This window comes from Gobio gobio, assembly GCF_949357685.1.
Source record: "Gobio gobio genome assembly, chromosome: 8".
In the NCBI taxonomy this organism is placed as follows: Eukaryota; Metazoa; Chordata; class Actinopteri; order Cypriniformes; family Gobionidae; genus Gobio; species Gobio gobio.
In genome coordinates, this window is record NC_137114.1 from 14,598,673 (window position 1) to 14,670,761 (window position 72,089).

Sequence of the window (72,089 nt, forward strand, 5' to 3'; positions counted from 1 at the left end):
TTGGTTACACTTTATTTGAAGGTGTCTTTGTAACAGTGTACTAAGTAATATTAATTATCTACATGTACTGGGTTTGCTATAGGGTTGGTTGCATGCAATTATGCATAATTGATAGTTATTACTTTAATAACTACATACACATACAAAAAATAAGAGGGAGAACAAAATTATTTGACAAATGCAAACTACAGGTTTTATGTTACTATACAAAAAAAGCATACACTGATTACAACATAATCAGTTATTCATATTTTGTTGGTTCTCTTGTTTTTTCATAACACTTTGCAATAAGGTTTAATTTGTTAACATTAGTTAATGTATTGACTAACATGAACTAACCATGAGCAGTACATTTGTTACTGTATTTGTTAATTTGTGTTAATGTTAGTGAATAAAAATCAAGCTGTTCATTGTTTGTTCATGTTAGTTCACACACAGTGCAGTAACAAATGTTAACAAATACAACTTTTGATTTTAATAATGCATTGGTAAAAGTTGAAATTAACAAAGATGAATAAATGCTGTAGAAGTGCAGTTCAATTATTAGTTCATGTTAACTAATGAAACCTTATTGTGAAGTGTTACCAACATTTCTTTGTGTGACAGCCTGGCCAAAAATTATGTCGGCACAATTTGTCATGCTTCAACTATGCAATATGCGAACAAAATCTTTAACAAATGTGTAATAATATTTGCGACATCCCTTTTGGCCACTACTGAGAGAAAAGACCCGCAGCTACAATGCAACGTTACATCATTAAATGCCAATGCATTATATGACCTGCCTATTTACTGTTTAGGGGCACATTTTTCAAATGTTTAACATCTGAACAATACCAATAGACCCTTAATGATCAGATTATTATAAAACAATAAAAGCATGCAGTCCTGATCCAAGCATATTCATTCCTCTCTTTGCATGCATATGTAATGTGCATAACAAGTTATGAAACTGTAGGCAAACTCTTCACTATGGGTAAATTAAGGTTCTTTAAAAAAAACATTTGCTGGGATTATAGAGAAAATAGACAAACTCACTACAGATGCAGATAAAGGAATGAAAAGTATGTTATTGCCTAGGCCCACACCCACCCTCCCCTCCCCTCGAACAGAGCTGCTGTACTATATAAATGTGAGTGGTCAGCCGTAGAGACAGAGATGCTATGAGGAACAATATGGGAACTAACATGAGGGCACTGGGACTGGTTATAATAACTCTGCTGCTGCTGACAGCGAGTCAAGGTACATTTACATTTCAATTTACAATACAATATAACAACAGCTCTTGATCTGTAGCCATTGCTAATATTAATAACGCTGATGTGCATTTGCACTTGTTTGCAATGACAATTTTGACTGTTGGACAATCATGGATTGTGCATTTGCTTATGTATTAAGTGATCTTCTCCCGACAGCCAATGACACAGATGTGCAGAGATGGAGGTGCGGATATCGAGGACTGTGCAGGAAGCATTGCTATGCGCAGGAGTACATGATTGGTTATCATGGTTGCCCTCGAAGATACAGGTACTGAAATGTTCTACATTTTGTTTAGTTATTGTAGAGATGTGAATTACAAAAAATTCACTTACAATGGAAGTCTAGTGGGCAACCGTTGTACAATTGCCCCATAGACTTCCATTGTAAATGCCAACAAAATCTCACGGCAATTCGTCAGTATTTTACGCGTTGATGGTGAAGTGTTGGCTGAGGCCCGATAACACCAAGCATATTAACTATAATAATAATCATCACTGGATTACATAATCAGATTCCAAAATGTACTTGTAATTAAATTATATTATGTTTTAAAAGTAACTACAGTTACTTTTTTATTGATTTCAAGATTACACGTTATACTCACAATTGCAGTAAATTATTGAATCATCACTCGATGAGGCATTTAATCACGTATTACTGTCGTTGGAAGGCTTTTGTCTTTCATTAAAATGTACAAATTCATGCAATTTCATATTTACATGCAACGCAGGGATTCCTCGACTTTTTTTGTCAGCTGAAACTCTTGGACTTGACGTACCCACTGAGATTTTAAGTTAGTAAATTAGGCCAATAATAAAATGAAGTCAATAATAATAATAAATACAATTAAGTTCAAGATCGTTCTCGTGATAAACAAGTTAGGTCAAAAGTAATCTAAAAGTAATCCAAAAGTAGTCTGATTACTTTTGGTCTAACTCGTTTATCAAAAAGTAGTCCAATTATATTACTTTAAATCTGTAATGTAATGGATTATGTTACTATCTACAATTTTTGTCATGTAATTTGGAATCAGTAACTATAAACAAGCCAGTAATCCGGTAACTTGTAAGTCAGCACTGCCGATAATGATAAAGATAGTTCTACCGTTCTATTTGTAAAAGAATAGCAGAATCCACAACTATAACAGCAGAGAGAAACAATATCGCTGGAATCACTTTCAGAATGATATTGTCCAGCCGATGAATAATAAAAACATTGACAGCCAATCAGAATCCATCCTGCTTAAAAGGGCTCGAGCAATTAAAGCAGCAGAGAACAAACCGGAAGCATATGCTTGTAATAAAAAGAGCATTATTGTTTGTTGGTGTGGACGCTAATTTAGTTATTTATGATTATCTTGATAGTTATTATTTGTGTGAACGGGCACAAGGCGTTAATGTTAACGCTTCTCATTTACATTTGGTGTTGCCAAACAAAATGTATGGGTTCTGTTGCGTCGCAACTTGCAGAAGTTACTTGCAGAAGTTCAACATTTCAAGCACCAGCCGATCAGGTCGCCTTTATGCTAACACCCTAGCACATTGCAGTCCAAGCTGGAAGTAATGTGATTGGCTGTTGTCACTATGACAGCAACAAGCTTTCAGACACGCCCTCTGTCAAGCGTCGACGCCCCATGTGGATGCAATGTTAATTCGTACAATCTTACGCTGCATTCACATGGGGCTCTGCTTGACGGCGGGCGTGTCTGAAGCGACCGTCATAGCGACAACAGCCAATCATATTACTTTTCCAGTGTTGCATGAACATAATTGGCTAGCGCTAGCGTCTTTGCATAGCCTGACGCCTGCGAAAAGTTATCAACTTCTGCCTCAATAAACGGAACCCACAATTCAGTTCGGCAACGCATGACATCACCAGTGTTGCCACAGTTACTTTGAAAAAGTAATCTGATTACTCCTTTACAAAGTAACTGTTACTTTACAGATTACTTGATTTTAAAAGTAACTAAATTAGATTACAAGTTACTTTATAAGTTACATTCAGCAGTTGCCGACAACACCCCTGCCGCCTCAACATAGAAATGACAACCGTTTTTGCCAACACTCACTTTATTGGAAGTGCATTTTTAACAGTAACGTTCAACAATGTATCTCCTGACATTTTAAATTGAAATTAAAAAATATTTCCTGAAAAAAAAAGTCTTTCTTGACTTCACTTAATATAAATACTTTCCCCGAGACGCAAGAAGAAAGCAAAAATATATATTTTTACAAAGGAAAATGACTAAAATAGTAACTCACAGTGACTTGGATAAATTACTTTAATCTGATTACTGGTTTGGCAATAGTAACGTGTTAGATTACTCGTTACTGGAAAAAAGTAGTCAGATTAGAGTAACGCGTTACTGGCATCACTGGACATCACCCATTCAAAGTTAATGAGCCCTGTGTGAATGCAGTGCTATTCATGTGTTTTCATACGATCTGCTTACACCCCAATGACAGATAGGGGTGGGTAGGCTTAGGGATGGACCTTCATGCTTTTTTTTCTAATAATCGTCCGGATTCATATGAAATTGCCACCTTGTAACATACCGGTAGCTATCTTTGGCTGTGAGATCAAGTTGATAAGTGCATATCTGTCAATACATTTTACATCTGGCGATGCTTTTTTGATCTTAACTAGTAACCTGAAATATTTCTGCCTAAAAAGTTACACAGATAGATATCCTAACCAAATATTTGTATTCTCACCTATTCATTTCTAGGTGCTGTGCTTTGCGATTTTAACCTTCACGAAGAAGCTCCTGCTTACCAAGACTGCATGCAGATCCTCTTCTTTCACAGAATATAAGAAATGCTGTGTTGATTTACGAATGATAGCATAAAGGTGCGGTCATGCTAGTGAAATTTCGTGCGCAAGTCCATTGCCAATAGCGTAGAGATGTATGAAGCACAGCTCGCACAGAAGTCACTTTTTGAACCAAGCAGCTTTCTGTTGGTCACAAAATCAGCATGGGGAAACTCCACTCATGCTAAACTCACAATTACAATAAAAGAATCTGCACGGTTCTGATCGGACTTCGCCCGCGAAATTTCGCCGAGCAATGGTGTGGCCGCACCTCAAGAACGATTTATGCTGCAAAATGTAACCAGCAGTTTACCTGAAATAAGACAAATGTTACACATAAAGAGATCCACATTTTGTTTGTCAAAAGTATCAGCCAATATGTACTCAAAAATCTATATTCAGATGGCCCCTTTGTTTATTAATAGATTGGTCCCTTTATACATGCAGTTTATTTGTTTGTTATTTGCTCTAACTGGATTAATGGAGTCAAAGCAGCTTTGGTCTCCGCAGTATGACCTGCATTGAGCAACAAGAGTTCACTGACCCACATATCTCATAACAGGGCAACAATCCCATCTAATACATAGAGGGCAAAAGCAAGTTTGACGTTCTTTACCAGTTTGGTCATGAAGCAGCTGGATTGCTGAATATATTGTGTTGTACTCTATTGGTGTTTCAACTAAATAAAAGCAATAAATAATAAAAAATATATATTGAGAGTTTCTTCAGAATGTCAGTGATGTGTCAAAAGTAAGATTTTTTGTTTTGTTTTACACTTACAGGACTGAGGTATAAAAAACTTTTATTTGCATGAGGCAGGTCAACCCCTCATGTTGTGTCATGCTAAGGTTCTTAATAGCCATTCATGGTTCCATGAAGAATTCCATTTCTATTCCACATAAGGTTCTTTATATTGGAAAAAAGTTTCTTAGGTTATTAAAATGTTCTTCGCATGAAGAAAACAATCCTTCGCTCGGGTCATTTTGACCCGAAACGATCTAAGTGCATGGTCTAAAATGCACGGCGCAAGTGAACTTAGGTCGTGTCCGAATCCACTTTTGCTAGTTTAACGGCTGGAAACATGGTCGGTGCGCCAGGAGCATAGTCCAAAAGGGTTGTACCTAGTCTCTTAATGAGTCATGGGTGTATTTCGGGGCGTGGCGTGCAATAAACCAATCAGAGTCTCATCTCCCATTCCCTTTAAAAGCCAGTTGTGCTCGCACCATGGCGGATTCGCTATTTACATGGCGGAATTTGCGAGTAGAAAGACTGAACGCTTCTCCAGAGCTTTTTTGAACTGGCTTTTTAAATTTTTTTATACTGTTGTCTGAGGTCAACTTATGACGTTCACGTGGTTTTTACATTCAAAAACATCATAATGAGTAAGTAATAGGCTATTTTCTACCCTGGTTTTGAGCCTCTCTCTTGGAACGCTCTGTTTTTATGGGCGTGCCGCACTGAAGACTTGGAAGTAAACGCCCACTGCTATGATTGGATAAGCTTTGCATATTATAATGAGCTCTGGCTCCTCCGTGAGTACACATGAGGGATTGTTTTGAAAGCGTGTGGAGAAACGGCAACCGGAATGATTCATCCCACAGGGCTCGCAAAACGTCTATATCGAACAAACACAATGATTTTCTCTCATCCACCCGCGATTTATTGGAATGTTATTTTTTATTACTTGGCCCACCCGATCGGTGGATATAACCACAAACCGTGCATCACTAACACACACACACAAGCCTCATTGCAGAGTCAGACAAATCAGCATGATCAAAACTTCCGCAATTGTATTTTTCCTTCAAATATCAAGTCAAGAGTGTGAACAACGTACATCAAAAAAGGAATGTTATTTCACTATTTAAGATAGGGATGGGCAAATTAACGCGGGCGATTAATTTTTTCAGTTTAACACATGAAAAATATTTAACGCAATTAATGCAGCGTTAATTTTTATATAAATTTTTGCCTAGCGTTACATTATATTATCACGCTCTTATTCATGTAAATGCTTTTAAACAATCTAAGCGTGACAAGACAGAAGAGAACGCGCTGTATGTCAGTGTCCTGTCTGTGTGGGTGCGTCTCATGTCAGCTCATTGATACGCCCTGACACACACACACACACTCGACGCACAGACAGACACTCGTGCTCACATCGAGTTCTCTTTTGCTCTTGAACAAACAATAACAACAACACAGAGAATTTTGCCAAAACGCTAGTTGTGTCGAGTATTCTCATATTAGGAGTCTTAAATTAGTTAAATAACATCTTAAATTAACTTGTGAGGAAATGAGATGCGCTGACAGCGCGTCAGATCCGCGTCATGTTCGTCAGCGGCCGATCTTAAAGTGACAGGAGCACTGATGATGATGCCAGTCATCAATGTTCATCAAAGAACAACGGGAACAGAGAAAAGTGTAGCTTTAATGATGAATAATCTATATTTTATTTATTATTCATGCAGTTAAGTAAGGTGTTTGATAACTATTACATTTCTATATATGTCTAACAGGGAAGGCCACAGGTAAATATAACATTTATTATAATGGGTTTATGTAAAGATTGTTTTAAGTTCACTTAAATTAAATGTTGAAATTGGGAGCTTTCATTTATACTGTAACGTCATTAATGTTTCATAGAGACATTAGTATCAGTGATACTGGCCTTCATTCATAAAAAGATGCCATTACAAAACATATTTAAAATATGCTGTCTTTAAATTGTTTATACATTAATTTGGAGAGTAACTGAAATTATTACAATATCAAAATATTAAAAACTCAAAAATATCCTAGCACTAATTTAAAATGAAAGGAAGGGCCAGTTATATACCTTTTGGTAGCCCGTCTGGAAACCACATAGACCCGAGACGTTGGGTTTTGCGAGCCCTGGCCCATACATGTCGAGTCTGATCCTGAATCACAGCACAATGAACCAACAGCACCTCAAATAAAGGATTCTCCAGCCTGAGACAGTGTGCTATGTTATGTTCAGTTAGACACGTACACATAATCAATAGATATCAAACAATCTGTAACAATGCAATACTATCACATATAAAAAAACATGTTTTACTCACTTTTCATTCATTTTACTCTGCTTCATTCGTTCATGTAATCTCATCCTGTCTGCAAATCCAGTTTCTTGTTTACAAACGAATCCGTGGTGAAATGAAGGAAAAGACGAGCATGTGAGCTGGATCTTCATTAAAAATAAAGTTCATCCATGCATTCATAACTGCGTCAGGATAAAACTAGCAGAAAATGTGTATGATAGGGCCTTTCTTCTTCTGAGATTTCAGGACTTTTTTTGCACTTAAACTACGAATACACACACACACACAAAGACTGGATTTAAGGAGTTGTGTATGTGGTTGTAATAAAAAATGTAAAAGTAACAAATCCTTCCCTCGCGGGTCTATTTGACCCCCTTGGGAATTAATGGAATGCTTCAGTACACATAGAAAAACCCCAAAAATGCTCCAAATCTAAACTAAAAATGCTATATGTGTATCTGAATGCATAATGAAGAGGTAAACTTGAGAACTGACTTTAGGTTCTCACAGCTCATTCGCTCCTTATAGCGCTATAAAGCCATCTAGTGGCAATTGAAATATCATGTTATTTTGTATTTTTTTCCCACACAAGGGGGGCAGAGACACCCAAAATGACCCAATGTTAGATATTTTGAGCTGGTTATTGCATGTATTGTATTTTGAATTTAAGTTGAAAGAACTGATCAAATCTAGTAATTTAAAGGTACATAAAATGACCCCAAAAATTGCATTCAAAAATATAAAAATATATAAAAATGAAATAAACTTTCTGGACAAAATATATGTGTAATTTTAGGGTGTGAAGGAAGGATGAAGGTTGAGATCTGTTCACTGAAAGATTCTTCAGTGGCACAAAAATGGTTCTTCTACTACAGCATCGTTGCAAAAATCCCTTTTTATAAACTTTATTTTTAAGAGTGTATTTTAAATTTACATGACTAGCTGAACGCTTCTCAAAACCTGTTTGCCTGAGGATTTTGTGTTTTATGTAAATGTGTCCGACTTTGAAATCGGTTCTATTCAGCTTCTATTCCACTTCCAGGTCAAAACAAACAGTGTAACTACTGCAATAAATTGTTTGCAGTGTTTTCATGTGGGTAGAGGCACGTGCATGAACACACTTTATTGGACGGGGCCAAATGTGAGTAATTCCTTCTATGTGCATGTGCTCTTTGGTCAGCACTGCATATTAGAAGCACAATGGGACAAACCCCCGCAGATCTGTTTACAAAGGCTCAGCCATCACAATAATGTCTAGGCCACAGACTCGCTTCGAAAGGATAAAAGTGACCGAATGTCATTTGTGGCATCTCATCCACAGTAGCTGCATGTGGTAAATACAATGACCTGCGGTATTACATATGACTCAACATGCAATCCTTGTACAGTTGATTTTAAAGACAATGCATTAGCAACAGAACTTTTCTCCAGTATTGTGACAAATATCAGAGCAAGAAAAGGTTTATCCAAAAGGGGGGAAAAAAAGAAGTAGGACAGTGTTATATCTATAGATTGTTGATTTGATGGAGGAAGAACGAAATGCGAGCTTGTAGTCGACTGTAAGAAAAGGGGTGGACTAAATGAGTGGAGAAGTCCGGCATACGTCAGCAGAATAATCCATTCCATGTTTTGGAATGTTTGATTTTGATGGAAGAAATACATTAATGAAAAAACACAAAATATCCATGGATTAATATTTTCTGATAATCCATTATTTGTCAAAATTATAAATTACAGGAGGGGGGAAATAACTATTGAAAGATGGCATCGTTATTTTATTTTTTAGTAAAATCTGATGACTTTATCCATCCTTGTTACATTTTATGCCAATGATGACAGTTCAGAATTGGGAAAAAAAGCTTTGCTTCTCCTTTAAATTTACATGTCTGTAACTCAAGAAGTATTAAAGATATCCCAATTTTCAGACTTCGGTTCTTACTTCTCTTTGGTAGGCCCTATGGTTCAATTCCACAATCCTAGAGATATGGGAATTTCAGTATGGCCCCACTATTTTTGTTTGTCATTCTTAAATATGTTAGCAAAATTTAGCTGAAAGTTTCAGAAATTTGTTTGATTTGAGACAAAATGGCCATATTTTGAAGTGAATGACTGCATTTAGATTTTATTGCAATATGGTCCTATATTCTAATTAGATATGCATGTAAACAATGAAGTCAATATCATGGTTTCTACAAACAGGGTTCCTACACATTTTCCATTTCTCAAATTTCCAAAACTCTCTGTAGATTTCCAGACCATATTTAACATAAATGGATCATTTAGCATTATTTTCAGCTTTATATTTGGTCTTGTAAATATTTTTATTTTCTCAAGGGTTTTTTCATTGATTTTCTCAGAGACAACATACAGAGCCCCTAAAATAAAATAGACTTTTGCATGCATGTAAGAAACTTTTTCATGCCTTCGAGAAACTATTCACATGCATACTGGAAATGTTTGCGTGTTTACACATAATTTCTAGTTTTATATATACTATAACCTATTTCCTTTGTTGTCACTGCCATTGTCCTATGAAGAAAACGAGAGTTTTGATGCACATTAATTAATAGAGGTCTATTTGCTCAAAATTTGGCTTTCCTTAGGGTAGTACCTCTAATATCAAGGCCTAATATCCAATTTAACGCATCCTCAGTGGCATCCTGAAACCGTGACACTAATGAGCTGATGACACAATACGGCTGTGTGCATTGTACTATTTGCCAAGTTAAAGGGTTTATAAAAAAGACTGGCACTGTAAAAATTTTTTTTTTGTTGAAAATGTGGCTTACGTTAGGGCAGTACGTCATATTTCAAGGCCTTAGGTCTGCTTTAACCAGAGACTTTGAAAAAAAAAATTGACATAGTGTCCGTGACGTGACCCGTATGTTTCTGAAGAGAGTTTTTGAAGGCTCAAAGTCGGCCATTGCATCTTGGCAGCGCGTCACTCCCGGATAACTGAAAATGGGCAAAGAGGCGGGACGTGGGCGGAGCTGACATGATGACTAACAGACAGCAGACAAATGGCAATCCACCTGTCACTCAAGTGGCCACGCCCTTAATTATGCAGAACTTTATGGCTTTATATAATGTAAACCAATGAGTTATAAAAAAAATTCACCCCCCTCACAGTCGTCATGAAGGGCAAAATTAGCGGTATTGACCAAAACCACTTTTTGTACCAGGCTCTAAACATGTTTTATTCTGCTGTAAATTTGGGCATTTTAAAGGGATAGTTCAGCCAAAAATGAAAATTAGCCCATAATTCACTCACCCTCAAGTCATCCTAGGTGTAAATGACATTCTTCTTTCAGACGAATAAAATCTGAGTTATATTACAAAAGTCCAGGCTAATTCAAGCATTAGAATTGCTCTGTTTTTGAAGTCCATAAAAAGTGCATCTGTCCGTCAAATAACTGCTCCACGCGGCTCTGGGGTGTTAATAAAGGCCTTCTGAAGCGAATCGATGCGTTTGTGTAAGAAAAATATTAATATTTAAAACTTTATTTTATTCGTCTGAAAAAAGAATGTCATAGGATGACTTGAGGGTGAGTGAATTATGGGCTAATTTTCATTTTTGGGTGAACTACCCCTTTAACATGGGCCTCAATGAGATTCTGCTCCTTCTGGAGCCTGTGTCTAGTGGCCAGTCGATGAATTGCAGTTTAAGTCACTTCCGTACTGGCTTCTAGAGAAACTGCGGGAGGTTACCGCTTGGCTTTAACGCATTCTCAGTGGTGGCCAAGATACCACACCACAAAATGGGCTGATGGTGCAATAGGTGGCTCAGCGTGCAAAACTAGTTTAATGGTTTCTCGTGTGCTCACAAAAGTCTATATATTTTTGTATTATTGCAAAGGTCCTTTTAGAGGCTCTGTAATACGGTGCTAAGAAAATCGTGAGAAACAACCCAAAATGCTGATAACGTGCATTTTTGCATAATGCTAAAGTACACCTTGAACACATTGTCGTGTTTGACGCTCACTAAACAGCTGCCATGAAAACACACTTCTTGTATGATACATTTATTTACCTTAAATTCAGAATTTTTATTATAGAAAACTAATACGCTGCTTTCTTTTTTCCATACCTGGAAATTACTCAAATCAAATTCCATACTTGTCCAAACTGCGTAGAAACCCTGTATAGAAAACTTAGCACTGATGAAGTATTTTATTTATCCTATAGATAGAAAACAATTGTGGAATGAATTGCTTAGAGGTGTTTTGAGGCCTCATGGCCTACATGACTGAGAGAAGTCACACGGGAAAGAATGGGATTCGATTTGAAGTTGTTTGCAGTTGCCATCTGCACTGATAGAAAGTTGCTCTTTTGGTTCACATGGCCTTTAATGTGTTCTTCTCTTGATAAAAAAAAATGAAGAAAAATCACTTTGTGGGAAAATCAAAATATGTTTTTGATGTAGACAAGTTGGCGGTCGACCACCAGAGATTTTTCTTCAAGTGCTGAATTGGAGACATTTAGACTTTCCCCAACAGCACACGCCAGTATTATCTGGAATTGTGGGTTATGTAAACACAACATTACGTAACAAAATATTCTGCACACCCATCTGAAAGTAGTCTTCGGTCAAACAAGATGAGATGGCTGTGAAAAATCAAGCACCTGAAGAAAACTTTTTTTGTTGGAATAATTACTATATTTTAGTGGACATTCAAAATCTGAAAAATAAAAATTGCCATCTGATTTGTTTATTGTTTTTTTTATTTTTTTTATTCTGGCTTAAACTGAATGTTGCAACTGTTAATTGGAAGATAAACTAAATATAGGAATATTCTTGTCATGTAAATGATCAGTCCTTTGCAGAAAAGCTTGATTAGAATATGAACCCTAATAGTAAAATGAGCAAATGTGGTCAAATCACAAAAGCTTCAAACTAATTTTGCAAATGTTCCTCAAATAAAGAATGACAGCAGTACAAAAACGTAAAAATGCCTTACTTTATTTTGTAACTGTTTTTGTTTGAGAATAACAGGCACATACAATATGGGTAGCTAAAGCTGAATATCATTAGACAAAAACCGGCAAGAAGTCCCGGTGGAACTCAGCAGGCCTAATATTTCACAATATGGAGAAACAAACAGCATCCAGGTGTACGGTTCGAAACTTTTCAAAATAAATTAAGATAATCTATATGAAAATAGATGTTGACGGAAAACCAGGAAATCCAGGTCCATTCACTCCTGCGTGTGAAAAACAGGTCCAGACTGATCCGACATTATCCCTGGTTCAAGCATAAATGGCCAAACACAAACGTATCAAAGCGGTAGGAGGACAACACAACAGATGGACAGTTGCTTTTTTATGTTGTCCTTTAAACAACAGATACAATTTAGAATAGGAAAGAAAAAAAAAACGCAGATTGAACAGACATTTAAATAAGGCTCTCGGGACACAATATATACACTGGTGCTCAGATGTACAAAAATCTGCTTGTTTCAGACACTCAACTTCTGACAAGGCGTCTTGAAATGTGGGAGCACTAATGTAGATGACCTCTGATCCAGAAACACTCCTAACGTAAGGAGGGACTCGTTTTGTTTTATGGAAATATGAATATTCTTCCAACATCTAACCTAATGTGAACTGTTTCTTTTAAGTGATTGTTTTACATGCACCCAAGATATTGAAGAACACTTCTCTTATCCATGCATTTTGTAGAAATGCTTGGCTTTTCATTAAGAGCACTAAACTGAGAGACCGGTATAAATTGTACTTGCATTTAAAAAACAAAAACAAAACATGGCTAACAAAAAAAAAGAGAATTGGACCATTTCTTTAACATTAGCAATACAAAACAAAACACTGTGCTGACTTAATGTAATGTTAGAGCTGAGAGCTTAACTGTGAAAACACTCACTAGCCTGAATAACATCTGTGTTTTGTCCCACTCTAGCCACCGTTACTGCGTGCGCTGGGTCGCTGAAGGCCGGCGGCGTCCACTCCGACTAACCGTTACTTTGTCTTCTTCTCTGTGGCCAATGTGTCGTGAAGCTTTGAGACATATTTTTCAAACTGGTCCATCACCAGCGTCCCGTTCTCGTCGAAGAACGTGCCGACTGACTTTGTAAACTCCGTCTCCCTGAACAGCTTGGTTTTCCCGTCAGTGAAGGACATTCTTAACGTATACTGGTCATCAAACCTAAAGGACACAAGTCAATTAGTACTACAGTAAACTACAGTAGGACACTTTTCCTTCTGAAGAATGGCATTGCTTTGCAGTCGTTAATAGGGAGGAGTATTGACAAATTTCACGATTAGAGTTTGATTCATAGACTTTTAATAAGAATTAATTTGCGTATATAAATCAAGTACAGTATCTTCTTTTTTTCCAAGGACAAATATTTGAACTAAAGCTGTTAACTATACAGGAAACCCTGTCAGTTGGTGCAGTAATATTAAAGGTTACCAATGTGTATAAAAATATTACAATTGCAATAAAAGCAGTTTTTTTTTATATAATACATTTATTTAATAACTTCTTAATGATATAATTATGTTTGTACCAAATTGTTTTCTACCCCTAAGGTTTTTAAACTGTGGCTGTCATAAAAACTATAAATATAATGAATACGCAATACAGATACGCAATATATTTAGCAAAATGCTCCTCTCTAGGTTATTTTATTTTATAGCCAGAGCTATGGTCGTTCAATGGCTTTTCTTAGGTAAATGTAACATGACATTTCGTTACAAGTTTCATGAAATGGTTAGTTCACCCAAAAAATGGAAATTCTGAAGTGGTAGGCCACTTACAAAATCACAGAGCGGGGTCAGTGCATGCTGAGGCTCACAGTGTGAAGAGGTCTCAAACTTTCAATAGCTACAGCCCTCCAAACTTCATGTGGCCTTCAGATTAGCTCAAGAACAGTGTGTAGAGCTTCATGGGATGGGTTTCCATGGCCGAGCAGCTCATCCAAACCTTACATCACCCAGTGCAATGCAAAGCGTGGGATGCAGTGGGGTAAAGCACGCCGCCACTGGACTCTAGAGCAGTGGAGACGTGTTCTCTGGAGTGACCAATCACACTTCACTGTCTGGCAATCCGATGGACGAGTCTGGGTTTGGCGGTTTGACAGGAGAACGGTACTTGCCTGACTGCATTGTGCCAAGTGTAAAGTTTGGTGGAGGGGGGGTTATGGTGTGGGTTGTTTTTCAGGGGTTGGGCTTGGCCCCTAAGTTCCAGTGAAAGGAAATCTTAATGCTTCAGCATACCAAGACATTTTGGACAATTTCATGCTCGCAACTTTGTGGGAACAGTTTGGGGACGGCCCCTTCCTGTTCCAACATGACTGCGCTCCAGTGACCAAAGCAAGGTCCATAAAGACATGGCAGGGTTTTTCCTACATTGAAAATTTTTTGGCGGCCGCCAAAACAAATTTTTGTCCCGCCAAAGCTTTATTTGATGAGTTATTGTGATTTATGAATGATGTAGAATAGATGCTGCGCATAACCGACTGTCAGAGAGAACGATCAGAGAGCTCCTCCCCCGCTCGCACGCTCTCTGTATTCAAAATAAGCATTCTTAGCTTTCTAATATTTCACATATTACGTTAATCAAAATCAAAAGGTCGGAAGACCGAATCCATGTTGCACGTGGCGCTATCAGACAATATGTTTTCCTTTAATAACCGCTGGGTGTGAAATGCGCTCAAAAAACATTGACTGATTCTCTGCTGACATAAACCATACTTTCAATAAACGGGAAACAAATCCTATCCGGTTATGAAGTGTTTTCTGTGTGTTTACAAATCTTTCGCGATGTTCTAACAGACGGGATTCGCACACAACGCGTCTGCTAATGTCCGATTCGCCACCTAATGACTCATTTGAACCGAATCATTTCAACGACTGGTTAGAACACTGATCTGTCCAACACTGAACTAACGAATCAGTTTATTAATTTACTCAGAACAATCTGAAATGAGAACACAAGTGTGCTTACCCAATTTAGCAAGAGTGTAAGAGTTAGTTTTAATTATCCACAGTCTTACAGCTTATTTATGTTCATAATGTGTAGTAAAATAAATAGCCTATAAATCACTTAGTTTAGACTGGAGTGAGGTGAACCCAGAACAAAGTTGTTGTTAGCTAGCTGAAAATTTTATGAAATTGTATATGGCAGAAAATTAGGCTATTTGTTCATTTTTTTAATACTACTTTTTAATATTGATATGATTATATACCAAAACAATTATCAGTAAATAGTGTAAAAATGAGGAACAAAAACAAACATCAAGGTATCCCACATGGAAAAATACTATAGTAAAATTACTATAGTGTTTTTGAACCATACTATAGTAAAGATACTACAGTAAATTGTAGTATATTATAGTATTTACTACACTTTGTTAATTTACTGTAGTATATTTACTATAGTACGGTTCAAAAACACTATAGTATTTACTAGAGTAATTTTACTATAATATACTCTAGTATTTTTTCATGTGGGATCAAAATAAGATAAGCAAAAGTTACAAACTTTCTTTGAATTTATATAAAATGTATTGTCAGTATTGTGCTTGCAGATCACATGGGTAGGGTACTTTTTTACTGTGTGTGCGTGCGTGTGTGTGTATGGATGACCATGTCTGTCAGCCACCACCGAAGACCATTTTTGACCCAGGAAAAACCCTGCATGGATGAGCGAGTTTGGTGTGGAGGAACTTGACTGGCCTGCACAGAGTCCTGACCTGAACCCACTAGAACACCTTTGGGATGAATTAGAGCGGAGACTGAGAGCCAGGCCTTCTCGTCCAACATCAGTGCCTGAGCTCACAAATGTGCTTCTAGAAGAACGGTCAAAAATTCCCATAAACACACTCCTAAACCTTGTGGAAAGCCTTCCCAGAAGAGTTGAAGCTGTTAGAGCTGCAAAAGGTGGGCCAACTCCATATTAAACCCTACAGATTAAGAATGGGATGCCATAAAAGGGTTAGTTCACCCAAAAATGAAAATTCTGTCATTAATTACTCACCCTCATGTCGTTCGACACCCGTAAGACCTCCGTTCATATTCGGAACACAAATGAAGATATTTTAGTTGAAAGCTGATGGCTGAGAAAGGCTTCAGATAGGCCTCCAGTGGCATTCAGTACATTTACACTCCCAAGACCCATAAAAGGCACTTAAAACATCGTTACAAAGTTCATCTCACCACAGTGACTCTACAATAATTTTACCATGCGACGACAATAGCTTTGTGCGGAAAAGAAAAATCAAAATAACGACTTTATTCAACCTCTTCTTGTCTTCCGTGTGTGCCTCCACACATGCGCGAGAATATGACGTAGCGCCAGCGTTCGGGAATCCATGAAATGCACACTCTAACCCGATTTTGAGAACTACGCCGAGACCTAAAGCACGATCAATGTAGAATCCAACAGCTTAGACACGCGCGTCTTCCTCTGCTTGTAAACAAATCGCTTCTGGGTCATGTGTCCGAACGCCGGATCTGCGTCATATTCTTGCGCATGCGTCGTGGAGGCACACACGGAAGTCAAGAACAAGCTGGATAAAGGTGTTTTTTTTCTTTCTTGCGCACAAAAACTATTGTCGTCGCATCGTAAAATTATTGTAGAGCCACTGTGGTGAGATGGACTTTGTAAATATGTTTTAAGTGCCTTTTATGGGTCTTGGGGGTGTCGAACGAAATGAGGGTGAGTAATTAATGACAGAATTTTCATTTTGGGTGAACTAACCCTTTAAAGTTCATGTGCATGTAAAGGCAAGCGTCCCAAAACTTTTGGCAATATAGTGTATTTTTTTTAAGAATATGGATAGCCAAACAGTTGATGGGGCACCATTAACTGTTTGGTTATCAACATTCTTTAAAATATTTTCTTTTGTGTTCAGCAGAACAAAGAAACAAAGGTTTGGAACAACATGAGGGTGAGTAAATGATGACAATTTTCATTTTTGGGTGAACTATCCATCTTTCGGTTGATACACTGATTGAGCGATTACATGAGACATTGTACATTTTGGTGAGCTCTACTGCATCTTTCAAATTTCTTTCTGACGTTCATTGATGTTTATTTTGTGCGGTCCCTTACACTAAAGAGCGCCAAACTGTATTTCAATGTTTGAATTGTAATAAAACTGACATAATTTGAAAGTTGAGACTGTTACATTTTAAAAGTAACACACAAAGATTACTGCGATTTATTGAATGGGAGGTGTGCTACAAAATGTTTAGTGAAGATCATGCACCAACTGAAAAAAGCAGATTTTGAGGAATATAATCTAAATGAAGAGAAGAATTAAGCAGCGGTTCGGAGTATCCCTAACCTTTTTAGGCTAGAGGACAGCTGCCAACTGTGATCTGGGTCCATTCCAGCTGGGTCCCTCTGCAAGGCCACAAGGAAGATGTTCTTCTCTTTGTAAGAAGTGTACAGGGTCAAAACTCCCATCATTATGAAGTACGTGTTGATCTGTTAAGGACAAGAACTGAAGCAGTGCCCAATTTACATTCATTTACATTGCCAAACCTCCAGTCTCTATTGTGTTTTGAGTTTGCTCAGTGAAGGATATGAAACCACACAGCACGCCAGCACAGGCTTGGACTCTGGGAACGGGTGGAGGTAATCCCAAATTAAAGCTACAATGGCGAAAAGGCAGGAGATTGTGCAAATGAACAGACGTCCATCGACTAAGTTGAAGTTCTCGAAGTAGCCATATTTTTCAATCAGAACCTATGGTTGAAAAAGAAAGGCGGATGAATTAAAAACTCATCTAATGGATGCAAGTAACCAGTACAAAAACAAAATATGCAAATAAATCACTCGAGAAACCACATATATACACATGCATTTTTTTAATTTAATGAAAGAAGTCTCTTCTGCTAACCAAGGGTGAATTTATTTGTTTTGAAATGCAGTAAAAATGTAATATTGTGAAATATTATTACCATTTAAAAGAACCGTTTTTGTAATGCATTAAATGTAATTTATTCATGTATGTCAGCATCATTACTCCAGTCTTCAGTGTCACATGATCCTTCAGAGATCCTTCATGATCCTGTATTATTCATACTCAATTATTAATAATAGTTAGGGGTCAAGCACCAAAGGTGCGAAAGCACCTATTGTAATCATTGGCTCTCTTATTATTATTTTACTACTTCATCTGCTGTAGGAGTCTATGGCAGTCCATAGAATCGCTTGCGGGAAAGTTATGACATTTGGCACATAGATAGAGGACAGGCTGAAATGTCACCATAGCAAATTTGGAGTCTCTAACTCAATCCCTCTAGCGCCACCAACTATCCAAAGTTGCACTTACGTTTGTGCCAATAACTTTTGAACCGCGCAAACAAATTTTAGGTAGCACTTGTGAAAACAGACATAAGTCTGCATCTCCGCAACGCATATTCTGACCACACTTGGTCTTGTCATCATAAGCATGACCTGAGGCTACATGCTGTGTTTCGGTGGAGCGCCACCTACTGGTCTGGAGATACGAAAAAATTGCTATTTTTGCTTATAACATCTGAAAATCATAAAAGTGGTCTGGTTAGATTGGGGGCAGCATACAGAGTCAAATTATATCCCGTTTTTCCATGTAGGCCATTTTGAACTTTGAAGTAAAATGCTGTATTTCATGAACGCATTAGCGTATTGTTACGAAACTTGATATGGGTCATTGGCACGATGACCTAGGGGAGTCTGAGAAGTTGAGCCAGCACCACCTAGTGGTAAAATCAGATATTCACATGCTTATAACGTTGGATTTGGTCGACTTATTTTCACGGGAATTGTCAAGTCCAATGATACCTAACATGCTTGGTTTGTTTAACATTGTGATTTAGCGTTTATACAACTTTAACCAATATCTTCAAAACCGTTATTTCAGATTGATGCAAAACCATCGTAGGAAAATCTGAATCATAGCAGGTTGAAAATACGTTTTAGGCGAAATGTCAATATTCTGATAGTAAAAGGCAAAAAAATGCAATCAAAGTCAGGTGTGGGTTATTTTGTTATATGCTCATTAGCAAATGTCTATAACTCCTAAATGAAATCAGATTATTTTTTACCAAATTTGACACACTTATGTATGGGGGACCTCTGAGGACACAAAAAAGTGGTGGGACTGCGTCACTTGGTGGCATTATAACTAAACAAAACATGAAATTGGCTCCATACAACTCAATGTATTTATGGATTTTCAACCCTTGTGCTTAAAATTATCTCCAAATGTCTTCACTCATTTTTGCAGTTGGTCTGCTGCTAGCTTCCTTGTTTGCTTCTGTTGTGCTTGGCCACAATAGTTCCTGCTTGCAGCTACATTTCTTCTTATCAGCTAAAAATAGTTGCACTGCTTAATTTTTTTGATGAATAGAAAGCTCTAAAGAACAGCATTTTTTATATTTTGTAACATATACGGTCACTTTTGATCAATTTAATGCATCTTAGCTGAATAAAAGTATTCATTTATTTCTTATAATATTCATTGATAATAATCAGAAATGTTTCTTAAAGCAGAAAATCATCATATTAGAAGGATTTCTGAAGGATTGTGACTGGAGTAATGATGCTGAAAATTCAGCTTTGAGTTGAATCACAGGAATAAAATGACAGAAAACGGTTGTTTTCAATTGCATTAATATTTCACAAACTTAGCCTTGGTGGGGTGAGATTAAATACACATGTATATAAAAGAACATTTATATAAACAGGCCTTCTTAGCTGCATCGTCTAGAGAGTTCTTCACAGCTGCTCCATCCCATTTGTCGATCTTCACTGGCTTCTCATCAATCCTCCACTGAAACAACACATGCAATTGGATTTTAACAGACCACACTGGCAAAACAAATTGATTATTTTCATATGTGCAGGTAAGATAGGCACGCAAACTAAACATAGTACAACTACTGTACACCTTTTAAACTAAATTAATGTCTGTGCTGTTACTGAAATGACAGCTTAAAGAACTTTTTTTTATGAGATTATAGTTTGAATTGAATGTCATGAAATACGATTACAAAAATACATCTATGACATAGCATTTCTGTAGCATTGCCTTCACTGGTTGGTAACATATGGTTGCTACTTGTGTAGCACGATTGTCAAGTTACTGATCTAAATCAGTCCAAACAAATCCTTCACAGCTACTGAATTAACATCTGGCTGATCAGCAAAGCCATTACTTTCAGAATCAGAATCTGAATCGAAAACAACTGTGTATTTGTGAAACTAAAATCCGACTGGTTGTTAGAAGACATTAATAACAGTCTTCATGCAACAACTGGCAAAGAAAATTACCAAAACATTATAAACACCTTTATACATACATTAAAAAGAGCTAAGGTATTTTGAGGGGATATATGATAACGTACATATAATATGAATTTCCCGCATTTGCCTTTAATATTATAATGGGTATTTTCTTTTTTTAAAGCTTGTGCATTTACAGTATGTGTTATTTAAAACTTAAGCTCCTGGCAAAGCGTCTGAAAATCACCAACTTGTAATAGAGTTTCTGACCACATTAAACAAAAAAAACAAAAAACACCGTAAAAATGTTGTTCATTTTGACCGAAATGGGAAACAAATGAAAGCATCTAAGTTACTAAGTTAACGTTCCCTCCTAACTGGAAATAACATTACAGGCTTCGTTCGTCTCGCTGAAGACGATGGAAATGATGAGCATTTTTTTTGGCAACACTGTGTAATCTTGTTTCAAGGCATTTAAAATGCATCAGATAGTTTTCAATATACATGATCATTTGAAAATATAAAAAATGCTAAATTAATCACGTGCTTTAATTTATCCAAGTTGACATTTTAGCTCCTGGCACGCAAACGAGCGCCATGGTCGCAGCAACACCCACGTCAGGACGAGTGAGAAAGATGGAATATGTAAAAAAATAATTAACTATTTTGCGCCCTCAAGACAGTTGAACAAATATAACCGCGTCGCCTAAAAAGCGACATACACTAAAGAATTCTTACTTTTTCGAGTAGACCATTCTTTCCGTTCCTCGCCGCCATCTTTTCTTCCTGTACATTTGTTGTGACCTGGGTGAGTGTGATTGGCTAAAATCACATAAAAGCCGTCCAATCGAAATGGGTCTGAAACGGGGCTGCTGGCGTCTGAACATCATAGGGGGCGTGTCCACAGTGGACGTTCATTCCCTGCTGCACTGAAAACGGGACAAAACACAAATGTAAATTCTCAAGTTTGAAAATAAAAACGGAGCTTTTTATTGTCATTGAGCTCGATATATACAGGTACTATTTTAGCGTGCTACAAATCGTAAACTAAACATGGGTTTCCCGGCCTAATATGAAAGTCGCAAATCTCGACGTCACCACCGACTCTGACCAACCAGAGGGGTTTTTCAACGGCTCTGGACCAATCGAAAGTAACGTCCTATGCTATGCTATGCTAGTATGCACCGCCCACTTTGAAACGTAACGGTTTATTTCAGTACGTGTACTTGCACACGTTTGCATATGATTACAACAAGCAGCAACCTTTCAAATATATATCTCAGTAAATAAGACTAATTTTGTTACAAAGGTCCTTCTAATGCCCGCTTACAATCATTTTTGTTCTATTATATAAATCTTTTTGCATCTGCCCAGGCATGTGTCCCACACAATTCAGGGTTTTCACCATATTTGCCGTTATAAAAATAAACGCGACGACCTCTCGTTCACATTTAGTTTATACCTCTCCTTTTATTAATTGTATTCTTCTTTTCCTCCATCTTGAATTTCTTCATTGAATTCCTTTGAGGTAAACATGACAAAAATATGGAAAGGGAGAAAAGGTGATAATGAACACATTCAGATTAGACTAAATGTCTGTCATTATGCAGCGTATATACGCTTAACAACAGAATCATTTGAAGAGATGCGCTGAAACTGACAAAAAACATAATACTTTTAACAACAATAAAGGCTAAACTTGCCTTTTGAGTGAATGCTACATTGTTTAATTCCTGTCACGTAAGTTATAATGCTCATTATGTAAACGGGAACCAGATAATCCTGTATAAAGCCATTTTTCAAACAAAAAAAGATGACTATTACAAAGTACTGTTCAAATAAATATAATGTGTGCTTTACATATCAACAGAATTCATTCATATGCCACATTCTCTTTCAAATCCAGCAATTCCTTTCAACAATGGAAGACAAATCCAAGTGCTTCGAAAGCCCGTCATAAACAATCCCTAATAACATTGCATCAGTATCAATATAGGCATATTTCCAAAATAGTACAGTAAATGCATAAAAATCTATTTATCTTCTTCAATAGTACATCTGGCAACCTACAGTATTGTATATATCTTAAATTAACTAGAAAAAAAGACTGCCTGATTGTAGAAATCAGACATGTTGGCACATTACAAAGTATACAGGATAGAAATAATCTGTAATAAAAATGAGTTCAGGGTAAAAAGTAGGCAAATGTATGTGCATATAGATGTGGTCCAACTGAATGTGTCGTTTTACAGCAAAAGTAACATGATTAAAGCTTTCTTGGCAGACACAAGTCACAAAATTGATCTCTCTAGTAAAAGCGTCATAGATAAAGTCGTGAAATGAAAGTAGCCCTTAAGAAAAATGTCTCGCCATTAAATGAAGATCGAGCTAAAAGTGAAACTCCAAAAAAAAAATACGGTGACAGCAACCAACATCTTAAAGCAAACCCACATATTGGTTTTGCTAGTTGTCGAATCAAGTAAGCATGCATGATTTTTCGTTGTGGTGTTATATGCAAAGCTTTTGCAGAAGTATCCAAATGCAGTTACATTATATCCTCTTGATCTTTTATTATATTTTATTTAGATTACAGTTTGGAGAGTGTCAAAACACTTAAGATAGAAAACAATAAAGAAACCTAGTTTTGAAGACAAATGAAACGATCAGATTTCCTAATGGTCAATATTTTCACACAATGCCTTTTAGCGGTTTAACATGCCAAAACGATTTTATATTTGCACAGTTAGGCCCAAAACATACTCTACACAAACATGTGAACGCAAGCGCTACTCAAGTTTGATTTCAAACTTGCATTCAAGTATTGCATTCTCAGCGCTGCCACAAGGGGTGCTATAGCAGGCGTTAGCATACACCTTACCGCAAGTTTACTCTGCTGAACTACTTACCATCTCCTTTGGTGTTAATTTTCCTTCACTCATTTAGTAAATAGAGTGGTGCAGGTATGAAATCACTTTGTAAGCCAAAACGCGAAAGCGAGTTAGCATTTTAGCACTTCCGGTTCCCTCGCCCCGAAGTCGATGGGTTTTTGTTTAAAGGGCTGAAATAAGGTCTGTGGTGAACACAAGCTCAAGACACTTTCATGTTTTATTCTACGACATAAAATACATCAGTATTACCCCACTCAAAGCTGTTATGTGTCTTGAAAAAGGCGTTTGCCAACAAGTGGCTAAATGGGACTAGACTACAGTCGGCTTTTACAGCCTCATTATGCTCATAATTATGCTCTTATAAACTATACTAACTCAATGTTCTGGGAAAATGTTTTTAGATAAAAACGGAAAGAGTTGAGGGAAGCTTAGTGATAGTGACGTTGAAATCGTGGTGTTGTCCGTTTATAGCCTAGCTTTAGCTTTAGCTACCTTTTAGAGACTGCATTTAGGCTTCAAAGTTAATAAAAGTTGTGTTCATCTGTGATAATTATCTTGATGGACAAAACATACAAGTACCATAAACTTTTGTTGGTCACATAGCTTGCTTTTTGAGATAATCCAAAAGCCTATGGAAAAATCCTATTGGGTTTTTCTCGAGGGAACCAGTGCGATGCTAACTGCCGGTTGGCCTACAAAGACATCATACCTGCTCCACTCTATACAACAATGCAAACTCCTTACCAGAGATCTTTATATATAAGGAGATACCAAACTCTGCAGCTTTAGCATTAGAGAAAACATAAATTCATTGAACTGCTGTTGGAGATTTACGTCAATCAATCACTAGGGCTGCCCTGGCTGAAGATTTTTGTAGTCAACTAGTAGTCGTTCATTTACGCCATTAGTCGACTAAACTAATGTTCATATTAATTTAATTACTCAAATATACTGGGGGCGGAATATATGCCTCAGGCTTAAGCGCACGTATAAAGCTTGCCACAAAGCACTGGCAAAAGTAATGATTATGATTATCTTAAATTATAATAATAATATCTATTATTATAAAACAAAATTGTTCTAGTGTTTTCTGAGAAGTTGACAATGCTGACTCATCATCTCCGCAGTATAGAGGATGAGAAAAGCAGCTTTCATACGAAGTACATAAGCAGAGACTATTTTTTTTCAGTTTGAATTGGTTCGTTTAAAAGTAGACATTTTAAGCTTTCTATAGATTTCTATAGTCTGTGAGGCAAGTAGCCTATACACTGAGTTTCGGTTCATTTATGTGACGCGCTGCTGTTCAGGGAGACCGAATGATGTATTAATATTATCTGTATGACTTTACATCTGTATGAGTATTTTAATTTGAAAAAAATGCAAGTGATCGCGCTGGCGCCTCCATGTCGTGCAGTAAGTAGCCCTGTCGCAATAATCAATATATCGCACAATATATGTGTATGACCTCAATCATTTTTTTGTTATGCAATATATCGCCCATTATGTTTGGACTCGATTTCAAAGCCACAATCCCGTTCCGGTGCACATATAAATGTCAATGCAGAATGACGAGTGTTAAAGCCGTTTCACAAGGGAAAATGTTTATTTACTATTCATTAAAAAAAAATATATATATTTAGGATAATATATTTTTTACCCTTAATTTCCATGATTTAAAGAATTAAAAGGTTGTATTGAAAGTCTATAGGTCTACTAAAATGACAATAATATCGTTTATCGCAATTATTTCAGGGACGATATATCGCGAAACAAAAAGTAGTTATCGTGACAAGCCTAGCAGTAAGCAATCTATACTTCAGCTTCCACACTCCACACGAACGCTTGGATATGCATCTAATAATAGCGCACATTTATCTAGGTTAATGTGAGAGCGAGAAGCCATGTATAGTTGCTTCTACTTACATGTTACAAATGATAAACCATATTCAAGGTCAATGGATGATGGTCGGCGGGACCTGGTTAATGATCTGTCCCTCATGGACTGCATGACTTCGCCACTTCTTGTGGAGTTTTTTTTTTTTTCCGCGACTAACCGACTATTAAATCTTGGTCGACTAAGCCTATTCTATTTGACTATTAGTGGGCAGCCCTAGCGGATACTACAAATAAAATTGTCCACAACTTATTTTACAAAAAAAGCTCTCTTTTTCATTGTAAACGTATGTACCGGAGCGTTATTTATTGGTAACCTTAGAATGTACTCACACTAGGCATGGTTGCTTTGTACTGTGCCCTGCTGTCGTACAAGAGTACAGTAGCACACACAAGAGTAGTAGTAGTAGAGCTACCTCCACCAAGCAGGCTAGGGACGGTTCAGCGAACCGCGCCCAGGCACAGTTTGAAGCAATCACATTAGTCAAACGTGCTCGGGTACAGTTCAGATTGCCTAGTGTAAGTACATCCTTAGATGTTAGTCTTAAAGTGGCTCTTCTTTAACTGCTAACATGTTTCTAGTTAGCTAACTAAACATAATACACCCCGATTAATGGCACAAACATTTCCAGGCAACTCTATCTCTACCTTGAGTGCTAAGGTTTGTTTCCGCCAGAGTACTGAAGCACGCAGTAAAGACTGCGTTCTTGCAAACCGTTGACCAAGCATTTGCGTCTTTGAACTTGTGTAGAGTAGGTTTCTGACCTAAGGCTACAATTGACCTATCGGAAAGCCCCTCCCCCTTAGTTACTGTTGCTAACTCGAACAAATGGATTTGCTCACTGTCAGTGTCAGTGTGAAAACCTTGTCCCAAGATGTTTTTGGACACGGAAGCCACCTCTCGTCAAGGAGCATTCAAGTGGGACTTAAATATGCCATGGAGGGCAAATATGCCAATTTACATTTAACCAGTTTACTATGGAGAGGCACTGAAATGTAGACCTTAATTTATGTGTTTTTGACCTACACCTGTTACATGATGTGAGAACGGTTAGCCATTTAGGTTTGTAAGTTAGCATGAGAGTATGACACCCAGAAAATCCTCTCAGGATACCTGGAATCATTGTTACAAGTACCCCAGGCACATCGTTTTACCATTTCTGTAGCATACACACCATCAAACCGATGAGAGCTTCGGATCTTCCAATGTTTCTCTACGGCGCTGAAACCTAAAGATGTCCGAGTTCTGGGCCCTGTGCAACTGATACTCAACTGCCATTGGCGCATCTGCGTTCGAGGGGAGGGGCTTACTAATAGGTCAATTGTACTCTTTTCCACCCAAATCATTCACAAAAATGCTATATCGTACGAGTTGTTTGATAGAGTGATACATCAAGAGATGAAACTTCCCAGGCCACTGAAAACAAGAAATAGCAAAGAAAAAGGGTTATGCTACACCTTTGTACAAATGTCCTATGATAACATTAAAACATGCAAACAAACTTCTCGAGTAGCAATTGTGATTGTGATGAGCACAAAGAGATTGTAAGGAGTACTATTGTCTCTGGCTTGAAGTACTAAAAAGCCTTTAAGAGTTCTTATATATATATATATATATATATATATAGTTCTGTATGTATTTTCTGTCCCCCAAACAACATATCCCTAGTTTCCTCTTTTTGAGTAGTAGAAGCCAGTTAAACAGTAACAGAGCTGGAAACAAAACACTCTTTGAATCCCCATGAATCCCAAGCCCAATCCTGTCCTACGACCATTGCCCTTGAGCAAAGGCACTTAACCCCAGGTGCTCTAGGTGGACTCGGATTAAAGCAAGTTGCTTTGGATGAAACACATCGGTTAAATGGCAAGTCAAAAAAGTAAATACCTTATCTTGCAATACTTTTCCAGATGTCAGAAAGCCTCTGTAGTGCCTAAGCAAAGAAAACATTTGTGACTGTGACAAATCCCTACAGTAAAACACTACTATAACCGTAAGTCCCTTTAACAGCTATAGTTAAAGTGCTCATTTCTTTTGGAGATTCTTCCTGATCTGCGTGTATTGTGTCCTACCATCCCATCTTTTGTGGCCCAGGACCGGAGTTCGTATTTGTTACGACTTGTTTTGTGCCTGTCCACCTTTTGGCATTCTCTGTCAAACTTTCTTTGTAGCTTTAGTGCCAGTTCTCTGTCCTCCTTTTCCTGATTCATTCGCCGAGCAATCAGATGATCAAGCCTGTCGCAGGAATTGCAGCTATCTGTCCGAGATATTTTTGTCTGTAGGTTCTCTTCCAAGTGTTTGGTTTTGTGGCTTCTCTTTTTGCCCCTTCTTGAGGTAGGTCTGTTAAGGACACAGCTCCTGGTGGAAGGCTCATTTGTAAAGTCCTCAGGGTCTACGGTACCCCGATTACAATGTCCAGCGTGTTTATCTAACATCGGTGCGTGCGTTTTTGTGGGTTCACAGAGTCCTTCACATCTGCTACGCCCTTTTGGGGATGAAGCATCTGTAATAGTTTGAGTTGTCGACCTGATGTGAGTGCTAACTGGCTGTGTATCTTCCTCCTTGTTACACTGATCAAATATAAGCCGTCGTTTATTACAGACTACAAGTTTATCCTTCCGGTCCTTAGACCCTTTGGCACTTGACTCACAAATGCATTGATGATCCTCCAAGCCGTCCTTGGCTACGGCACAGCTGCAGAGTCGGCTGTCCCGTTCTTCAACGGGACTCAGTTTAAGGCTAAGATCCTCTGCGATAGGACTTGTGACTGTCCCTTTTGAGATCACCTTGATGGATTGACGATCAACTTCAATCTGCTTCCACTTCTGCAAGATGGTCGGGCTGGCCTCGTAGCTTGTGGACTTTTGCAGAGTGCGAGTCAAGTTCCTAGGGGTCGACTTCACGATCGTAGGTTCCAAAAGTCGCCCGTCGGGCAACCTTTTGGGTGGCGTGCACGGCGAGCAGACGATAGGCTTAAAATGGTTGAGTTCTTCCGATATGCTATCATTGCTCTCGGGGCTAATAGACCTCTCTGGTTTCGCTTGAAGCACAACAGAAACAGATGAAGCGTGGATGCCCCGCCAGTGGTGTCTCTTATCTAGGCTCAGTACTGGGGCTGAAAAAGACAGACTGTTCTCCGAGGAGAGAAGGATTCCAGCGTTGTAACTATGAGTGATGCTAGCCTAGAGTGGGGAAAAAGTGGTAGAGTACAATCACTGACAATACAAATGACCGATTTACTGGACAATTTGTCCAGCATACCACTGAATTCAACAACAGATGCCATTTCCAATTGTGCTTCTGAAGGGCCAAAGTCTGGAAGAGATTAGCTCCTACCTCCCCTAACACACTTTCCTGGAAGTTTCTAGAAATGTCTAAGACACTGAATCTTACTGGTTCAGGTGTTTAAACAGAATCAGAGCTAAACTTCAGCAGGATTGGACACCCCTGTCCTACTATGTAGTAGCTGTGGCTTAGTGGGCAAAGTTTTAGGGTGATTATATGCTGCGTTCACACCGTGTTGTAATTGCCGTAATTAGGAGATGACAATTTGTGACGTTCTACTTGGAGATGTTCACGTCCTCAGAATCGGAATTATGCATGTCTATCGCAACACAATCAATGGCAAAATTAATCTGGAGCAGTCAGGTGGTATAAGTAGGAGCTCTTAAAGTTTAGAAGATGTAATTACAAGTTCTATGAGGACGCAAACTCTTTTTACTAGGGATGCAACGATTCAGTCGGAGCCGGTTGAAAATCGATACAAACGTGTGACTATTCAATTCGGTTGAGATGTTAAACGAATCGCGATACACGTTTTAAACAGCTTCACTTTACAGGTACGATAGTAACGAGCAAGTTGTAGCTAGAGTGACAGACTGTGTGTGAAGAAGAGTGAAATAAGCTAATGTTTTCAGTTCATTCATATGGAAGTTGGGCGCGGGCATGTGGTGTGGTGTGGCGGCATTTTGACTTTCCGAAGACTAATAATCACCACAGTGAGAGGCTCCAGTCACCTCTGTCCGTAAGTAAAAGATAATAGGCCAAACCACACTGACCGGCGGATTTGCAGCCCAACTCGCAACATATAAACATTGATCAGCGAACATAAACAGAAGCTCAACCGAACCGGCTTAACGCACAGCAAGCAAACATCCTTGAGCTTCCGTTTATCAGATCTGATGTGTGCGCTGATGAATGTTTTAATGTGAACAAAAGCCTAAATTCAAACTGCGATCATATAAAATCGATCGTGTCTCTTCAGAGAATTTGGACTAAACCACTCAATTCATATGGATTAAAGTCTTAAGGGTTTGGAACGACATAAGGGTGAGTAAATGATGACAGAATTTTCATTTATGCATGAACTAACCCTTTGAGCCAAAAGCATATTTCCTGTGTCCGTTCCACTACCGATCGCGGCCTGTTTGTGTGATGCAATTTTTGTCATCAGCACATCTCCGCTGATGTCCGTGCACACCGTCCACAAGCAGGCTTTCATTCTTGTGTTCGTGCAGACAACAGCACATGTGCGAGTAGTCAAAGAAGGCTTGGGTGCATGGAGCAGAACACGGAAAATGAAGTATACCTGAGCCTTTAACCTTAGGCTCGCACTGTCCACTGTGGTTTTTTCAAACTCGACTGCCTGTAATTTTCTAGTAATCCCTAAGACCTTGACTAGCTTGTTCATGTGTGTTCAATTTGAGTTGGACCTAACTCTACAGGACAGTGGACCTCCAGGGCCAGACAGCTCAAGCGAAACTAAGAACTGTACTATAAGCTGCTTTAGATAAATGTGTCTAATAAATGGTTGCTTACTAAAAAACAACAACACTCTAAATGAAGTTGAGAGCCAAATACATTTCTTGGAACAACAAGACTGGTGTTTTATGTAAAAATTCACCCTAAACAGCAAATTAGACTGATGATTATTTGAACAGACGCATTCAGGTAATAACTGAAATATTATACCTTGTCAGGAACAGCATGATGTGTGTGAACTCTGCTTTTCCCTCTGCCATCCTCAGAATCTGTACAGCTCCTGCTCCTCTGAACGGCACTGCTATGAAGACAACTGTAATGCAGCACAATGATGGTATGGATGATTATCTCTATGCAACACCTCAAAATTAATTTTGGAAAACACCAGCTTATTCATAACCTTAAGGCTAACATAGTCATACTTAAAGCCAAAACACTTCAACTTTCAGGGGGCCTTTAATAAATATACTTCTGTCATGACAACTCTCTGAGTATTTGGCATGGTAATGAATATGACAATGTTGACATGTTTGGTCTTGGTGGAACAGATCTGCTACACTGCTACAGAGCAAGCAAGACACGCTGCTGCTGTACAATAGAGCGTACATGAATTACCCATAGCAGAACTATACAGGTGGAGCTGGGGAAGGTGGAGGGTTTCTGGAAGCGCCCTGCAAACTGCTACAGCAAATGCTGACCAATTATTTGAAGGTTGAGCAGCGAGCTCATTGGCTACTGATACAGCAGGAACCAATCAGCTGTATCCTATAGAGAATGATGTGATTATGAGCAGATTGAGTTAAGGACCTGCACCATCTAGAGCTTCATGACAGAACATTGTATAGCTGCAATCTAGATTTTTTTCAAATTGATGAATAAGTACAAACAACATAATTTTTTAGAGCTGCACCGATTGCAGTTTTCGTGGCCGATTGAGATATTTTTGTAAGTGTGACTTTCCGATACAGATTTTTGCCGATTCTGATTTTCTTTCAAAGAACTATCAATGACAGCATATACAAACAAAAATACACTTTTCTGAAGTTTTAATGTTTTCATCAAACACATGGCTGATTAATTGAATGAATTAAAAAAAAAAAAACTTAATTTATACATTTGTTTACAATAATAGGGCCCTATGAAATGTTTTTTCCCCATAAATTCTGTGTTGTGTATTTTAGTTTTTCTGGTAATCAACTGAAAGCACAAAACATTAATTTATTTTCAATCAAATGAAATTTAAATAAACTCTTTTATTTTTTGACAAACAAAGAGCTGCATAACAGAGGTTTACTATTCAAATTAAAACATGGAAGACAATTGTGTGATTATTCCTTTAAAAATAAAGTTAAAATAATTCTTGCATTGTTGTTAATATTAGTAATAGTATTACATTAAGGCATACATTATACTGCACAATAGTAAAACAATAGTAAATAGTACTATACAATACTAATATATTTCCTTCACAAGTTTAACTGAACGTTTATTTTGATGGGTTGCCGTGAGGATCTTGAGTTTCTGTGTATATGATATGAAAGTTCTTCTCAAATTAAATGGTAAAATGCTCATAAAGTGACTCTCAGAGCAGTTGAGAGTCATTATATAGTAACAGCGAGCATCACGCGTGCTTCAGTGTGTGTGTGTGTGTGTGTGGTAAATGAAACCGCCTGTCTCCGCCATTCATTCACTAAGACACGCAGAACATGCATGATTCATTGTCAAATAGTCTTCTTGCGGTTTAATATTCATAGACACTTGTCTGTATCGCGATAAGATTTAAGTGTACTGACCTATTTTTGATTTATTTATCCAAAATGTATCCATTAAATTCAGTTTTTATGCCACAACAAAAACCAGCTCGAAATCGGTATTAGACGTGAGACTGACATTTTTGGCCACTAGATAATTTGTATGCTTCTAGGTTTTCTTTTCATAGTTTTGGTGACAGTTTTTTAAACAATGTGGAAAATGGTCATAATAAGGAATAAATAGGTGCGTGTTTTTGAATGTTAGTGTTTCCAGGCCCACCGTTCTAGATACAATGAACACCCATATAATTCTACAACTAATAATAAACATAAATACATTTAAAAGTAAAAATGTAAAGTTCAATACCCTCTATTGAAAGCAGGGGAGCATCTTGTTTTTCGTACAAATGCTGAAACGTGCCTGGTCCTCTTCCCCACTGGCTCTTCATTCTCAGAGTCTGACACGCCACAGAACTGAAACACAGCCACTAAATGTGTAAGATGGATGAGCACATGTAATTAAGCTGTAACAAAATAGTTAATAAAAGAAGTATGCCAAATCATGAAGTATATGAATTAACTGTATGCATATTTACACCCAAGTAGGTAACAACGAATAAAGGTTTTGAACATACAGGATATTGACAATGTTTCAGCATCCCACACTCTTCTTTTCTATGGATTTTTTTCTTTCTCTCTTCAGTTTCTTCACTGCATCCTCCCTAAAAAAATAACACTGTGTTTATATGTGCTTTCATATATTATATATATATATATATATATATATATATATATATATATATATGCAACTGTATTTCATGCTAAGGAGAACAAGAAAAATAAGCTCATTAGAAATCAGAAGTGCTTTGCATTTTACCAAATGCCAAATAAGTGCAAGCCTTCATTTAAACCCCTTCACAAAGATGTTTGTGTACTTTTCCACTTTGTTGGAGCAATAGTAATTTCATCAAATGTTAATACTGTGGTATGTATAAGGTACTACAGGTTCATTTTGAAAAAAGCATGGTATATGTCCAAGAACATTGTAATACTATACTTTTCATTTTGAAATGTAGGCAAAAATTAAAGTTGTGTGAGAAAATGGCAATGAAAAGTGCAAACACAGTAGTGTCATACCCCTGTAACTTACCTTCATCTTTTGTTTCTCATACTCTTGACGCATTTCTCCAGATTTATGAATTGGCACAGGTGCACGAAAAATTTCTAAGAGATGAAAACATAAACATATGAGAAATCACAAAAAAAAGGACAAAATGGCCAATTGGCTTCCTTCTTCCTTATATTCAAACACACTAATGGGACCAAACCATGACAAACACATGAGATGCTCTAGATCTCAGGTCTGTCACTAGCTCCGCCCACTGGACACACACACACACATGCCTGGGCAAGTTACCACTCAGTTTTACATTCAAGTTGACAAACAACCAGGATACCACACTTTTAAAAGGATAGTTCACCCAAAAATGAAAATCAGCCCATGATTTACTCACGCAATCCTAGGTGTATATGACATTCTTCTTCAAACGAATACAAGCAGAGTTATATTAATTATTAACTGTGGGTACTTTTATAATGGATGGATGCACTTTTTTTAAGCTTAACATTTTGGGCTCCCCTTCACTGCCATTATAAAGCTTGAAAGAGCCAGGACATTTTTTATATAACTCAGATTGTATTCGTCTGAAAGAAGGAGGTCATATAAACCTAGGATGACTTGAGGGTGAGTAAATCATGGGCTGATATTTTTTTTTTTTGGTGAACTATCCCTTTAAGTCTTTAAAAGTATAGCAAATGTGGCCAATGTGGGTATAAAAAAAAATTTTTTTTACTAAAAGTTGAATAAAACATGTATTATTATTATTATTATTATAAAACAAATTCTCAAATTGAATTCGTTTCAATACTTTATAAAGTCTACATTATTCGATCAGGTAATGTTGTGCCCTTTCTACAGTGTCTCCTCACATCACATGATGTTGACAGTTCGACAAAAACAATCAGCAAACCGCGACAACCAAAACATGTATTTATCATATATTCCAAAAAATTGATAAATTTAGCAACTAAAATCGTCTTGAGTTCATTGTTTTCCCCCCCAAGTTAAAAACGCAACGCGCACGACGCGCCGCGAGTGTGAATTTGTACACAAACCCATGTAAAAACAGCGCAGGCAGACTGTCCTGAGTGAAGTGTGAACGCCCCCCAACAAAAACACTCCTGTTTTTCTTCAAATGTACTGGTTTCATATCCATTGCGTTGGATAACAGACACAATCATATTTTCCTCGTATTATTATGGAAGTTATTGGTGAAACGGTCATCTGAACTGAAACCACTGAAGCTGTAAAACGGTCTGTTATGTCATGCCGCGATTTCTCGAAGCGTAAGTAACGTTAAATGATTTCAAACTCGTGGTTATGTAATATGTCAAGTCACACTAACCCCCGTCCGCGATCTCTCCGTCTCTCTGCTCCATCCTCCGCTTGCATCTCTCCGGGTGACTGAGCCGGACCAGGTCCCAGAGCTCGGTGTTGACCAGGCTCTTCTCTCGGGACTGTTTACGGGCCCAGCTGGACACTCGCAGCCGGCACAGCGGACAGCACAGGCTGATCAACTTCACCGTCCGCTGGAAGCAGTGCAGGCACACCGAGTGTCCACACGGCATCGTTACCGGCTCCAGGAGTATCTCCGAGCACACGGGGCACCGGGCCTCCTCCAGAGACAGCGGAGCGGCGTGAGCGCCAGGCCTGGTTTTCCTTCTCTGCCCCAGTCCAGTGGATTTGGCGGACCCCACCGCCGCCATCTTCGTTGGTATGAGCCTGCGTCTGGGTTTGAAAACAAGCCCCGCCCGCTCGTGACGTCACATGCAGCGGTTGAACGACTTTTTTTTTTCTTCGACAAACCGAAATTAAAGGGGCTATATGCGTTTTTCTGAAATTTAAACTCGAGACTGACACCTGTGGCCAAAAAACAGAACTGCTCTCATTTTCTGCTCGCTCTCGCAGCGGTGGTGACGTCACATCCGCAGACAGCGCGGGAAAAGACGACCCGCCAGAAAATAGGAAAAATAGGATACAGGCTTATAGGTGCACCCACTGTGAGCGGACAAGGTGTCAGTATGCTCATCAGGAGATGTTTGAGTCATAAATGGTAAAATAAAAAGGCTATTGTTACGTTTATTTTGGGGAAAAAGTTGCATATAGCCCCTTTAAATAAACATTATTAATGATTGATTGATAAAAAAAATGCAATAACAAACATATTTGTACTACTTTTCACGATCGAAATCAAATAGCACCTTGGCTTGGTTAATTCCCTTGTATTAATAATACAATTAAAGAAATGCATTTAAAAAATACCCTGTTAAATCATTCATTTTAATATACTCTCATATTGATGGTTTATGCTCTTTTTGTAAAAGTGAGAAAGAGTTGTTGACGCAATTTGTTTTTTGAATGTAAAATTATCCAACGTTTTTGGAAGGAATTGGCAGAATTTATCTTTAATTTAAAGATTAAATACTATTTTACATTAACCTCTTAAGATCTGGGACCATTTTTGGGATTTCCGCCTACCCAAATTGAAAAGCTTCCCATACACACAGACAGTGGTCTAAGTTCAAAATGTTGGTGTCATTTTACAGGAAAGTAAATAAAATTATAAGTATGTTGTCTAAGCTGTAATAACCCCCCACACATTTTCTTTTATTTTATTTTTTATAAATTCAGTTTTGAAAGTGTGTAACTCAATATCCCAGTGTCATTAAATTAATTTAATATGCTGGAAACAGCCCAAATTGTCTGCAGGGTGCTAGAGCTCACAGGGCCTGAGTTACACACATTCAAAAATGAATTTATAACCAAAGAAAATCCAAAAGTGTCTCTTTTTTGGGGGGTGGGTTTTTTTTACAGCTCAGACAACCTATACTTACATGTTTATCTTTTTTAGCAGTGTTTTATGTAACTTCAAAGGGTTTCCTGTAAAATGACACCAACGTTTTTTGTATGTGTGTATGGGAAGCTTTTCAATTTGGGTAGGCCAAATCCAGGCGGAAATGGTACCAGAGTAATTTAGTGTAAATACATTACTTTGTGTAAAACAAATGCCAAAGTGATGCATATCTCCAGAAAGTAGAGACTCTAAGCTTTCAAATGGTACCACATATGAGGTCAGAGCTCCTCCACAGACATTTAAAATTGAAAGTATAGTAGGCCTACCCTGTATAGGGTCCGCAGACTTTAAAGGATAAAGGGATTATGAAAACAATGTTAACAAAGGTATTTAATACATACGGTGTTGAATTGATTGATAAAAATACAATAACAAACATATTTGTACTATTTTTCACAATGAAAATCAAATAGCACCCTGGTTTGGGTTAATCCCCATTAAATATTATTGTATTAATAATACAATTAAAGAAATACATTTAAAAATACCCTGTTGAATCATTAATTTCAATATACTCTAATATTGATGGTTAATGCCCTTTTTGTAAAAGTGAGAAAGAAATTTTGACGCATTTGTTTTTTGAATGTAAAATTATCCAACGTTTTTGGAAGGGATTGGCAGAATTTATCTTTAATTTAGTAAAGATGAAATACTATTTTACATTAAAGGATAAAGGGATTGTATATTATGAAAACAATGTTAACAAAGGTATTGAATACATTGTTAGTTTAATTATACTGCTGGCAAAAATGTTACATATATAAACAAAAGTGTGTAAATTCAGTTTTATGTCTGCTCAAAAAAAAAAAGCATTAACAGGTTTCAAATATTACGAAATAATTTTCGGATTCTTCACAAATTAATGTAACACATTGTTTTGTACTCCTGTATGTTATGCTATGTTTGCATATATTTTTTTTCAGTATCTCCTTTTTTTATTTTATTTTATTGGGGCACTTAACTTAATCTAATATATATATATATATAAATATATTAGGGCTGTCAAAAGATTAATCGCGATTAATCGCATCCAAAATAAAAGTTTGTGTTTACATAATATATGTGTGTACTCTGTAAATTATTATTTATATATAAATACACACACATTCATGTATATATTTAAGAAATGTTTGCATGTATATTCTGTATATACATTTATATAATCTATAATATATATAAATATAAATGTTTTATATATAAAAATAATATTTTTTTATACATGCTTGTGTGTGTATTTATATATAAATAATAATTAACAGAGTACACACACATATATTATGTAAACACAAACTTTTATTTTGGATGCGATTAATCACGATTAATCTTTTGACAGCCCTAATATATATATATATATATATATATATATATATATATATATATATATATATATATATATATATATATATATATATAAACTTCTAGCATATTTTGTCTGTGCATACCTTCAATGTCCTGCTTTTATTGCATTTCACTAATTATTTAGATGTATTTTAATATTATTTAGACCAAAACTAAGGTTACATTGTAAACTGCAGTTATAATTAGTGAAACTGAAAAGTTTTATGTTTTTTAATCTCATCAGCTCTGTGACTGCACGCCACAAAAGGTTCACTTACATATGATCCAGACTAACCACTTAATTATGGAGTATCTGCAAAGTATGTGCAACATTAACCCTTAATCGCCCCTCAAGTAGGGTTTACGTTTGAGTCCCTTGGGGTCAGATAGACCCCAAACTTTTACAGAGCGATTGCATAAGGAAATATTATTTTTTTACATGGAAAACTATATATCATTTTTTTTATTTACTTCTCAACTATACATTTATGCTGTGTTTTTGTGGGTATTTGGTAGTTTTTTACCTATTTACTGCACAAATACTTAACTATGTCATAAATTGGCTCATTAAAAATCATTTTTTTATGAAAAAATCACTTGAATGATGATCTTAAATAAATATAAATAGTTTTTGGACATTGCTCTATGTGTTAGGGATAGAATACCGCCATCTGTAGGTTTGTGGAAAAACTTTAGGAATTATAGTTCAAGAGAGAGAGTGCAATGACCACATTATCCAATAGAGGTCCATAGGGAAGTTATGCAAAAGTTAAGCTGCCTTTCATCTTTCTTTTATTTGCCCTTTTCCCTCTCTTTCTCATGATTGTTCCATGTTGCATTTGTGCTCTAGTATTTGTCCTTCATTTATGTATGGAATTTTTTCAGATTTATGCCAGTTTTGTTGATTTTATTTGCCAGTTTCTATAAAAATGCTCTCTGTTGCAGTCACACACGTGTGTGTTTGTGTGTGTGTGTGTGTGTGTGTGTGTGCGTGTGTGTATGAGACAGAAAGTTCATTCCACTTTGTGTTTATGCTCTAGGACCAGATCTTGATATAAATGTAGACATTTTCAGATTTATACTGGATTTAGTTGATTTTTTTTACAATGTGAAAAAAAAGCATTTTTTACATTTTCCCATTCATTGCCAAAATCCAAAAAAATGCTCCAGACACCTGTGTTTGTGTTTGTGTGTGTGTGCGTGTGAGTGAACATGCTTGTTCCATATTGCATTTGTGCTCTAGTATTAGTACTTCATTTATGTATGAAAATATTTCAGATTTATGCCAGTTTTGTTGATTTTATTTGCCAGTTTCTATAAAAATGCTCTCTGTTGCAGTCACACACATGTGTGTGTTTGTGTGTGTGTGTGTGTGTGCGTGTGTGTATGAGACAGAAAGTTTGTTCTACTTTGTGTTTATGCTCTAGGACCAGACCTTGATATAAATGTGGAAATTTTCAGATTTATACTGGATTTAGTAAAAAAAAATTGACAAAAAAAGTGAAAAAAATTTATTTTTTACACTTTCCCATTCATTTTCAATGTGGGGTCAATCTGACCCCGAGGGACTTAAACGGTAAATTTTTTTTTACACACCTTTAGAACAACCAAATCAAGCCCAGATTTTTTGTGCATGTTTAGATAGATTATTTAGGAAAAGTCACCGAGTCTCATGGCCCTGAGATGAAGGGAACACTTTTAAAAAATGGAGGAAAAGTCCAGTGGGGTCAGCTGGACCCCAAGGGACGATTAAGGGTTAAGTGATTTTGTTTTAATTTTAATTTTCACAGTGGCAGTGCATCGTCAAATAAACTGGTGATTTGCTTTTTCATTTTCACTACAGTGTCGAGGCAAAACTGACAATATTAAAAAGGTAAACATAAAAAAAATTGCCATGCTTTTTTTTATGCAAAGTTGAGTTCAGTAGTAGCGCACCAAACCAGTGGATGGCAGTAGTGCATCACGCTTCCGCCTCACCCTCTGGAGTTACAGTAGAATAAGTCCGACTGTCCTCTAACAGAGACATCAAGCTTTCCATCTCTCTGCTTTGTGAGCGTTCAACATCAGATTATGTTAGACTTTGCGGTTATCATCGTTGTATTCTGTGTTAAAGCTCGTGTGAAATGAGTACATTACAGTTAGTGTTGGATTTCTCCTAAAATCTGTCAGATTAACTGCATATGGGTAGTTTATAAATCGCATAACGTTACATGAAACGTAAACAAACAAAAAACTACTTACAATAAATTCTTATTTACTGTAACCTGCACGTAATATACAAATAACTGCATTCCCATTTATGAAATAATGAGAAAATGATACATTTCTTTTGAAAAAATAAATAAATGACACTGCAGGAAACTGCTTTCAATGTCATAACAACCTCCTTTGAGTTATGTTTTATGGACGCATTAAATTGGGCAAAATATGGAACTAATTGTGACCTTGTTTTCCATCCATGTAGTTGATGCTTCATAGACTCATCTGAAGACACAATGTCAGTCGGCAAGGCTGCTGTCAAGGTGCTGCATTTAGGGAGGATTTCCTACAGCAGTGCCTTGAAGATACAGCAGCAGCACATAAAGCAACATCTGGATTCGTCTAGCATCAGCCCAAACGCTCTATTACTGTGTGAACATGAGCCTGTGTACACCATTGGCATCCGACAGGCTCCTTACCCTCCTGAGGAGGAGCGAAGACTGAAAGGCCTGGGCGCAGACTTCTTCCGTACCAACCGAGGAGGTCTTATAACTTTTCACGGACCTGGCCAGTTAGTGTGTTATCCCGTCCTCAACCTGGGCTGCTTTAAGAAGAGTGTGAGATGGTATGTGTGTGAGCTGGAAAGGACTGTGATCAAGATGTGCAGTAAATTTGGGATCAACGCCTCCACTTCTCCAGATACAGGTGTCTGGGTGGGCGACAACAAAATTTGTGCTATTGGTAAGTAACTTTTTAGGTTTGCATTTTCTTTATAAATATTGATTGCTGGTCAAAAGCTTGGACACCCCAAGTCTTTATTTAATATTATTCATTTGCACATTTGAGAATAATAGTAAAGTCATCAAACAATATAATGAATTTATAATAAGTGTATACATTTGTTTCAAAAACAACAACAACAAAAAACTTTGAATAGCCTGTTCACCACTGTAGCATTTCATTAGGTAATACTCTAGATTATTAATATTTGAAATAACTGATATTATGTACACTGATGAGCTAAAACATTATGACCAGTCACAGATTGAGTGAATGTTGTTGATCGTTGTTGTGCTCATGTCATGAGTAACATTGTATTATTGACTACTAGTTATGGTACACAAAACTGATGGTTCGGTACGTACCTCGGTTTTTAAGTCACGGTTCGGTACAGCAGTGGATTGAACTAAATATAAAATTGCGTTTTGTTTTATTAAACAGTGGTTTAGTGAACAAATTGTGTCTGTCCTTAAAATAATTAAATTATAACAAAAAGTTTCTTAAAGATAAATGGTAAATGGACTGCATTTATATAGCGCTTTTAACAGACCAATGGCCATCCAAAAAACCAAATATCTCTGCTAATGCTGTAAACTATATAGGTAGCCATTACTTGCACATTACTATAATATTAAAGGTTAACAACAGTTGCTATTTATTTTTAGATATAATAATCAACACTCAAATAACACATTGTATGCAAACATGTAAACTTCACATAAGGCAGTTTTTGCATTAATTTCTAAATTATTTTAAAAAAAAAATTTTTTACCTCAATTTGTTGTTTAAATATAATCATTTATACACAGTGGCTGTCATTTTCAGGACATAATCATTTAAACACATTAAATAATCAAGACATCACTAACAAGTTCAGTAGAATATAACACAAGAACGCGCAGTGATCTCAGATAATCTAATCCAGATATTTTAATCAAATCTGTACATTCAGAGATCACTTGTCACGATTAGAAGATCTGGCATCTGTAAAATCTCAGATGTATTAAGCGAGGTGCGAAGAACGGACCCCAGGCATCCAAATTCCCCAGATCTCAATCCAACTGAGCATCGATGGGATGTGCTGGACCTCAGGACTTGAATGATCTGCTAATATCTTGGTGCTAGAAACCACAGGACACCTTTATAGGGCTCTTGTAGAGTCCGTCCCATGGTGGGTCTGTAATATTTGGGCAGCATGGGGAGGACCAACAACATATTAGGCAGGTACTTATAATGTTTTGTCTCATCGGTGTATATATACACTACCACAATATTGTGGAGTATTATTACAATACAAATACACTTTGCAATATTTTTAAATACATGTTAAAATGTAATTCAGTGTCACATGATCCTTTAATAATCACTCTAACATGATTATTTGGTTCTCACAAAACACTCCTTATTTTTATCAGTGTTTAAAGTTGTGCTGCCTAATATTTTTGCATGAATAGAATGTTTAAAAGAACAGCATTTATTTAAAATAGATTGTTAGTAACAATGTAAAAGTCCTTACAGTCACTTCTGATCAATTTAATGCATCTGTGCAAAGTATGAATTTCTTTACAAAAAAATTGATCTTAATTGACCCCAAACTTTTTAACCCCAAGAGCGTTTTCATTGTCACAATTTGTTTAAATTTGAGTTGTCACCTAATTGTGACAGATGTGCAGATTAAATGTATAAAATATGAATTTTGCTTTAAATGGAAATAAATCAGGACCCCACTGTACCTTTTGTACAAATAAAGTTCAAGAGAAGAATGGGATCAAGTGTTTTGTTGGTAATTGTCTTGTCTTGCAGGTATCCATTGTGGAAGATACATCACCTCTCATGGTTTGGCTCTTAACTGCAACACAAACATGAGCTGGTTTGACAACATTGTGCCATGCGGGATTGTGGGAAAAGGTGTGACCTCACTGAGCCGAGAGCTGGGACGGGATGTCTCAACTAAAGAGGCTATACCAAAACTGCTGGAAGCCTTTTCTGAACAATTTAACTGCACTTTATCAAATCAAATCACTTTATTGTCACACAGCCATGTACACAAGTGCAACAGCAGGTGAAATTCTTGGTGCAGTTCCGAGCAACATAGCAGTCATGACATGTACAACATTTAAAGCAGCATCAGATTACACATCTGATGCGCCCACAATTACTCACAGCACAGTAAACACTACAATAAATAATTTACACAATGTGAGTGTAGTTCTCACAGCTTTAACCAATATACACATACTTACAATATACATATACTTTAAACAATATACACTAAACATACATTAAACAGTATACATTAAGCTATAATAGTAATAATAATATACAATGTACAGTATCCATTATTATTCACAGTAGAGATCCAATGTACAATAGGTGCTATATGATAAATGATAAATAATAAATTATAATAAATGTGTATATAATGTGTGTGTATCTACAGTGGGTTGTGCTGAGTGATATTCTGTCCGGTGTGTGTTATGATCCTGATGGGTCAAGAGTTCAGGAGTCTGATTGTTTGTGGGAAAAAGCTGTTCTGGAGTCGGCTGGTGCGTGTTCTGATGCTGCGGTACCGTCTGCCTGATGGTAGCAGTGAGAGCAGCCCATGGCTCGGGTGGCTAGAGTCTCTGATGATCCTCTGAGCTCTCTTCACACACCGCCTGGCGTAAATGTCCTGGAGGGAGGGAAGCTCACCTCCGATGATGCAGCTGGCCGTGCGCACTACCCTCTGCAGGGCTTTGCGGCTGCGGGCGGTACTGTTGCCGTACCAGGTGGTGATGCAGCCAGTCAGCAGGCTCTCTATGGTGCTGCTGTAGAACCGTGTGAGGATGTGGCGGCTCATTCCAAACCTCCTCAGCCGTCGCAGGAAGAAAAGGCGCTGATGAGCCTTCTTCACAACGGCCTCGGAGTGGACGGACCATGAGAGTTCCTCTGTGATGTGGACACCGAGGAACTTGAAGCTGCTGACTCTCTCCACCGGTGCTCCATCGATGGTGATGGGGCGGTGTTCTCTCTCATTCCTCCTGAAGTCGACCACCAGCTCCTTGGTCTTGCTGACGTTGAGGGAGAGGTTGTGCTCCTGACACCACCGTGTCAGAGTGTGCACCTCCTCTCTGTAGGCCGTTTCATCATTGTCAGTGATGAGACCTACCACCGTCGTATCATCAGCAAACTTGATGATGGTGTTGGAGCTGTGGGTTGCCACACAGTCATGTGTGTACAAAGAGTACAGGAGTGGGCTGAGAACACAGCCCTGAGGGGCTCCAGTGTTGAGAGTCAGTGGTGAGGAGATGTTACTGCCCATTCTGACCACCTGGCGTCTGTTTGACAGGAAGTCCAGGATCCAGCTGCATAACAGGCTGTTTAAGCCGAGAGCCCGGAGTTTCATGTCAAGTATGGAGGGCACAATGGTGTTGAATGCTGAGCTGTAGTCTACAAACAGCATTCTCACATATGTGTTCCTCTTTTCCAGGTGGGAGAGAGCAGTGTGAATAGTGGATGAAATGGCATCATCAGTGGAGCGGTTTTTGCGGTATGCAAACTGCAGTGGGTCCAGTGAGGGGGGGAGAACATAGCAGATGTGGTTTCTGACTAGTCTCTCAAAGCATTTGCTGATGATGGGGGTCAGAGCAACAGGACGCCAGTCGTTTAAGCAGGTGGTTTTTGCTTGCTTCGGTACAGGAACAATGGTGGACGTTTTGAAGCATGTGGGGACCACAGACAGGGAGAGGGACAGGTTAAAAATGTCCGTGAAAACTCCAGCCAGTTGGCGCGCGCACGCTCTGATGACGCGACCGGGAATCCCGTCTGGACCCGCAGCTTTACGGACGTTCACCCGCCGGAAGGATCGGGTTACATCCGCTTCAGATACGGAGAGTGCACTAACCTCTGTATCTTCAGCCGCGAGCTCTCTCTCCGCGAGGGCGGTGTTTGTTCCCTCAAAGCGAGCATAAAAGGTGTTGAGCTCGTCCGGGAGAGAGGCAGCGGTGTTCACGGTGGAGTTTGAGTTCCCTTTATAGTCTGTGATGATGTTAATTCCCCTCCACATGCTTCTGGAGTCGGTGGTGTTGAACTGTCCTTCAATCTTGTCCCTGTACTGGCGTTTTGCTGCTTTGATTGTTTTCCGGAGGGCATAACTTGCTTGTTTATGCTCCTCCGCATTACCGGAGTTAAAGGTGAGGGACCGCGCATTGAGTGCCGCGCGAACATCCCCATTTATCCACGGCTTCTGGTTTGGGTACAGCCGAATTGTTTTGGTCGGAACAACGTCATCTACGCACTTCCTGATGAAACACGTTACGCTATCAGCGTAGACCTCGATGTCGTCATCAGAGGCCGACCGGAACATCTCCCAGTCCGCGTGATCAAAACAGTCCTGTAGCATAGAGTCCGATTGGTCCGACCAGCACTGGATGGTTCTGAGGGCGGGTGCTTCCTGTTTCAGTCTCTGCCTGTAAGCGGGCAAAAGTAGAATGGACGCGTGATCTGATTTGCCGAATGGTGGGCGAGGGAGGGACTTGTAACCCTCCTTGAAGGGGGAGTAGCAGTGGTCTAAAACACGGTTCCCTCGCGTGTTGATGCTAACATGTTGGTGGTATTTGGGTGCGATGCGCTTGAAGTTAGCTTTGTTAAAGTCCCCGGTCACAATAAACGCAGCCTCAGGATGCGCGGTTTCCTGCTCACTCACTGACCTATACAGTTCCTTTAGTGCCCGGTCTGTGTCGGCTTGTGGGGGAATATACACCGCTGTGATGATGACCGCGGTGAATTCCCTCGGTAGCCAGAATGGTCGGCACAGAACCATGAGAAATTCCAGATCAGGAGAGCAGAAAGACTTGATAGAGTGTACGTTCCTCTGGTCACACCAGGATCGGTTGATCATAAAACACACACCCCCGCCTTTGCTTTTCCCGGAGAGATCTTTTTCTCTGTCCATCCGATGCACGGAGAACCCCGTGGTTTCGATGGCTGAGTCTGGAATCTCAGCGGACATCCAAGTTTCTGTAAGGCAGATAATGCAGCAGTCCCTCGTGTCTCGTTGGAAAGAGATCCGCGCTCTCAGCTCGCAGAGTTTATTGTCCAGAGACTGAACATTTGCCAGTAAAATACTGGGAAGCGGGGGTCGGTTTGCGCGGCGTCTTACTCTGACGAGTACGCCAGCTCTACAGCCCCTTCTCCGGCGGCGTTTCCGCGGCCGGGCCACCCAGACAAAGGGTTCCGCTGCTGTGTTTGTAAGCGGCGTGTCGTCGTTGATGAATTTAAAGTCCGGTTTTCGGTGTGCGATTGCCGAACCAATGTCCAAAAGTGTCTGTCTGTCGTACGTAGTAAGGCAGACAACATCCAAGACAAAAAACACAAAAACTATAAACAGAACAAACAAAAAACTACAATGCTTCAGCAGAGCTTGCGACGTTGCGGCCGTCCTCGGCGCCATCTCAACACATCAATCTTTAACATATAATGGTAGCTCCAGTTGAAACACATTATAAATAACTGCTTCATTGTAAACATTAGTCTTTTTAAATAAACAAATGTTTAAATCTTGTAATGTTATTAAAAATGATTGCATTTTTGTGCAATGTCAATTTACCTTCTCAAAAAAATACTGTGGTGGTACCATGGTACATATCAGATGGTAATACTGAATAGTACTGTATGCTTGCCATATTCATATACCATGCTATTACTATTAACATGGGACCCCAAGATGCTTCAAAGAATATCAATGTGCACTTAGTGTCAACATTTTTTGTTCATGGTCGACCAAACCAGTTAGGAAACAGTGCCTGACCCATTAGTGACCAGTATGAACAATGAAGACAAGAGTTGCGGTTCTTCACAATTCCAAAGGCAGAAGCGAGCCATACAGTAATGAGTTTTAGGATCCAACCTTAAACTAACTTAAAATACAGAAACACTAATATTAAAGGGATAGTTCACCCAAAAATGAAAATTAGCCCATGATTTACTCACTCTCAAGTCATCCGAGGTGTATATGACATTCTTCTTTAAGACGAATACAATCAGAGTTACATTACAAAAGTTCTGGCTAATGCAAGCATTATAATGGCAGTAATAGTTGCTCTGTTTTTTAAGTCCATAAAAAATGCACCTGTCCGTCAAATAACGTGCTCCACGCCGCTCTGGGGTGTTAATGAAGCGAATCGATGCCTTTGTGTAAGAAAAATATCCATATTTAAAACTTTATCAAGTAAAGTTCGAGCCGATCGCCTTACGTGGAAAAGTGTTGAAAGTGCCATCTCGCAATTCAAAATGCGTACGTGATGTCTGACGAGTGTACCTGGTAATGTAAGCCTTTGATTGGCAGAGCCACTTTCAACACTTTTTCCATAAATTGAATATGGAAGGCAGTCAGCCAGAACTTTACTTTATAAAGTTTCAAATGTGGTTATTTTTCTTAAACAAACGCATCGATTCGCTTCAGAAGGCCTTTATTAACCCCCCGGAGCCGTGTGGAGTACGTTATTTGACGGACAGATGCATTTATTATGGACTTAAAAAACAGAACAACTATTACTGCCATTATAAAGCTTGGATTAGCCAGAACTTTTTTAATATAACTCATATTTTATTCGTCTGAAAGAAGAATGTCATTTACACCTAGAATGACTTGTAGGTTAGTAAATCAGGGGCTAATTTAAATTTTTGGGTGAACTATCCCTTTAATAGGCATATGCCAAATCAATTAAGGTCATCTCTAGAAATACTAAGATTCTGATTGTGTAGATAATTCTAGAAATTTTCCAGGATTGTGTCCCACAAAATAAATGTCGTTATTTAAAGCAAAATCATATATTTTGCACACGTAGGGCCCTATTTTAACGATCTGAGCGCATGATCTGAAGTACCTAGTCTCTTAATGAGTCATGGGTGTGTTTTGGGTGTGGAGTGCAATAAACCAATCAGAGTCTCATCTCCCATTCCCTTTAAAAGCCAGTTGTGCTTGCACCATGTCAGATTCGCTATTCACATGGAGGAATTTCTGAGTGGAAAGACTGAACTCTCCTCCAGAGAGAAATCCTTTTATTTTTAATATTTGGCATGTTTATGTGATGCTGCACGTCCCTGTGTGTAATAAGCAGAGTGTATGTGTGCTGTGCACCCGCCTATAGGCGCATATTACTAACACACCTTTTCAATAACACAAAAAATACTGCGCTATTGACTTTAGACCAGGTTTTTGTTGGCCTTCCTATAGGGAATCCTGCCGCCATCTCTTCCTCAGGTAAACAATGCATACACACCCAACGCATACATACCTATGATAAAAATGACAGACTTCCACATGCTTTGTAACCTGCAAAATCGGCAGTGTATCAAATACTTGTTCTCCCCACTGTATGTGTTTGGCTACAATGATCAGCGCTTCAAAAACATGTTGTAATACGCTCTTACACAGATACACATTGGAGTGTTTGAAAGTAGGACCGGTCCACTGATAGACGCTCCCGCTCCCACTTTCAAACACTTCTGTGTGCTCTCAAACGCTCCTGTGCATTGATCGTTGTAGCCAATCACAGACACATCCGATGAGGTGTGAGCACAATGGCCAATCAGAGGTGTTTACAATTACGCTCAACAGCACTCAAAGCGTCACATTTTTAAATTTTAGTACCGAAGTCTGCACTTTTGACAACACTATATCACAAGTAGGCGAGTGAAACACAATCCCGTTTACACCTGGTATTTGAATCCATCTCTTTTGTCCACTTTCAACCACTTCTGTCCTAATTTCTTCGAGAGGGTCTTCTTTGGGTGGGTAAATCTATAGGCTTTTTTCAGATCTTTCGATCTAATGGACGGAATAAGCTCATGCAATTTACAAATGAACTCGACTGGAGACCACGGACAAACACACGGACAGCCACAAAACCACACCAAATGCTGTGAGTGTGTGTTAGAAATCAGGAATTATAGTACATTTTTCACTTTCAAACCGAACTTGGGTCTACAGCTGACAAGGTTTAAAGGGATAGTTCACCCAAAAATGAAAATTCTGTCATCATTTACTCACCTTCAAGTTGTTCCAAACCTGTATGAGTTTCTTTGTTCTGCTGAACACAAAAGAAGAATGTTTGTAACAAAGCAGATAGAGCAACCATTGACTACCATAGTATTTTTTTCCCTACTATGGTAGTTAATGGTTGCTCTCTCTGCTTTGTTACAAACATTCTTCTAAATATCTTCTTTTGTGTTCAGCAGAACAAAAAAACTCATACAGGTTTGGAACAACTTGAGGGTGAGTAAATGATGACAGTAATTTTAATTCTTGGGTGAACTATCCCTTTAAATCCCGTCTGGCTAGTGCACTTCCCATAATGTAAATGCGTTAAAGGTCCCATGGCATGAAATTTTCATTTTATGAGGTTTTTCAACATTAATATGAGTTCCCCTAGCCTGAATATTGTCCCCAATTGGATAGAAATGTTGATCGGTGTAAACCCGAGTTCTGGCTGTCTTTCTCTGCCTTTGAGAAAATGACAGGTCAGACGAGCCAATCCTGAAGTCTCCTGGTTTGACGTCCAAGCAGGAACGGTTACCTCCCTTTCCTCCGCCCAGAGAATCTGGCACGCCCATGCAAACACTCGAGAGATCACTACTTGTGAACGAGTGAAGGCTGGCAGTTTCTCAGTGTTTGGATGTACAAATGAAAACAGAAGTCTTTTTTCAGTTCCTTCTGATCTGTGATCAGTGATTTCTGTTGTGTAGCTAATTATTTATTATTCGTGCACACACTGCGGCTTCTCTCTCTCCAGACAGAACGGTGTTTTCGTGTTTTCTATCTTGTGAGTCAGTGTTTTTGTACGTCCTCGTCGCGTCTATCGGTTCTAAAATGTGCATACAGTCATGAGTTTCTGCTCAACATCGGCAGTGTCACATCTTTAGAGATAAACCTCACGCACACAGAAGCTCGGGCTGCACTGACTCGGCCTTCAACATCCCCGACCCCCAGTACTGCATCTGGCCCACAGCGGAGGCACCAAACGCGGCGTGAGATTAAGCAGAAGGGGGGTAAGCGTGAGCATATCCGGGCTAGCCAGCCTAGCCCCACAATAAACTGGATTACATTCGATTACTGCTGTTGTGTCTTTGTTTGCGCTGTGTACTCAACGAGCGTCACTGACGCTTTTATTTTATTTTAAAAATAATGCTATTATCAACACTTACTTTTAACTCGTTCATCTCGCTGTAATGGTACTTTGCATGTGTTACAAAGTTGGTAATAATGATGAAGACGGACTCGGTGTGACTGGGACTCGTGTTTATTCAGAACTCTCAGATACAAACACAATAAACTTGCGCTGACTGACAGCGCTCTCATAACTCAGTAGTTACTATAAATAACTTTGTTAGCAATCGCTGAGCTCCGTCTCTGGTACATTAGTGATGTCCGGTTCGCGAACGATCTTTCTTTTGAACCAGTTCTTTTTAGTGAACCGAATCAGTTCACCAAATCGGACTGAATCGTTCTAAACGGTTCCCGTCTCGAGTCAGCGCTGATCCATAATTTACTAAAGTTACTAACTTTCTGACGTGAGTGACAGTCCCTCCGACTAGAAATAGACTAATAATAACCTGAAGTATATTCTAGTAACTACAACAGTTCAGACATGCTGAGAACTGATGTGAAGTGAACTCAGGTCCATCCGTCTCTCTGGCAGCAGCTCGTGCCTCGTAGACCTCGTTAAACCACGCCCCCTCCGCTCATATCAAATGCAAAGATGTCAGCCAATCACAACAGTGGGCGTTTTTACTGAAGTCTCACAGCAGACACGCCTCTTGAAGCAGGGCATTTAGCCACAGGGCAAACAGCAGAATAGACAAAATGCCTTTTATTTCTAAATTGTGACATTTTATGATGTAAAAGTCATACTAACAATATAAGTACACCTCAGGAAACATTATAAAATAATAGAAAAATGCGTTGCCATGGGACCTTTAAGTTGGTCATGGGACCATAGATGCCTTTAAAGAATCTTTTTAAACCTCATTATATATATATATATATATATATATATATATATATATATATATATATATATATATATATATATATATATATATATATATATATATATATATATATATATATATATATATATATATATATATATACGTGACCCTGGACTAGAAAACCAGTCATATGGGTCAATTTATTTAAATTGAAATTTATACATCATAAGCTGAATAAATAAGCTTTCCATATATGTATGGTTTGTTAGGAAAGGATAATATTTTCCGAGATACAACTATTTGAAAATCTGGAATCTGAGGGTGCAAAAAAATCTAAATATTGAGAAAATCGCCATTAAAGTTGTCCAAATGAAGAACTTAGCTAGTCATATTACTAATAATAGTACATTTTTGATATATTTACGGAAGGAAATTTACAAAATATCTTCATGGATCTTGATCTTTACTTAATATCCTAAGGATTTTTGGCAGAAACGAATAATCGATAATTTTGACCCATACAATGTATTGTTGGCTATTGCCACAAATATATCTGTGAGACTTATGACTGGTTTTGTGGTCTAGTGTCACATATGTGAGATTTATGACTCTTGGGAAGGCCTGATTATTAAAAGTCCCTTTATGAGAATGTCCAAATGTCTACACATGATTCTTTCAGTCTGTCAACTTCCAAATTCACAAGTTTCATTTTTTTTTCTTTGTGTGAAAACAGTGCCAAATTTTACAAGCTGTAATTATGTTTTGGAGCAGCTCTCTGTAAAGACTCCATTTTTGTTAACATGATTTATATTCTGTCAGGCTTGTGGAAATGGCAGGCCTGTGGTGGACCAGCAGTGATTTATAGGTGTTTTTTCGTCTGATCATTGCAGTGGACGGCCATCAAAAGGACGAGCCCGATTCAATTACACGTTGTGTCCTCTACAGAGGATGTGTGTCCTTGGGGCCAAAATCTTGTGATCACATTTGTACCTGCTGAAATGTCACCTTTTGAAGCAGAGACTATTTAATGGGATGGCGTCTGTCTCTGCACTTGATTTCTACCAAAAAAATTACTGTTCATATTGTTACGTTTTCATATCTATAAATGTATGACATAAGTCTTTTAGGTTCTGTCTTATAGAGAGATTGTTGCGTCAAGTAATAAAGGATCAGGTTGCGCCAAAATAAATTGTTTTGTCATTTATTCACCCTCATGAGCAAAATCAGTTTGCTGACATTTTTTTCTGTGCTACTTGAAAGGAGAGTTCTTGAAGAATCTATTCAGCTCTTTTCCGCATGATAAAACGCATGATAAAAGTAGTCCATACTTGTGTTTTATTCCAAAACATTTGAAGTCACTGATGTCTAGCTTGCTTCATTTAAAGGAACATGGCGACTTTTTGGGACTTTATCTTATTCACCGTATCCCCCAGAGTTAGATAAGTCCATATATACCATTCTCAGCTCTGTGCGTGCCATAACTCTGTCTGACGCACACACTGCTAGCCTAGCTTAGCACAAAGACTGGAGGTAAATGGCTCCAGCTAGCCTACTGCTCAATAAGTGACAAAATAACGCCATCATTTTCCTATTTACATGTTGTGATGTGTATAGTTACATCGTGTACTAAGACCGACGGAAAATGAAAAGTTGTGATTTTCTAGACTTATATGACTAGGAACTATTCTGTAATTTCTGCGTAATGATCAAGGAGCTTTGCTGCCGTCCCATGGGTGCAACGGCGCAATGATATTACACAGCGCCTGAAAATAGTCCCCAGCACGCTCTCTGTGCAAGCAGGTTGTCACGTTGGTTATGTTGACGGAAGTTAGCATATTTGCAGGCGCTGTGTAATATCATTGAGCCGCTGCACCTAAAGTCCCAAAAAGTTTGCGTGTTCCTTTAAAGGAGAACTCCGGTGAATTTTTAAGTTAATCTTGATCGTTATACCTTTGTGAGTACTGTCTATAGAAAAAAAAAACGAACCGGATTGGTGCTTGCAATACGGAGCTGTTACAGTTAAAGGTCCTGTTTTTCGTGATCCGATTTTTCAAACTTCAGTTAGTGTGTAATGTTGCTGTTAGAGCATAAATAATACCTGTAAAATTATAAAGCTCAAAGTTCAATGCCAAGCGAGATATTTTATTTAACAGAAGTTCCCTTTCAAAGCCTACAGCGAACGGCCGGTTTGGACTACATCCCTGTACATCCTGCTTTAATGACGTCAGTAGAACAGTTTGTTGACTAACCTCCGCCCACAAGAATACGCGAAAAAGGGGGCGTGGTCTTGTTGCTCCCTCGTGGAGAAGAGGAAGTGTTGCGTTTGTATGTTTGTCGCCATGCCGTCGAGACGCTGTTATTTTCATCCCGGAGTCAAATCACCTTTGTTTGGCTTTCCCAGGGACGCTGTACTTATACCCCTTTTCCACCAAGGCAGTGCTAGAGCTAATTCAGAGCCAGAGCTAGTCCCAGTTCATAGTTGGTTCGACTGAGGAGCATTCTAAGAACCGTTTGCTTTTCCACATGCTGAGAGCCACAACAGAGTCATGTCTTACGTCACTGTATATGTCTCATCTCTCTCAGCAACGCTAGCGAGGCAGCGGCAGTGTTGCCAAGTCTACGGTTATGCCGCAGGCTTTTTTTCATGACCGCGGCTTGAAGCGACCCCAATTATGTAATATTTAGCCCCGGGAATGCGAATTTTAGTAGGCAACCATGCCAAAAAACACATATTTTACCCCCAAATGTGATTTTTACCGGGGAAGCCCCCCTGAAACGCGATTGGGCTTGTTTTGAGTAGCAATTGGGTGGGTTTTGTTGTGAAAACCTGACAACCCTGGGCAGCGGGAAACACACACACACCAGGCTTGTTCAAGATGCATCGGCGCTGCGCACACCGATCCACGTATGATAAAAAACGCATGAGTGAATCAAAAGCATAAGGAGTCGTATGCTCTCGCTGGACTCGTTATCATACTGCGATCGGTCTGCACAGCTGCGAACAAGCCTTCCATCAACAATGCAAACGTTGTGTTACTATTGATTCACATGGCTTTACAATCCTACATCGGCATCAAAACACAACGAAAACACAGCGAATCCAACACATTCATGCAGTTCGCCGTAATTTGTATAGACAGAGATTACAAACGAGCAGCAGCTGTTGGCTCCATTAGCTGCTATTTCACTATGGCGGATCTCCAGTTTGTGTTCGTCTTGTTGACCCCGCCCCCAGCGCATGACGTAATCGGTTCTTACTTCTAGCCCTGTTCTAGCCCAGCAATGTTTTGGTGCTACTTAAGAACCACTTTCCCTGGCTCGGAGCTGGGGCTTTGGGTGTGGAAACACAAAGAACCGATTTGAAACTAGGCTCTGGCTCCGATCTAGCTTTGGCTCTGCTTTGGTGGAAAAGGGGTATTAGAGATCATTGAGCGCATGCATCCCCGTTATGGTAAGAGGCGTGACTTTTCCGGGCAACGTGCGTAGCTGCTGTCGAATCACAACACGGGAACCGCTGGCACAATCAGAACTCGTTACGTGTTTCTGAAGGAGGGACTTCATAGAACAGGGAAATCTTTCAAGCCGTTTTGAGGACAGTGAAAACAGCGGTATACAGATAAGTAAATTGTGTGAAAAATACTGTTTTTTTACATGTGAAACATGAACACATGTTATATTGCACACTGTAAACACAATCAAAGCTTCAAAAAAACACGAAAAACGGGACCTTTAATGCCCAGAGCTCCCACTCAGCTAACACGGCAGCTATGGGGGCATATACATAAAGAGTGTCTTTGTGCCTCTTAACAGACACAAAATGCAATTATCCAACATGAACAGGGCCCTTACATGACAACGAGATGCGTTAAGCAACTTAGCCATTGTTTAAACTCACCGAAATAGTGTTTTATACGGCAAGCTGTAGTCTCGCGCTGAAGTCCCGTGGGAACTCCGTTGTAGCCGGTAAAATGTAAATAGTCCAGGGGGTGGAGCGTTACGAACCATTTCTTCACTTGTGATCCGATCATCAATCTTCACACACCCGACGCTCCTCCCCGCTGGACTATTTACATTTTATCGGCTACAACTGAGTTCCCACGGGACTTCAGCGCGAGACTACAGCTTGCGAAAACACTATTTCGGTGAGTTTAAACAATGGGTAAGTTGCTAAATGCATCTCGTTGTCATGTAAGGGCCCTGTTCATGTTGGACAGACATTTTAATTGCATTTTGTGTCTGTTAAGTATTATGTATATGCCCCCATAGCTGCCGTGTTAGCTGAGTGGGAGCTCTGGGCATTAACTGTAACAGCTCCGTGTTGCAAGTTTTTTTTTTCTTCTTCCTATAGACAGTACTCACAAAGGTATAACGATCAAGATTAACTTAAAAATTCACCGGAGTTCTCCTTTAAGAGCTGCGGTGGAGTTTCCCAATTAATAATGAGATTGAATATTGGCCTTTTCCTCACACAAAGCTTTAATATAGATACATAAGACTTGTAACCCAGCACATATGGATACTTTTATATTGTTGTTTTTTTTTGTTGCAGGTTGATAGATGTTGTTGCTTTGAACTACAAACCTTTATAGTGTATTTGGTAACACTTTAGAATACTGTTCCATCATTAATGAATCACTACACAGGAACAAATGAGTAACACATTATTAGCACTCTAGTAACTACTATTAACTAACAAGAAACTCTAATTAATAAATTAGTAAGTAATAGCGTTCAGTTGAAGGTGGTTGTTCACTAATAGTTAATCAATAGGCTAACTACACTCTAAAAAAATGCTGGTTTAAAAATAACCCAACTTGGGTTGAAAATGGACTAACCCAGCAATTGGGTTGTTTTAACCCAGCAATTGGGTTGTTTTAAGCAAACATTTAACCCAACCGCTGGGTTAAAATAACCCAATTGCTGGGTTAGTCAATTTTCAACCCAACTTAGTTGGGTTATTTTTAACCCAGCATTTTTTAGAGTGTACTATTTGATTTCACACCTCCCAGAGGACTACTAAGAACTACTATAAACAGATTCATAATTAACATGAATAATGCATAATATATCATTAATTCTAAAGTAAAGGTCATAGTAACCCATTAGCAATGACTGAAGTATTACCAAATCTTTCAGGAGAAATTATTAATTATTTGGATCAGTATTCTAAAGTGAAAAACACAATAACTCTAGTAATCACTGAAGTCATTGTAAGCTTTTTGTATAGAAATTCCTTCTGATGGATCTGATAAGTCGCTTACTGGATCTGAGTCATTACTAATGGGTTACTATGACCTTCACTTTAGAATTAATTATACATTATGCATTATTCACATTCATTATGAACCTGTATATAGTAGTGATTAGTTAGTTGTTGGTTAGATAAAAATAGTAGTTATTGATTAAATGAAGCTCTAGCGCTAGTTCTGCCAGAAAGAGTCAATGTTACTTCACTCATTACATCCAGACCTAACCAATCATGTCCTTATTCTCAGAGTATAAAAGACCGGTACTGACACCCCTGAGTCCTCAGATGCCGACGCCAACATTACCTCCATCCTCCCCACCACCACCACCAGGATGGTCCCCGTCTACACCTCTCAGGGGGTCGGCTGCACCCCTGCCTTCATCTTCAGGCAGGAAATGTAGAGTCCGTTACCCTCGAGACGAGAGATACGGACGGGGCCTACGCCAAAGAACCTCTAATTATAATACTTGCTGGTCTGTTAATAAACTTGCTATTTTATCGTATATCATCTGACCTCCAGAGTCTTTCTGGTAGAACTAATAGTGCACTATACCACATTCAACAGAGCACTATTCTTGTTAGTATTTTTCACTAGAGTATTAATAATGCGTTACTCATTTGTTCCTGTGTAGTTATTAATTAATGACGGAACAGTATTCTAAAGTGTTACTGTATTTTTGTATAGCAAAGAGCTGTGTGAAGATTCCTTAAAAATATATAAAATTTTCGAGTGAACTGCTCTTTTAAATGAGAGGTATTTACAAACGTCAACCAATAGATGGCAGTGCTTTGATGCGTATCTGGGTTCGAAAAGGCTTTGTGATGATAGATTAGCAAATGACAGTTCTGTTGGATTTGTAGTGTTGTGATATGGAACCAAAGCCCTGTGCCGCAGCTTAAATGTGGATGCTTTGCATTGGATTTAACCTTCTGTGTCACCGGATTCATTGATTTTCATGTTTATCTATCAAGTGAGCTTCAACTGGCACACGTAAAATGATGTCTTATTGGAAAAAAGGTAACAGTGACTATATATGTATAAAGAATGAACATGTTGTTTATTTGTATGCAAAGACATGGAAAGGAAAGAATGATGCCATAGGAGAAAGACGTTTTCATCGACTTCTCTCGCCCCTTCCTGCCTTTCGGAGCTTCTTCGTTCTGTTTTATTGATTGTGGCAATTGATCATTAATTACCTATTCTTATGCAAGCCAGGACATTTGTGTAGGCTCATTGAAGGATGTGGAATCAGACCAAGCAATAACTTGACTGTCACCCCAGGAATGTGCACAAAAAGAAACCTCACTCCATCACAACAATAAAGACTGGGGGGAAAGTGGTCTAAAAGCATGTTGTTATCACCGAACAAAAATGACCAGCTGGAATATGTATATATATAGTGCGATAAGGATGAAAGTTAAAAACAGAAAAAAATAAGTTTGTAAGAGGAGAGCTCCACTTAAAAGCAACCCTAATACAGCCTGTCCTCAGGATTTTTAATGGCCCTCTAGAGGATTTCGACACAGCAGTCGGCTTTAATGCAGTAACAAACAAGAACACTGCTAGCCTATCCTTTGCGGTGTGTGATGGTCACGCCGTCCCCTCTGCTCAAATCCTCTCATTGATGGCTAGTTATAATGAGACGAGCACTGTGATTAGATCAGGAAGCACCAGCACTAGGACGCCCTTTTTCTCCTAGAGAGAGCGCTAAAGAAAGCTTTGAGCGAGAAGCAGGTCAGACCATCTGGATGACAATTTTCTAATGATTTGCTGTAATGAAAGAAAAATATTTTTTTGAAGAGTTGTTTTAAAGGGTTAGTTCACCCCCAAAAAATGTATCAAAAATATCTTCATTAGTGTTCTGAAGATGAACGAAGGTCTTACGGGTTTGGAACGACACGAGGGTGAGGAATTAATGACAGGATTTTAATTTTTGGGTGAACTAACCGTTTAAGTGCATGTGAGCTCACCATATTGCACATTTCCAGCAAAATTAAAATCCTTCAAAGCCCTTTAATACTTTTACTAAAGCTGCAGTTCCATTCAAAGTTGCTTCGGATAAAAGCTCCTGCTAAATAAATGTTTTATTCATAAACATATAGAGATATTGGATAGTTATTCAACTCTGTGTTAGACATTAAACTGTGTTGTATGTTTTTTGTTCATTTTCAGATTGTTCTTAAGACATTAAGGGCCAGATCTACTAAACAAGGAAAATTCCCATAAAAGCGCCGTTTGGAGTGGAAAGTTGTGCGTGTGATCTACTGACGATGCACAAATTAAAGAACACAGACGCAGCCGGATCATTTCCATAATGACCAACACAATCTACCAAGAGCAGCGCAAATTAGCGTCTGGATTAAGACATGCTTTTTTTGGGCTGTAAATAATGGCGCAAAACACCAGTAAATTGACTAGCGCAAACCTTAGTAAATCCACTTGCATGATTCATTTAAATATTCTCCTCCCATTAATTTTGCGTCTGAAAGGGAAACTCCTACAAATGCATATGCAATAATGTCAGCCACACAAATAACTCTTTTCAGCGGTAGTTTTTCACTACGTGTCTTTAGTAAATCCTGATAGTAGTTTTTAACGCCAAAAGAGGGTTTGTAAATCTGGCCCTATCATAATCATTTAGAATTATTAAACCAAAATACATTCACCTAAAGGATTATTAGGAACACCATACTAATACTGTGTTTGACCCCCTTTCGCCTTCAGAACTGCCTTAATTCTACGTGGCATTGATTCAACAAGGTGCTGAAAGCATTCTTTAGAAATGTTGGCCCATATTGATAGGATAGCATCTTGCAGTTGATGGAGATTTGTGGGATGCACATCCAGGGCACGAAGCTCCCGTTCCACCACATCCCAAAGATGCTCTATTGGGTTGAGATCTGGTGACTGTGGGGGCCATTTTAGTACAGTGAACTCATTGTCATGTTCAAGAAACCAATTTGAAATGATTGGAGCTTTGTGACATTGTGCATTATCCTGCTGGAAGTAGCCATCAGAGGATGGGTACATGGTGGTCATAATGGGATGGACATGGTCAGAAACAATGCTCAGGTAGGCCGTGGCATTTAAACGATGCCCAATTGGCACTAAGGGGCCTAAAGTGTGCCAAGAAAACATCCCCCACACCATTACACCACCACCACCAGGCTGCACAGTGGTAAAAAGGCATGATGGACCCATGTTCTCATTCTGTTTATGCAAAATTCTGACTCTACCATCTGAATGTCTCAACAGAAATCAAGACTCATCAGACCAGGCAACATTTTTCCAGTCTTCAACTGTCCAATTTTGGTGAGCTCGTGCAAATTGTAGCCTCTTTTTCCTATTTGTAGTGGAGATGAGTGGTACCCGGTGGGGTCTTCTGCTGTTGTAGCCCATCCGCCTCAAGGTTGTGCGTGTTGTGGCTTCACAAATGCTTTGCTGCATACCTCGGTTGTAACGAGTGGTTATTTCAGTCAAAGTTGCTCTTCTATCAGCTTGAATCAGTCGGCCCATTCTCCTCTGACCTCTAGCATCAACAAGGCATTTTCGCCCACAGGACTGCCGCATACTGGATGTTTTTCCCTTTTCACACCATTCTTTGTAAACCCTAGAAATGGTTGTGCGTGAAAATCCCAGTAACTGAGCAGATTGTGAAATACTCAGACCGGCCCGTCTGGCACCAACAACCATGCCACGCTCAAAATTGCTTAAATCACCTTTCTTTCCCATTCTGACATTCAGTTTGGAGTTCTGGAGATTGTCTTGACCAGGACCACACCCCTAAATGCATTGAAGCAACTGCCATGTGATTGGTTGATTAGATAATTGCATTAATGAGAAATTGAACAGGTGTTCCTAATAATCCTTTAGGTGAGTGTATAACTCAATTTTACTGCTGAAGCTGCTGCCATTTTGAATTTTTACGAATTCTACAAGTACATAAACAATTTTTAGTCAGAATCTCGTAATTATAGCAATTCCGGCATGGTATGAATGCATAGGAACCTTGACTCACCCATCCATTTTACTTGTTTATTGTGTGCACATGTTTGCCTGACGTCACACACCCATGTCTTGATAAAATTATTTCCAACTTGGAAGTTTTTCCAATTAGGAAGTTAGAAATTCAACAGCCTGGCCCAGTGTTGCCACCGTGTGAACAAAGTAGTTCACAATACAAAGGTAATGGAACCATTTGATTTGTGCGGTTAGAGCATATTTCAGATTTTTACACGGACACTAGTATCTATTGCGAAATGTCATCATCAACACACATTTTCTTTTCTTACACATGTGCCTTGATTATTTTTCACTAAATAGTTGCTCTACTAGGTGTTTATGGAATGCCAAGTCTGCCTAAATTAAAAGTAAATACAGTGGGGAGAACAAGTATTTGATACACTGCCGATTTTGCAAGTTTGCCCACTTACAAAGCATGTAGAAGTCTGTAATTTGTATCAAAGGTACACTTCAACTGTGAGAAAAACAAAAATCCAGAAAATCACATTGTATGATTTTTAAATAATTACTCTCCCTCGGTCTGGGGCACCATGCAAGAACTCACCTCGTGGGGCATCAATGATCATTAGGAAGGTGAGGGATCAGCCCAGAACTACACGGCAGGACCTGGTCAATGACCTGAAGAGAGCTGGGACCACAGTCTCAAAGAAAACCGTTAGTAACACACTACACCGTCATGGATTAAAATCCTGCAGGGATTCTGCAAGGTCCCCCTGCTGAAGCCAGCCCATGTCCAGGCCCGTCTGAAGTTTGCCAATGACCATCTGGATGATCCAGAGGAGGAATGGGAGAAGGTCATGTGGTCTGATGAGACAAAAATAGAGCTTTTTGGTCTAAACTCCACTCGCCATATTTGGATGAGTACAACCCCAAGAACACCATCCCAACCGTGAAGCATGAAGGTGGAAACATCATTCTTTGGGGATGCTTTTCTGAAAAGAGGACAGGACGACTGCAGCGTATTGAGGGGAGGATAGATGGGGCCATGTATCGCGAGATCTTGGCCAATAACCTCCTTCCCTCAGTAAGATCGTTGAAGATGGGTCGTGGCTGGGTCTTCCAGCATGACAACGACCCGAAACACACAGCCAGGGCAACTGAGGAGTGGCTCCGTAAGAAGCATCTCAAGGTCCTGGAGTGGCCTAGCCAGTCTCCAGACCTGAACCGAATAGAAAATCTTTGGAGGGAGCTGAAAGTCCGTATTGCCCAGCGACAGCCCCGAAACCTGAAGGATCTGGAGGTCTGTATGGAGGAGTGGGCCAAAATCCCTGCAGCAGTGTGTGCAAACCTGGTCAAAAACTACAGGAAACGTATGATCTCTGTAATTGCAAACAAACATTTCTGTACCAAATATTAAGTTCTGCTTTTCTGATGTATCAAATACTTATGTCATGCAATAAAATGCAAATTAATTACTTAAAAATCATACAATGTGATTTTCTGGATTTTTGTTTTAGATTCCGTCTCTCACAGTTGAATTATGATACAAAGCATGTAGAAGTTTTAAGTGGGCAAACCTGCAAAATCGGCAGTGTATCAAATACTTGTTCTCCCCACTGTAAATACATAAATAAATATACAAAATGTAAAAAAAAGCAAAAATAAATGTATAAATACATATACAAAAAGCAAAAAAACTAAAACAATTATTTATACATTTATTTCCTTATGTATGTATATATTTATTTTTTTCCACTTTTATTTATTTATACATTTATTCATTTCTATTTTTATTTATTTCTACATTTATGTATTTTTAAATTTCTTTGTCCATAGGGTAATGAGGAGGGTGTGGTTTACCTCAGACATAGCAATCGAGCTCAGAGAAGGCGAGGGCGAAGCATTGAGGCCACAGTGACACCAATAAGTATAGCCTACTGACGTTGATACTGTCTGTGATGAATGACTTGTATATGGCCAAAATATATCACGGGTTAAGTCATATCACTGTACTGTGTGACATGGATAGGCTACTCTTTATTCCGGACATGCCCGTAGAACGTTGTCTGGTCTGGATTTGTAAAATGTCCTGGGCTAACAAACATGAACAGCAACATCTTCAACAGATCTGATAACAGAGACTTGATATTTTCCCGGTCAGAACACATGGAAAGGAAGCAGAGCACATATAGGCTACAGTGACCTCATATTGATCAATGCATTTGAAACGAGACCACAAATTCACTTCACATTCATATTTCCTATTTGTACACACTCTAAAAAATTATTCAGTGGCTTAGTAAATATCACAGTAATAATTCACTTTATTAACTTAATAAAATTTCTAAATATCATTTACTTGATGTTTTGAGTTGAACATACCAAAATAATTGACTAAAAATCCAACAGTTCATTTTGTCTCAAATTTACAGTTATATTTAAGTTTTTTTTCACTAAAAGAATTTAGTGTTCGAATAACCAATTATTTATTTAAAATATACTTAATATATTTGTGAAATTTCTATCAAAATATTTGAGAAAGGATAATTAAATCGATCTGTTTGAAGAACTACAAATATTACTTAATTCAAATCAAGATTATTAATATTTAACATGCACTGAAGAAATTTAGTAAGTTTACTTGATTAAAACACTGCACCCCTCCCCCGCCCCTTGACGTGACGACAGCTCGACGGTAGATTGAGCGCACCCGCAGGCTGTTTGAATTCTCTTCAGTCTCCAGAGCAGTTTGTTCTTCTCAGCGTCGCAGAATTGGAACATTTCCTCTGTGAAATTTAGGTTTGTGTGTTTTATTTTATCTATAAAATCATTACTGTTCTTAAAATCTTTTTATTTAATGCAAAACAACATACAGGGATGCAATGTGAGTAAACGAGTGCTGCATCTGTCTTTGAAGCCCCTGGTGCTACTGCCTTGCTCAAAACACACAACTTTATTCCTTAAAGGAGCTGTATGTAGGACTGTGGCCACAACTGGTACTGCAATCACTTTCAAATTACTGTAGACCGGTGTATCCCCTCTCCCCCTCCCCTGACTCGAGGTTGCCAGCTAGGCTGCAGGATCCAGCAGGAACGTAGGCTGCTACAAGGAGCTTTCAATGGCAAGTGACGTGTCGTACACAGTAAGTTTTTTTTCTTTCTGTTAATTATTTTTATGCTTCAAGAGCGATGTTTTGTGAAGTAATTATGAATCGCAAAAATGTACTAATGGCGATTAGCCAAATATAATCGTAAATATGAACGCTCGTATGTGACAGTACATTCCCACATGAAAAAATACTATAGTAAAATTACAGCAAAGCTAAATAACATTAGCAATGGTCATACAGGTCCACTTGCAGCATGTTTTGTCCACTATATATGCGAAGAGATAGTCAAGATGGCGCCGAGGACGGCCGCAACGTCGCAAGCTCTGCTGAAGCATTGTAGTTTTTTGTTTGTTCTGTTTATAGTTTTTGTGTTTTTTGTCTTGGATGTTGTCTGCCTTACTACGTACGACAGACAGACACTTTTGGACATTGGTTCGGCAATCGCACACCGAAAACCGGACTTTAAATTCATCAACGACGACACGCCGTTTACAAACACAGCAGCGGAACCCTTTGTCTGGGTGGCCCGGCCGCGGAGACGCGGCCGGAGAAGGGGCTGTAGAGCTGGCGTACTCGTCAGATTAAGACGCCGCGCAAACCGACCCCCGCTTCCCAGTATTTTACTGGCAAATGTTCAGTCTCTGGACAATAAACTCTGCGAGCTGAGAGCGCGGATCTCTTTCCAACGAGACACGAGGGACTGCTGCATTATCTGCCTTACAGAAACTTGGATGTCCGCTGAGATTCCAGACTCAGCCATCGAAACCACGGGGTTCTCCGTGCATCGGATGGACAGAGAAAAAGATCTCTCCGGGAAAAGCAAAGGCGGGGGTGTGTGTTTTATGATCAACCGATCCTGGTGTGATCAGAGGAACGTACACTCTATCAAGTCTTTCTGCTCTCCTGATCTGGAATTTCTCATGGTTCTGTGCCGACCATTCTGGCTACCGAGGGAATTCACCGCGGTCATCATCACAGCGGTGTATATTCCCCCACAAGCCGACACAGACCGGGCACTAAAGGAACTGTATAGGTCAGTGAGTGAGCAGGAAACCGCGCATCCTGAGGCTGCGTTTATTGTGACCGGGGACTTTAACAAAGCCAACTTCAAGCGCATCGCACCCAAATACCACCAACATGTTAGCATCAACACGCGAGGGAACCGTGTTTTAGACCACTGCTACTCCCCCTTCAAGGAGGGTTACAAGTCCCTCCCTCGCCCACCATTCGGCAAATCAGATCACGCGTCCATTCTACTTTTGCCCGCTTACAGGCAGAGACTGAAACAGGAAGCACCCGCCCTCAGAACCATCCAGTGCTGGTCAGACCAATCGGACTCTATGCTACAGGACTGTTTTGATCACGCGGACTGGGAGATGTTCCGGTCGGCCTCTGATGACGACATCGAGGTCTACGCTGATAGCGTAACGTGTTTCATCAGGAAGTGCGTAGATGACGTTGTTCCGACCAAAACAATTCGGCTGTACCCAAACCAGAAGCCGTGGATAAATGGGGATGTTCGCGCGGCACTCAATGCGCGGACCTTCACTTTTAACTCTGGTAATGCGGAGGAGCATAAACAAGCAAGTTATGCCCTCCGGAAAACAATCAAAGCAGCAAAACGCCAGTACAGGGACAAGATTGAAGGACAGTTCAACACCACCGACTCCAGAAGCATGTGGAGGGGAATTAACACCATCACAGACTATAAAGGGAACACAAACTCCACCGTGAACACGGCTGCCTCTCTCCCGGACGAGCTCAACACCTTTTATGCTCGCTTTGAGGGAAATAACACCGCCCTCACGGAGAGAGAGCTCGCGGCTGAAGATACAGAGGTTAGTGCACTCTCCGTATCTGAAGCGGATGTAACCCGATCCTTCCGGCGGGTGAACGTCCGAAAAGCTGCGGGTCCAGACGGGATTCCCGGCCGCGTCATCAGAGCGTGCGCGCGCCAACTGGCTGGAGTTTTCACGGACATTTTCAACCTGTCCCTCTCCCTGTCTGTGGTCCCCACATGCTTCAAAACGTCCACCATTGTTCCTGTACCTAAGCAGTCAAAAACACTCTGCTTAAACGACTGGCGTCCTGTTGCTCTGACCCCCATCATCAGCAAATGCTTTGAGAAACTAGTCAGAAACCACATCTGCTCTGTTCTCCCCCCCTCACTGGACCCACTGCAGTTTGCATACCGCAAAAACCGCTCCACTGATGATGCCATTTCATCAACAATTCACACTGCTCTCTCCCACCTGGAAAAGAGGAACACATATGTGAGAATGCTGTTTGTAGACTACAGCTCAGCATTCAACACCATTGTGCCCTCCATACTTGACATTAAACTCCGGGCTCTCGGCTTAAACAGCTTGTTATGCAGCTGGATCCTGGACTTCCTGTCAAACAGACGCCAGGTGGTCAGAATGGGCAGTAACATCTCCTCACCACTGACTCTCAACACTGGAGCCCCTCAGGGCTGTGTTCTCAGCCCACTCCTGTACTCTTTGTACACACATGACTGTGTGGCAACCCACAGCTCCAACACCATCATCAAGTTTGCTGACGATACGACGGTGGTAGGTCTCATCACTGACAATGATGAAACGGCCTACAGAGAGGAGGTGCACACTCTGACACGGTGGTGTCAGGAGCACAACCTCTCCCTCAACGTCAGCAAGACCAAGGAGCTGGTGGTCGACTTCAGGAGGAATGAGAGAGAACACCGCCCCATCACCATCGATGGAGCACCGGTGGAGAGAGTCAGCAGCTTCAAGTTCCTCGGTGTCCACATCACAGAGGAACTCTCATGGTCCGTCCACACCGAGGCCGTTGTGAAGAAGGCTCATCAGCGCCTTTTCTTCCTGCGACGGCTGAGGAGGTTTGGAATGAGCCGCCACATCCTCACACGGTTCTACACCTGCACCATAGAGAGCCTGCTGACTGGCTGCATCACCACCTGGTACGGCAACAGTACCGCCCGCAGCCGCAAAGCCCTGCAAAGGGTAGTGCGCACAGCCAGCTGCATCATCGGAGGTGAGCTTCCCTCCCTCCAGGACATTTATGTCAGGCGGTGTGTGAAGAGAGCTCAGAGGATCACCAGAGACTCTAGCCACCCGAACCATGGGCTGCTCTCACTGCTGCCATCAGGCAGACGGTACCGCAGCATCAGATCACGCACCAGCCGACTCCAGAACAGCTTCTTCCCACAAACAATCAGACTCCTTAACTCTTGACCCATCAGGATCATAACACACACTGGACAGAATATCACTCAGCACAACCCACTGTAGATAAACACACATTATATACACATTTATTTATCATACAGCATCTATTGCACTTTGGATTTCAATTTTTCAATCTGTGAATAATATTTTATACTGTACATTGTATATTATTATTACTATTATAGCGTAATGTATATTGTTTAGTGTATGTTTAGTGTATATTGTTTAAAGTATATGTATATTGTAAGTATGTGTATATTGTTTAAAGCTGTGAGAACTACACTCACATTGTGTAAATTATTTATTGTTTATTGTAGAGTTTACTGTGCTGTGAGTAATTGTGGGCGCATCAGTGTAATCTGATGCTGCTTTAAATGTTGTACATGTCATGTCATGACTACCATGTTGCTCGGAACTGCACCTAAGAATTTCACCTACTGTTGCACTTGTGCATATGTAGAGTGACAAATAAAGTGATTTGATTTGATTTGATTTGAAGAACGAATGAGGAATAATTTTTACTGAGGTAACGTTAGGCTACAGTCTCAAATACGTTTTCACAGTGCCATAATAGGCGTGCTAATGTTGTTTTCCTCAGCGTCCCAGCATAATGACAGAGAAACGGGCTCTGATAAGGCATTACTAATGTTAGCAATGACGACTCGCCGTTTTTATTTACCAAACAATTCCTTAACGTTACCTTTTCAATTCAATGACCCACCTCCTCCATCTGCGCTAACCTAACGTTACTTTGCACGAACATGCATAACTTTGTTCGACTGTCATGAATATTTGAAATGTCCATTTACATTAAGTACAAGTTAGCCAAACATAGATGAACCTTACCTGTCCAGGAGAAAATTAGCAACGTTGGCATCAGTCTTCAAATTATTCTCCGTTTTCAGCCGTCTCCATCTTTCAAAGGCATCTCTTATCCAAATCCTTGTTTTATCTCGGACAATGTCACAACGTTTTTCTGATTCATAACGAGGCCGTTTAGGTTTCGTAAAGTTAGACATTGTTTATCCAAAAAGTTTGTAGCTGCAGCTGTGGTAACTAGAGCAGAGCTGGCAACCCGAATGCAGAAACACTACTGACTTCGTGATTGGTAGATAGGTGGAGGGTGGCGCTTCAGGCATGACACAACATGTCAACATCAACATCAGTTGAGGGCTGCAACTTCACTTTTAAAATGACAATATCTTGGCCTGACAACTGTTGTCAGTGATATAAGTATTTGAAATTAACATGATTTCTTAATGTCTAGTGACATATCAGGGCCATTTTATGATTAATTTAAATACATTTCTTACATACAGTTCCTTTAAGATAATGAATATAATTCATTTGGATGATAAAATGTTCTTAAAACTGTGCACTGTTTGTTTATTGGCAGGTTATGGAGTCAGGCGCATTGCAGCATCTTTGAGCTATGAGTGAAATGCAGGACGGCGGTCTGAAGTTCAAAGGCCACCCGCAGAGCGCGATATGGTGGAAATTGGATAACAGACAGGTTGATTACACTTGAATTACTTTTAAATGTTTAATTTTTACTTCTAAAATGTTTGTTACATGAGTTTAAATGTTGTAAATATGTTGTAAAATATTGTATACATGTCAAAACTGTAATATGCTGTATTGCTTTACTCATCGACAATAAAGGCCAATGTCATATATAAGTGCGGTGTGGAGTATTTTACAAAGGTTTAGAGGAAATTAAAGTTAATATTAAAGTTATACTATAAGAGTTAATATTACTCATAAATAAAAACAGTTAATTTTACTCATAAATATAGTTTTTTTAAATGTTTTTCCCCCAATTTTTTCTACTCAATTTTATTTGTGAATGAACCAAATGTAGTTACACAGATCTACTTATTTTTTTTACTTGCATTTGCTCAGCTCATACTGTGTATTTAATTGATTTCACTGCTATAAAATTTACAAAAAAATTTTAGTGTAAAAATGTTTCACCAAAGAAATTGAGTAAATCATAGTAACATTTTGTTGTTTCACTTCACGTGTGGACAGTCACATTCTCACAGAGTATAATTGTTTTTTCTTGGTGTGGTTTAATTATTAATCACACGTCTTAGGCTAAGTTATCAACTGGAAATATCCAGAACTAGATCAATCAAAGGAGCTGGTGAAACACACACGTCATGCATTACACATACACAGATGCATCATCCTCTTTCAAACAGCACCTGTCATGTACCCTCATATTTTTGAGCTAACTGCATTTTAATGTAACTTCCAAAAACAATAGTGATAGCAACAGAAGCACACTTATTTTCTATGAAGCGGTGGTAGTCTTTAGCCTACCCCCATAAACTGATGTCCAGGGGCAACCTTATGACCTATGACTTAACCCGTGATCTAAGACTTTGGCCATATACCTATCCAAGTCATTCATCACAGACAGTATCAAGGTCAGTTGGCTATACTTATTGTATCTCGGCCACACCACAAGGTGTCACTGTGGCCTCAACGATTCACCCTCGCCTACTCTGAGCTCGATTGCCATGTCTGAGTTAAACCACGCCCTCCTCATTACACTACGGATAAATAAATGTAAAAATACATAAAGGTAGAAATAAATAAATGTATAAATACATAAATGTAAAAATAAAGAAATGTATAAATAAATAAATGTAGAAATGAATAAATGTGGAAATAAATAAAAATAGAAATGAATAAATGTATAAATAAATAAAAGAATGAATAAATAAATAAATGTGGAAAAAAATTATACATACATAAATAAGGAAATAAATGTATAAATAATATTTTTTTATTTTAGCTTTTTACATTTCTTTGTATATTTATTTATTTATGTATTTATTTTTTTATTTTTTAGCTTTTTTACATTTCTTTGTATATTTCTTTATATATTTCTTTATTTATTTATTTTTTAGCTTTTTTACTTTTCTTTGTATATTTATTTATATATTTATCTTTTTAGCTTTTTTACATTTATTTGTATATTTCTTTATATATTTATTTTGAGCTTTTTTACATTTCTTTGTATATTTATTTATATATTTATTTATTTATTTTTAACTTTTTTTACATCTCTTTGTATATTTATTTATATATTTATTTGTTTATTTTTAACTTTTTTACATCTCTTTGTATATTTATTTATATATTTATTTATTTATGTTTAGCTTTTTTTACATTTCTTTGTATATTTATTTATATATTTATTTATTTATTTTTAACTTTTTTACATCTCTTTGTATATTTATTTATATATTTATTTATTTATTTTTAACTTTTTTACATCTCTTTGTATATTTATTTATATATTTATTTGTTTATTTTTAGCTTTTTTTACATTTCTTTGTATATTTATTTATATATTTATTTATTTATTTTTAACTTTTTTACATCTCTTTGTATATTTATTTATATATTTATTTATTTATTTTTAACTTTTTTACATCTCTTTGTATATTTATTTATATATTTATTTGTTTATTTTTAGCTTTTTTTACATTTCTTTGTATATTTATTTATATATTTATCTATTTATGTTTAGCTTTTTTTTACATTTCTTTGTATATTTATTTATTTATGTATTTATTTTTAGCTTTTTTTTACATTTCTTTGTATATTTATTTATACATTTATTTATTTTTAGCTTTTTTACATTTCTTTGTATTTTTATTTATGTATTTATTTATTTTTAACTTTTTTAAAATTTCTTTGTATATTTGTTTATATATTTGTTTATTTATTTTTAGCTTTTTTTAGTTTTTTTACATTTCTTTGTTTATTTATTTATAGCTTTTTTTTTTTTTTTTTACATTTCTTTGTATATTTATTTATGTATTTATTCATTTTTAACTTTGGCAGACTTGGCGTTCCATAGGTGGCCACACTAGATCCAGAATGAAAAAGAGAATGGAAAATACAGATTTTAAAAGACTTTATTTGCCCATCGAATTCTCGCAATTACTTTAATTCCAATATGTCGCAAACACATGGAAACCTTGACTCACTAATGAATTTTACTTGTTAAAAAGGGGATGTTTGGTAAGAATTTCCACCTTTGAACTTAAAATGCCATTCTTTTGCATTGTTTCCAAGTAGGAAGTTAGAGATTGAGATTTTCCTAGTTGAATGGTATGCAGCATGAGTTTTCTTCTAATGATCACTCACTGTAATAGTAGAAGTAGCTGTAAGCCATATAGCTGGTGTATGTGTGAAAACTCTCCTCAAACCAGCCATCATGAGAAGCAGGAGGATGTGATAAAGATGCCACTGCCGGTGCTGCAGGCATAAGCTGTAGTGTGGAAACACTCTGTTATCCGTGCACTACTCTGGGATCTTGAGCAGCAGGGGTTGAGTTGATGCCCAGAGGAAAGAAGTTAGTGTCAGGAGAGTTTAATGAAGAAGCTGGAAAGTGGCGTTTGTCATCGATCTTTACACATTGAGAACAATGGATACGCCAAAATAGACCCTAGCTAGCCCACTTACAGTCAGAACCCAGACTCTGTTGCAGGCAAACACAGCAGAAACATCCTGGATCAACATCTTTTGCTGAAAATTCATATTACTGTCCCTTAACATTTAGCACAATTAAACTGCATTAGCATTATCAAACATAGGCTAACTGCTAATCTAAAAGCACATTTTGATTAAGTTTTAGTCATAGTCTTTTGACTAAAATGTCATATTTTAGTCACCTGAATTGTTTTTAGTTTTAGTCGACTAAATATTATAAGATTTTAATCTTATAAAAAAAAATCTAATGAGTTAATTTGTAATGCATTCATTGAGGATGTAAGCATTACATAACCAACTGTTACTTGAATACATGTCAAAACGGACATTTGGCATAATTGTGTTTTTAACCGTTCAAGCGCAAAAAGACACGAAAGGCAGCTCAGTTCGCTTTTTATTGTTTGTTTTTTAAAAACATCTATATAGTTTTTGTAATGTTGTATTTCTGTTTTAGTTAGTATATCAGGTTAAGCTAAAGCTTCAAATAAGCTTAAGTTTTTTTTTTGTTAACATTTATTTAATTTCAAATAATGAAATTATGTCATTTTTAATGGTTTTAGTTATCTATTATAACCCTGATACTTTATTGAATGTCCAATACTGTTCTTAGTCTTTCCTCCTGGCTATGAATTAAATGAGAATTAAATTAAATACAGTTTATTGTGTAACCAAAAACTTATATAAAATGAGTGACTTTTAATTATAAACAAGCTCGAAATATACATTGACTCTTATTTTGAAATGTCTGTGCCTAATTATCGGTCTTTGTCAGGTGATGTCACACTCGTGAGAACCGAAGTGCATTATGGGTGGAGCCGCCATTTGTAAGGTATCAATGCTGTGGGGTTCTATTGTTAGAGATTTGTGTTTTTGATTCATTTCTTTTCAGTGATAAAATGGTCCGTTCTTGTTGTGTGATAGGCTGCAAAAGTAAGTCTCATGACAGAAAGGGTCAAAAACTAAACAACGGGGAAAGGTTTTTTAGCTTTCTCACTTTGAAGAAAGGCCATGGACAGCATGTAGCGGACGTAACGAGGTGTCGGATGGCCTGGGTTGCAGCGGTGCGACTCAAAAACATCACCTTTGCAAATATATCTCCGAATGTCCTATAATAAAATACACTATTAAATTCTACATACATTAATTTACTTCAGTAATGTCAGACAGTGTGTTTCATGATGATGACTTGTTTCATTGGAACATTGTTTCTGTTTTATTGTGTTAGGCATTTTGGTTTGTGTAATTGAACAAAAATGCACGAAAAGGGTATTAAATAATTAAAAATTCTTCCTACTCGCAGCACGTTCAAACTAAACAAGCCATCCTTAATCATTAATGAATTATACAGTTAACATGACATCATTATCATTACAGCAAGCCCACCTTTGCTGATACTGCTGTGTTGTCGCAGTCCTTCAGTCGGAATGTAAATAAATCCTGTACCCAGCCATTGGTGAAATGTCTGTGGGCTTCAAGAGATTTATAGTTTTTAAATTTTTCATTGGTATATGCGCTTATATCATAAATAAGATAGTTGACAGTGTCGAGGTATGAGGATGGAGGTTAGCCTGACAAGCCAGACCCACATCAAGATGTTGGGTCTGGGAACTCACCATTGGCAGGGCTCAATCCGAGGGGCGGGATAAACGGTTGTCTTTCAAATTCCCTCTGCACACAATAGTATTGCGCTACAACCAACCAGAGCAATGAAGAAGGTGAAGCGGAGCTAGTTGATAGATTAAACTTTCACCGTATCCGGTCGGCAAAACTCCAAACACATCTTCCTTTCTTAAGAATGACTTCAGTGCCGTTCTTTGTTCTTTTCTCAAAGAAAAGCTTAACTCCAAGTCTTCCAGAGTCGCGGCCAAAGCCGATTCGAAAGACCGCTGTTCGCCAGCTTCTTTGTTTACGAGTAGCACGCGGAACCGTGGCAACTCTCCCGTCATTATGTTAAACCCGCCCACCGACTCTATACACAATGTGATTGGCTTGACCAGAGTTTGGTTTTACCAGCTCACAAGCCAACGGAGAGTTGCTAGACGCCCTGGCTACAAATTAGATTTGCTGCCGCTAGGGTGCGTCTAGATTTCTAGGCTAGATGGAGGTAGCAA

At 38.5% G+C, this 72,089-nt stretch overlaps 3 protein-coding genes across 5 annotated transcripts; 1 reads left to right on the forward strand and 2 right to left on the reverse strand.

Moving 5' to 3' along the window:
• Positions 1-12,073: 12,073 nt before the first annotated feature.
• On the reverse strand, positions 12,074-28,199 carry spcs2 (signal peptidase complex subunit 2). Its single transcript, XM_079824451.1, has 6 exons — positions 27,034-28,199; positions 21,106-21,296; positions 19,832-19,915; positions 17,684-17,844; positions 17,441-17,575; positions 12,074-13,293 (listed from the first exon to the last, which is right to left on the reverse strand). The coding sequence occupies exons 2-6, from the start codon at positions 21,142-21,144 to the stop codon at positions 13,107-13,109; spliced, it is 606 nt and encodes a 201-aa protein (XP_079680577.1). The 5' UTR covers positions 21,145-21,296; positions 27,034-28,199; the 3' UTR covers positions 12,074-13,106.
• Positions 27,150-34,502, reverse strand: rnf169 (ring finger protein 169; the record flags this gene model as incomplete). The annotated part of the gene is made up of 6 exons (XM_079824447.1): positions 34,124-34,502; positions 32,809-32,882; positions 32,294-32,380; positions 32,026-32,132; positions 30,118-30,220; positions 27,150-28,328 (listed from the first exon to the last, which is right to left on the reverse strand). The coding sequence occupies exons 1-6, from the start codon at positions 34,482-34,484 to the stop codon at positions 27,150-27,152; spliced, it is 1,911 nt and encodes a 636-aa protein (XP_079680573.1). The 5' UTR covers positions 34,485-34,502.
• lipt2 (lipoyl(octanoyl) transferase 2) lies at positions 34,177-42,386 on the forward strand. Of its 3 annotated transcripts, none has more exons than XM_079824449.1 (3): positions 34,177-34,492; positions 39,435-39,910; positions 41,753-42,386. In XM_079824449.1, exons 2-3 carry the CDS (start codon positions 39,466-39,468, stop codon positions 42,013-42,015), a joined length of 708 nt encoding a protein of 235 aa, XP_079680575.1. In that variant the 5' UTR covers positions 34,177-34,492; positions 39,435-39,465; the 3' UTR covers positions 42,016-42,386. The 3 variants fall into 3 exon arrangements, with proteins under 3 accessions (XP_079680575.1, XP_079680574.1, XP_079680576.1); XM_079824448.1 differs by lacking the exon at positions 34,177-34,492 and adding an exon at positions 38,953-39,019; XM_079824450.1 differs by lacking the exon at positions 34,177-34,492 and adding an exon at positions 38,964-39,107.
• Positions 42,387-72,089: the final 29,703 nt, after the last annotated feature.

What these genes read in the sequence shown, in the direction of transcription:
- spcs2 (XM_079824451.1), bottom strand. Translation starts at nt 21,144, where the DNA reads ATGGCGGCGAGGAACGGAAAGAATGGTCTACTCGAAAAA. An exon ending in TAGACGATGCAGCTAAGAAG is followed by an intron (nt 17,845 to 19,831) that starts GCCTGTTTATAT and finishes TTTCAACCATAG; the next exon opens with GTTCTGATTGAAAAATATGG. An exon ending in CTGGCGTGCTGTGTGGTTTC is followed by an intron (nt 17,576 to 17,683) that starts ATATCCTTCACT and finishes ACAGATCAACAC; the next exon opens with GTACTTCATAATGATGGGAG.
- lipt2 (XM_079824449.1), top strand. Translation starts at nt 39,466, where the DNA reads ATGTCAGTCGGCAAGGCTGCTGTCAAGGTGCTGCATTTAGGGAGGATT. An exon ending in CAACAAAATTTGTGCTATTG is followed by an intron (nt 39,911 to 41,752) that starts GTAAGTAACTTT and finishes CTTGTCTTGCAG; the next exon opens with GTATCCATTGTGGAAGATAC.